General features: G+C 34.9%; 2 protein-coding genes across 2 annotated transcripts; both read right to left on the bottom strand.

The window, feature by feature from the left end:
• Positions 1-8077: 8077 nt before the first annotated feature.
• On the bottom strand, positions 8078-32404 carry LOC138325298 (kynurenine/alpha-aminoadipate aminotransferase, mitochondrial-like). Its single transcript, XM_069270854.1, has 13 exons — positions 32263-32404; positions 27906-27996; positions 26431-26514; positions 26048-26144; positions 25280-25348; positions 24729-24861; positions 17105-17179; positions 16173-16448; positions 14840-14922; positions 14512-14608; positions 13437-13563; positions 12816-13021; positions 8078-9776 (listed from the first exon to the last, which is right to left on the bottom strand). The coding sequence occupies exons 3-13, from the start codon at positions 26495-26497 to the stop codon at positions 9723-9725; spliced, it is 1284 nt and encodes a 427-aa protein (XP_069126955.1). The 5' UTR covers positions 26498-26514; positions 27906-27996; positions 32263-32404; the 3' UTR covers positions 8078-9722.
• A 7311-nt stretch (positions 32405-39715) lies between these two features.
• Positions 39716-40150, bottom strand: LOC138326394 (uncharacterized). Its single transcript, XM_069272505.1, has one exon. It carries the CDS (start codon positions 40148-40150, stop codon positions 39716-39718), a length of 435 nt encoding a protein of 144 aa, XP_069128606.1.
• Between the last annotated feature and the right edge of the window lie 20798 nt (positions 40151-60948).

Raw genomic sequence — 60948 nt, 5'->3', positions numbered from 1 at the left:
TTCTGAAGTGACTGTTTCCTCTATACTATCTAATGCACTAGAGTCAAATTTGCCATTGTCAACAAAATGTCTTATAATTACATTCCTAATTTCAGCTTTCCTCAAATTAGTTTTGATAGTAAGGCCTAAATGTTTACCCAATAACAGTAAATCCTTCTTACTAACTTGCAAAAGAACTTTCAGGGATGGCGCTTTAACAAACTGTTCTACCTGCATAGAAGTCATGTTTATCTAGCTGTTGGTTTCAAATGTAAACTCCAAGTTTGTACACAAAAATTTTGCAAATTTCTTAATTAATTTTTCAAAGTTAGATTTCACAAATAAAATATCGATCTCGGACAAGAGCCCCCAATTTCTGTTACATGAACGAATAACAGAAAGGAGAAACCAGCAGCTAAATTCAAAACACAATTTAATTATATATACAAATATTATACAGAGATGGTTTACAATGTCTAAAGTAATTGGTGGTGGTACAAGAGTAGTACGATGATTTAAAGTGTTACTTATCTGTATGCGAATGTCCTGGTATAATCCTTGATCCTTCCAGGTTTCAAATTAACAATAATCAAAAATCCACGAGGAAAATGAATGTCCACAGATGATTTGTAAAGTTCCAGGCAATATGAATAAATCCACACAAAGTGTTGTAATAATCCACAGATAAAGTCACAATAGCTCTCCCAATAGAATCTTATATGGCACTGCATGATTCTTGATATGTCTCATTACAGGTCTCATTACAGTTCTGATTAGCCTTGGGCAGCTGGAGTATATATAGCTTAACCCTAATTCAAGAATATTGGAGAACCTTCTACTTCTAGAAATATCTAACTAAAAGCAGTAAACAAATAAACACACATAACTTTCTGGAAATAGATCATTCTAGATCTCTACTTAAAATCAACATGTTTACAAACATATTTGTTTATACATGATTATATTCTAGAAAGTTCTATAACCTAGACTTATGATATGACCTTTATAGGATGTATTGATAAAAAATGCTATAGGAGTTATCCCCCTTATCTCATAACTACATGTATTTAGTGTCATACATAACACTGGTCCCTGTGTATGTTACTAGGTGCCACATTTGGAGCGCGAGACTTTCTAACGAGAAGCATCACGTCGGAGATGTGAGCCATTCAAAAGGGCTTCAAAACATGATTTAGACATGGAGGTGAGTAAATAAATAATCATTAGGTCATCTGACCCGAAGGGTCAGGATGACCTATAGTCATCATGATTTGTCCGTCGTCGTCCGCCGTCCGTCATGCGTAAACTTTTTCCTTTAAAACGCTACTCCTCCTTAACCGCTGGGCGGATGTCATCCATATTTGGTGTGAAACATTATTGGGGAAGGACAATCATATTTTATATAAATGAGCTTGGTCCTACCCCTAGGGGCTGAGGGGTGGGGCCCCAAAAGGGCGAATTTTCTAATTTTAAGCTTTAAAATCCTACTCCTCCTTCATCATTGGATAGATTTCATCCATATTTGGTGTGAAACATTATTGGGGAAGGACAATCATATTTTATATAAATGAGCTTGGTCAGATCCCTAGGGGCTTAGGGGGGTGCCCCAAAAAGGCAAATTTTCTTAATTTTAGCTTTAAAATCCTACTCCTCCTTCATCCTTGGATGGATTTCATCCATATTTGGTGTGAAACATCATTGAGGACGGACAATCATATTTTACATAAATGAGCGTGGTCCAACCCCTAGGGGCTGAGGGATGGGGCCCCCAAAGGGCAAATTTTCTTCATTTTAGCTTTAAAATCCTATTCATCCTTGGATGGATTTCATCTATATTTAGTGTAAAACATTACTGGGGAAGGATAATCATATTTGATGTAAATGAGCGTGGTCCAACCCCTAGGGGCTGAGGGATGGGGCCCCAAATGGGCAAATTTTCTTTATTTTAGCTTTAAAATCCTACTCCTCTCCTTCATTCTTGAATGGATTTCATCCATATTGATGTGAAAACATCAATTGGGGACGGACAATCATATTTTATATAAATGAGCCTGGTCCGACCCCTTGGGGCTGAGTGGTGGGGCCCTACATGGGGAAATTTTCCTAATTTTAGCTTTAAAATCCTTCTTCTCCTTCATCCTTGGATCGATTTCATCCATATTTGGTGTGAAACATCATTGGGGAAGGACAATCATATTATAGAGGAGCCTGGTCCGACCCCTAGGGGCTGAGGGGTGAGCACCAGATGGGGAAATGTTCTTAATTTTAGCTTTAAAATCCTACTCCTCCTTCATCCTTGGATGGATTTCATCCATATTTGACGTGAAACATCATTGGGGATGGACAATCATATTTTATATAAATGAGCCTGGTCCGACCCCTAGGGGCTGAGAGGTGGGGCCCCAAATGGAATTTTTTTTTTATTAATTTTAGCTTTAAAATCCTTCTCCTCCTTCATCCTTGAATGGATTTCATCCATTTTGACGTGAAACATCATTGGGGATGGACAATCATATTTTATATAAATGAGCCTGGTCCGACCCCTTGGGGCTGAGAGGTGGGGCCCCACATGGGGAAATTTTCTTAATTTTAGCTTTAAAATCCTTCTCCTCCTTCATCCTTGGATCGATTTTCATCCATATTTGGTGTGAAACATCATTGGGGAAGGACAATCATATTATTATATAAATGAGCCTGGTCCGACCCCTAGGGGCTGAGGGTGGGCCCCAAATGGGGAAATTTCTTAATTTTAGCTTTTAAAATCCTACTCCTCCTCCATATCCTTGGATGAATTTTATCCATATTTGGTGTGGAAACATCATTGGGGAAGGACAATCATATTTTATATAAATGAGCTCTGGTCCGACTCCTAGAGGCTGAGTGGTGGGGCCCCAAAAGGGCAAATTTTCTTAATTTTAGCTGGCCCACTTCCTGTTTTAATGTTTCAGTCTCCGATCTCAATGAAAATTGGTCTATAGGGGTTTTAATTGATGCCGAACAACATGCAAACATTTTCGTAAAGATTTTGGTATTCCAAGATGGCCGCTGGCCCATTTCCTTTTTAAGGTTTCAGTTCCGATCTCAATGAAAATTGGTCTATAGGGGTTTTAATTGATGCCGAACAACATGCAAACATTTTCGTAAGATTTTTGTATTCCAAGATGGCCGCTGGCCCACTTCCTGTTTTAAGGTTTCAGTCTCCGATCTCAATGAAAATTGGTGTCTATAGGGGTTTTAATTGATGCCGAACAACATGCAAACATTTTCGTAAAGATTTTGGTATTTCAAGATGGCCGCTGGCCCACTTCCTGTTTTAAGGTTTCAGTCTCCGATCTCAATGAAAATTGGTCTATAGGGGTTTTAATTGATGCCGAACAACATGCAAACATTTTCCTCAAGATTTTTGTATTCCAAGATGGCCGTTGGCCTACTTCCTGTTTTAAGGTTTCAGTCTCCGATCTCAATGAAAATTGGTCTGTAGGGGTTTTAATTGATGCCGAAACAACATGCAAACATTTTCGCGTAAAGATTTTGGTATTCCAAGATGGCCACTGGCCCACTTCCTGTTTTAAGGTTTCAGTCTCCGATCTCAATGAAAATTGGTCTATAGTGGTTTAAATTGATTCAGAAGGGGTAACTTTAGGTAAGGACAATCATATTTTATAAAGGACCGAGGTAAGACCCATGGGGGATAGTATGACTGAGGTCCAAAATGGGAGCTTTGCTGAAATTTGGCTTTAAAATCTGACTCCTCCTTATATTAATCCTTGAATGGGTTTCGACCATATTTGGGATGAAGGGCTACCAAGTTTGTTCAACAAATAGTTGGGAGTTAACATTCTATATTTCCGGTATGAATCAAGAATGGCCACGTTCGAATCTAAAATTATTCATAACACTGATATTTTACTTTGCTGCAATAATGTGTTTTGTTGCTCAAAAATGGTGAATTATTCAGCAAATTTTCAAACTTGACCATGAAATGTATTCCCAGACATATTACTACTCGTTATGGTTAAACTGCTATCAATCACAGTAAAACTAAAAACAACAAAAAAGATATATAAAGGAACTGTTATACCCTCAATTTTGCAGATTAGGGGTCTCAAAAATAACACCAACACCTTCTTTTAAGCGTTTGTGTCTTTTAAAATGAGCACATTCATGTTAAAAGTCACTATATGTCTTTCACTGTTCCTCAGTGATAACCATATCATTGGCTGCTTTCTCGCCTCATGACCTATCCATTGTTTTTTGGTTGAGTCCGAATCAAGAGATACTCGAGATATCATTATCCAATTCGTCGAAAGCCAGATGACGTCTTCGATGTCGAAGAGCTCATGTGACACTGCATTTGCCAGTTGAAACATGGGTCAGGGATGTGGGATCTCTTTCAGTATTCTACATGCTGTTTCAGACATCTCCGACCATAATGGAAATTACACCAGAAGCACATTCTTCCAATGGTGGGAGAATAAGTCAAAAATGTTAATATGTTTTTCATTGGACTGACTTCCCCACTCCCTGAATGTTGCTGGTTGTGTCCACATCGTGGTGTCATGCGCAAGAGACATTGAAGACTCACCAGATCTCCTAAAGTGCTTTCCAGACTGTGCAAAGAGTGAAACTTCACTGCAGACCTCATTTAAGACCTCAAGATATCACCTGTGGCACTGACATAGGGAAAACGAAATTAAGTATAAACCAAACTCAACCTCCGCAGGAATGCAACAAATCTAGGTGAAACTTTGGTTGGAAACAGGAAGAGCTCACCGCTTTAGAACCATGATAACCCTATAATGTAATGTCCACATCAGGTCACCGAGGTCGAAGACCGACAAATGTTTCCTGCCATCTTATATTTCCTTGCGAATACACATGAAATAAAAAATGGATGTGCTCATTCTAAAACACAATATTTCGAAAAGTTCATGGTATTTACGAACTCTTAATTTGCGGCAATGGGACCAACTTTAAATTCAAATTTGGAATATATCTCCAATAGTCCACTGTTACTTTCAGGAAATTCCTATACACCAGGAAACTGTAGTGTTAGCGGTTTGGAAAAAATACATATCATATGCCGCATCTAAGCTGTTGCCAATAACGACGGACCATTTATGAAGCTTAAAATATTTTTTTCATAAAATCATTCATATATTGGATTATTTGTTCCTGACAGTGTAAAATGTGGATCATATTGATACCTCAGGTTGTCTTCTCCGTCTAATTTTCATCGTTCAGAGGAAAACGTCAACTGAGATAAATGGAGCTATCTAAAGACCAGTATCAATAAAGCTCCATTACATAAAAATGATATTGCACCTTGTAGACATTAAAGGGACAATTCACTCAGGCTAATTCTTTTACAATAACCAAGAAAAAAAATATGGCATAAATGTATAGTTCTACATTTCTTATGAAACATATAACATAAGATATTGACAAATTCCACGTCATTGTTTAGTATTTTAATTGATACCGTTGTAATTACAAAGCATTGATCAATACGAATAAACAGGTACAATATGTTCGCTGTACCCGTATCCGAGCCAAAGCCACGCACGCTAAACAAATGAACTACATAACCACTGTGGATGTAATATATAATAATGATTTTTTAGGCAAGACAATTCACCTAATAAGGTAAAAAAACTTCTGTCAGAGTGATTTGAGCAGTTCTAGACAAAAGTAGCATTACTCTACAAGCAAGGGTCTGGGTTCGGCATACAAGATATTCGACCACAATGTGTAATGGCGGACAGCGAGTGAGTTTGAACATTCACACGCATTTCACCACCCTGGGATTTTCTGACATATCACAGTAAAACTGACTGATCTAATTTCCATTAGAACCTGGGGTTTTTCCGATATATCTACAAATTCTAATGTTCTCGTAGAATGAATTGTCCCTTTAACGTACAGTTTCCTTCATACCAGTTGAATCGAGACAATGATTGTTATCTTAATATTTTTGATGGCATTAACATCGCGTATTGTGCCTGAAGTACGATTGACTTACAACAATCTTCAATGAGTACAACTTTGTCCAATAGTTCTTACTGATCAGTTATTAAACTAGGACCAAAAGAATATTTCACCATACCGTCAGCCATGTCGAAAATCAAATGGCTATGCTCCTTTTCAAACGATAATGAACTGTGACAGGAACAAGTCGCCCACAATTGTTTTCTATAGTGTAGTGGATTTAGCCAAACAAAAGTTGACCATTGTAAGCCAAGAAAAATAACTACAGCTTGAAGGGTCACTAGGATGCTTTAAGGTGTGTATGAGTGACACATAATATGTAAAGGCAAGGTTCATTGTCAGACTGACGAACTGCTACCTGAACAGGAATGTGTGAAAGAGGCCAGCGACAAGTTCTTAGCTTCAGGACGGGGCAGTAGAAGAAGGAACAAGCTAGAGCACCTTTACTGAAATATTCCTCTTTATTTACAAGCTCAGACAAAGACCTTGGTCGGACATATGCTATCAAACATACCATTGACACGCAGGATAGGAAACCAGTCAAACAACCACCGCGTCGATTCTCCCACACCATGCTGCTGAGAAAGTGGACATGGAAGTTGAGAGCATGTTGGAGAGAGGTATAATTTCACCTTCAACAAGTCCCTGATCATCAAGAGTTGTCCTGGCGGAGAAAAGTAACGGTACCATGAGGTTCTGCGTGGATTACAGGTTGCTTAATAAACTAACGGTCAAAGACGCATACCATTTACATAGGGTGGATGGTACGCTAGATCGGTTGTTTACTTAGCCGGCCGGGGTTCGATCCCCGGCATGGACGTGAAGGTTTCCTCTCACACTAAGACCCCTCGCGCGATTACATCCGGGCCATCGAGAGTGATTTATAAGTTGTATAACTTGTTTCTCAATCGATGTAAAATGAATAAAGTTTATATTAACTTCAGAGAACTTTCAATTGTCGTACGCTATTTTCAAGTAAGACCATAAAGGTAGTTCAGGAGAAAAAATCCTGACCAATTGGGTCTTTGATGTACAATTCGAATAACGGTTGACTGTGTTTCCTTGAACTTGGGCGTGGTAGTAACCCCTGAAGTGTCGAGGATGCATCTCCGTGGAATGGGGTCAAAATTTTACACATTTTATGCATGGGCGGACCCCTGAGGATCAGAGTAGCAGATTGCGGAAAAGGATATTAATTTGGCTACTATAATTATAGTTGGTATTCAAAATTGCACAAATGATAGAGCTGACACACGGGGTCGTGATCAAAAGGGATCAATGTGGCTAAAACAAAGTATGCATGGAAGTAGCCTGCCTATGAAGTTAAAATTCAAATTGAACAAATCGTTGTTTCAATACCTCCGGGAACCTGAGGTGCAGTGTGAGATAATTATACTAAACGACACAGTCCCACTGTTTATTTAACCAGAACCTGAGGTGCAGTGACAAATGTGGCAAGTTTGGGTATATTTCATGCGAATGATTTTGTCTCTGAAACTAAGTAATAGATGTCACTCATATTTGACTGGTAGCCTCTCTTTCCTATGTGATGGGTATGGTGACATATTCCTGCCACCACTTAATATTTAACGAGATAATTATCTCGCTAAATATTAAGTGGTGGCAGTAATATGCTACCACAAATGGGACAGAGTTTGTGAGATTATTATACTAAACGACACAGTCCCACTGTTTATTTAATATATTTCGGAGATTTTTTTCCGTCAGTGTCGTCAGTGCATTATTGGCCCATGGAAGCTTTAACCGTTGTTTTAACAGATAGTAAAATGCCTAGTTGTATAAACTCCGCGAACTGATTGGATGTTGGACTGATTTGAGAATTGAGTGAAAAGATAACTGACTACCAAGAGCAACTCCGACAACTACACGAGAACCTCGATAACATGCGTTTTAAGGCCAGTTCATACGGTGTATTTTTCCACATGTGGTCTAACCGTATGTGGTAAAACATGTCGTGTAGAATAGGTGTCTGCAGACAGATATGCAAAGCAGCACAAATATAATCTGTTGTATGTCGTACGGAAAAGCAGACGTAACCAATCAAAAGATACTCTGTAGAGGTTAATGACAACAGCATAAACTTCAGAGGTGTAGATTTGTACTTTAATTTGTACCTTATATAAATATGAATTACAACATCGTCAACATCAGAGGTGTATAAACGTACTTTTGTACCTTATATAAGTATGAATTACAACATCATCAACTTCAGAGGTGTATAAACGTACTTTTGTACCTTATATAAGTATGAATTACAACATCATCAACTTCAGAGGTGTATAAACGTACTTTTGTACCTTATATAAATATGAATTACACCATCGTCAACTTCAGAGGTGTATAAACGTACTTTTGTACCTTATATTAGTATGAATTACAACATCATCAACTTCTGAGGTGTATAAACGTACTTTTGTACCTTATATTGATATGAATTACAACATCGTCAACTTCAGAGGTGTATAAACGTACTTTTGTACCTTATATTAGTATGAATTACAACATCATCAACTTCAGAGGTGTATAAACGTACTTTTGTACCTTATATTGATATGAATTACAACATCGTCAACTTCAGAGGTGTATACATGTATATGAATTACAACATCGTCAACTTCAGAGGTGTATAAACGTACTTTTGTACCTTATATTATTATGAATTACAACATCATCAACTTCAGAGGTGTATATCCGTACTTTTGTACCTGATATTGATATGAATTACAACATCGTCAACTTCAGAGGTGTATAAACGTACTTTTGTACCTGATATTGATATGAATTACAACATCGTCAACTTCAGAGGTGTATATATGAATTACAACATCGTCAACTTCAGAGGTGTATAAACGTACTTTTGTACCTTATATTAGTATGAATTACAACATCATCAACTTCAGAGGTGTATAAACGTACTTTTGTACCTTATATTAATATGAATTACAACATCATCAACTTCAGAGGTGTATATATACGTTCTTTGTACCTTAAATGAATAGTGTGTATTTTCCATTTTGTTTAAGACTCATTATTTACATCATGATGTTGTAATACAGTATACATGCATATATAATTGCTTCTTGTACAATTTACTTTATTTTATTTTAAAAATACTGAATTGAATAGATCGAAACTTTCATCTCAAGACATTATTATTCCAAAAATCAGACATCTGTAAAAAAAAACCTCTAGAAATGTTTGATTAGATTTATGTTCGCGTGTATATTTCTATTGATTTTAAGTTTGTTTACCATACTCTTTTTCAGTCTATATTAAGATTAATTAAAACTCTCCTCGTCTCCTTGATGACTTACGTTTAGTGTATTAATATCGGGACATGTCGTTGGCGGTTAGAACTTACATATACAAACACTGATAACGCATTTTTTTGAGTATTTTTATAAACAAACAACTAAATTATGAAATAAATTAAAAGATTTTCCTTATTTACGAACTGTAATTTTCGATGAAAATAAAGGAACAAACACATTTTACAATTTCCTATTCACAGAACATTTACTTGTAGTATTAAAATTGAGCCAAAGGCCATTTCTACGCTCATTGTTCACCTCTACTGTAGATTGCCAATAACAACTCAATATAAAGTTCTCCTTAAACTTCCACATCGCCTATTGAATGGACAGGCAGATCTTTTAGATCATCAAACTCCTTTTACTTAGGTTATCTTATCCCTAACCCCAAATCCAAGCCGACAGAACTCTTTTCCTTGTGAGCTATGTCTTCTTTGATAATATTTCCTTTAAACTTTCCGCTAAGGCTGCAAATGCCTGGAAGTAGATATTGGTATGTAGTAATTAATGAAGTTATAACACAGAAGGCGAACTCCACTGTATAAATACCGGATGTTGCGACCGCCGAAGCGAGAGATTCATTTGGATAACACAGTATGCATGTGATCAAGGTCAAGTTTTCGATACTTTCGTAAGATTGCGAAGGTTGTCGCAACATATATAATATATATATTCATTAACCTTTGATACTAACTTGTACTTCTTCGGAAATAATACCTACATGTATAATTTCCTGATAATAGATCGAATCAGAGCCAGTGGTACTCTCTGTGGCCGATAGTCTCGCAAATTGTTTGAATAATTAACTCGTAGATCACCTTTCACTTACAGTTTACGGATTTTTCCTCCTCCTGATTATGCTTTAATTCAAAGTACTTCTCATAGAAAGCATTCGAATTTTAGAAAACAAATTAAATATCGATTATAAACAGCACCCTTGGACACGGTACTGTATGGCTTGTAGCGAGAAGACTGTATGTTCATAGCGATTTTGGTATTATATGACTGTATGCATTGTTGGATTAACCATTTTGTCTGCTAGTGAATTAAAACCCTTTTTCACACAGATGGATAACTTGGTTAATGGAGTTATTACCCAGAGAGTTGCGAAGATTTTGATGACATCATTAAAAATTGCATTCAAGAGCACTGTTCATTTGTAAAAATTACATCTTTAGGAAGAGCAGTAAAAACAATTTTCAAATAATTCCAAAGGAAATAAGCCTTCAGGCAAAGAATAGAGTCTCGTATGATGGAAACTGTGGTGTTCATGTACACATACTTGATACGGCATCCCTAAAACCTCAATCTACCAATGCATTTTTCACTGTAAACAGACATTATCTGAATATTGACCAATCAGAAGCCAGAGAACTTGAAAAGGGAATTCCCAACAACACCATCTCCATTGACTTGGTATTTTGAAATCATTAGAAGTAGTGTAGTGGATAAAGCAATTTATCTGTAATCCCTTGATCGGGTGTTCGATGCGCGCAAAGAGATAATTTTCTTTTCTTTTTTTTATCAATGAAAACTGAAACGTTACAGTAAAAAAACCTAATAATTTAGATATAACTTCTATATTAATACGGTATATTAAAATAACAAAATAGTTTCAATTTTTTTAAGAAAGTTTCAACATCAAAGTACATGTACACCTTGATTATGTTTCTTCTCCCAGAACGCCATGAAAGCTTTATTCTGATTGGTCGGACTTTTCGAACTGAAGAGACTTTCTTCGGAAAAACGACGCTGATCGTATCAAGTAACCCACGGTTTTAGACATTAGGAAGAAGGCTAGTTAGGAATAAATAAAAAGAAAATATCCTTAATTTAGTCGTCTTTTACGATTATGCAATAGGGGCTGCAAGGACAATTCTACCACCCTACATGCAGGTCCAGGACTTGGGGACCGACGATGCCTAATAAATGTTGACTTTCATCTTCAGTTATTATTAATATGTTCAGTCGCAGAAAGGCATTATTCTATGAATGTGTATACAGTATAACTCTAAAATTTGATCCTTTGATAATATTGGATTGTAAATAACCAGATTTTACTGACGGTTCCATTTTAAAATAAAACTGATGCTCATGGTAATATTGGAAATAACATATTGTCTTATTTAATGTACCCTTTTAAATTAGTATCTCGTTTAGGTCTTTTTAGGCTGGAAATTTTAATTCATTTTATATGTACATATGTTATGTAATGTAGCATTTAGTTTTAAATGTGTCAGATTATGATAACATATATCTTACGTACTATACGCACCACCCTGGCATTGCAATTCATCCACAGTTATAAGTTATTATCATGTACATGTAGAGACTTCGAATTACATACAAGCTAGAATTGAAATGATGAAAATATGGCTAAATACACATTATGTAGTACCTTGAGACATATCTTACATCAATAATTATTGATAACGTCGTAAAGACTAGATATGTTCCCATATCTACGTTTGTTGTTATTTTGTATTCGTTATACGTGTGATTAAAGAATTAAAATGTAGTTGAATTAATTGCATAGTGTCATTAAATAAATGTGTCTTGATATAATGACCACAGCACTGGTATATGTATCTAATACGATGAAAACAAACAGCAAATCGCTAGGAATCGACAGTATAATCACAACGAACCATACAGTCAATTCCGTCATGACCAGCTACAAGCCATACAGTAGCCCCCGAATAAAAGACATGATTGTGGACATTCTAAATAATATTTTGTTTCACATATATTGTTAGGTTATCTCTCCATACATAATTTGTTCATCATATATTATGAATCATTCAATAATTCGTCCAATTTGTTATAAGAATTACAGAAATTAGGTCGGTTCGAATGCTGGTGTTGTTGATTAATTGTTGATTATGAAGTGGTTATCATTATATATATACAATTATACCGATTGCAAAAATTAAATAAATAATCGCTGGATGTATTTTGATATATAACACGATATATAAAGTCCCTAGAATGATTAAAACACGCATTGAATATCAGTACCCGCTGATCTGGTTATTTTTATTCTTTCGCTTCGGTGGTCGCAATGTCCGGTATTTATACAGTGGAGTTCGCCTACTATGTATACGAGTTACTAATATTTGGAAGATATTGACAGATTGTTGGATCTCTTTCTCTCCGTCTAAATCGATACATATAGCAATTTAATTCAATTGCACAAATAGATAACGTAATACATCATTAACCACTCTTTATTTATGCATTAAAGTGTGTTTAGTAAGTACATGTAAAAATGACAATGAATGAGTATCAATTATGAGCTTAGTCTTCAAGTAACTTACTGTAAACAATTTATTTTTGCGTTCGATTAAAATTATGCGGTCGATTTGAGAAAACAAATACAAAAAGTAATCGTTGCGACAAAGTATTATCACGGATAAAGAAGAACGTTATGACTGATAAATCACCATGAAAAAGTCGACATGCTTAAATACTCGCAACGATAGTAAGTTGGTTTGCTGTGAATGAAAATAAGCTTACTTTATCCATCTGTTCAGGAGTGACCAGAGAATAAGACGCCCGGATATATTGACAGGGGGCGCTGCGATCTGCAAAGAAAGCACTTCCGCCCACAAAGAGAGCATCCCTATGATAAGTATTTTCCAGCAACTCTTTCGTGTCTGTGATAGAGGGGATTTTTATCCAAAAAAACATTCCTCCGCTTGGCTTAGACCATTCAGCAAGATCTTAATTGGAAAAGAATCAAAACGACATGTAAAGTTCAACAAAATTGATGAAATATTTGATATTGCTGAAATGTCTAAAATTCTTGTATAGATAACAAATAATATCATGAATTTCTGTACAAGAAGGTTTGCTTTATTATCCGGTAATAGCGTAAAATATAATCGCAAAACTCGTACTTTAAACGGTGGTGAGTTTGACACAAGAAAACAATAATGAGAAATATACCACTTTCACCACCCTCGATACTCCTTAACCTATTTTTTCCTTTCCCTTTCGTTTTGAGACTGTGACCTTAACCTATTTTTTCCTTTCCCTTTCGTTTTGAGACTGTGACTTTGCTATCAAAAACTGTGGCTATAAGTCTACACTGTAACTAGTGAGTAATCAAATAACGTTTAACCAAGATTCCCTCACCTGTTAAATGTTTCTCCAGATACATATTGCACAATTCACTCTTTTTAAGATATAAATTACTGATCTCCTTAGCCTGAGCGAGGAACTTATCATGGCCCCATTTCTTAAGAAGAGCAAGGACGAGCATCTGAAATAATATACCGTGGAATGTTACAAATGGGAACTTTATAATATATGAATTATTGTTATAAAACAATTGTCAAACGACTAGAATATTATCTGTGAACATACCTATCTTTATCTACAACCATGCTTTATTATAATTGGAATTTTGATATTGTCTCAATGTGAATATTTACAGTTTGCACTGACATGGACTCAATATTGTTACGGGAATAGTCGATGGCGTAGCAACGTGGGGTCATGACCCCACTTTTAGTGGGAACATATGAATGACTCGAATCCAATCAACTGTTCAATCGAATTCGTTGACGATGACGGGAGAGAAAAAAATATGGGTATTCTAATAAAAAAATATGCAACTGCCGCGAGAATAAATTACATGTATATTCCTTTACGTGAAAAACTGTAAATTTAAGGATAATATATTAATTTTGTTGAGATTATGAGGGTATAATGATAATGGAGCCCGTGTAAATTTTATGCAACCCCGGCGAAATTTTATGTAACCCGGCGTCGCCGGGACTACATAATTTACACATGCTCCATTATCATTATACCCTCATAACCTCAACAAAATAAAAGTATATTCCTTAGATAAATTTTATTATTAATATAACGACATGCAGACATACAGACATCCCCGCATCCATCTCTCTCTCTGTGATTAGACAAGACAGGGTATCTTAATTCGTTGGGATAAGATTATTAAGCCATCAAATACATGACAAGACTTTCCTGTCTCACCCAAAAGGTAATGAACAGTTCTATTAATCTTTTTATAGGCTTTGTTGTAATTACTGCCAGTGGTTGACTAACACAAAGCAACAAAAGGAATTTACATTGTTACAACAGTTGTATTGGTGCTGGATGTTTGTACGTTATAACTATTTCAATACCAGTACTTTCAAATTGTTTCAGAAATAAGAAAAGGCGAAGAAATCCCGTAACATACCTGCGAGATACCGCTAACGTGAATTGTAGAGTACATGATTTCATACGTGATTTTCTGTAACAGAGGCTGTGGTCCAGTCAAAAATCCAACACGTACCCTGAAAACCGATACATTTGTCAAAAGACGATTTAAAAAAATACTGTTGATATACAACCTTAATTATCAATTAATTTTCGCTTGTAATGCACCAATAAAACACTTTGGCGATTTCCATTATTTCAACATAACTATTAATTGAAGGTAAATATATATATATATATATATATATATATATACTGTGTCTGGAGGGCAAAGCTTATCACATGGTATATGATATAATATACTTTACCCTGGTGAAATGATTTTCGACAAAGTGTCAAATCTCATCACCCTCCCATCTACATCCAGCGAGAGGAAACTTGGAGTTAATGGCTAAATGAAATAAACAAAGGATTAATTATGTTTCTACAAAATCCTCATCAACTGCATACATTTGTATATTCATCAAAACTAATGTCTGCTACCCTCATTTTCGAATATCGGGAGACATATTGCTATGATCGCGAAAATTCGATCAGCAAGATATTGAGACATTTTTGAGTCATAAACACCATAAAAATCTGATCGCGAAAAAAACACACAAAAATATATTCTTTCTTGTTCTAAGAGAAAACTTGCTTTAGCGACCACCTCTGTATAAAAACACCTGCTAATCAATACGACTATCTTATGGTTCCAAATATTATAGGAAACCTTAAAATTCGAAACTTGTATACGTTCACAGTTATTTAATTTTACAGGTTAAGCTTAAATTAAATTGAACAATCAAAATCATTTTAGACAAAAGTCTTCAAAACTAGAACTCTGACATGTTAAAAAATAAATCCGTTAATGAAATTTATTTAGTAGAGAAATTACCGTAAAACCGATTATGTACGTGGATAACATTGTCGCGATTTGAACAACAGTCAATCCTGACTACCCAAGGGACAAAGGAAAAGTGTTCTCCGAAGCCGACTGATATTCATACAGGTGAAATTGTGTTGTAAAGGACCATTTAGGATCATAAAAAGTGGTCTTAAAATTTAAGGTTACCTGCAACATTTTACCTCTATGAAATGTATGCAAAATTCTGATTTTAAAGTTTCCTGTAATATCTTGCTTCAGTAAACTGTAAGTAAGATTATGATACCTGTAATATTTTACCACTGTTAACTGTATGTAAGATTCTGATTTTAAGGATACCTGTAATATTTGACCTCTGTGAACTGGTTGTAAGATTCTGATTTATGGATACTTATATTATTTTACCTCTGTGTACTGAATATAAGATTCAGATTTTAAGGTTTCCTGTAATATTGTACCTCTGTGAACTTTATGTAAGTTTACGATTTTAAGGTTTCCTGTAATATTGTACCTCTGTGAACTTAATGTAAGTTTACGATTTTAAGGTTTCCTGTAATATTGTACCTCTGTGAACTTTATGTAAGTTTACGATTTTAAGGTTTCCTGTAATATTGTACCTCTGTGAACTTTATGTAAGATTCCGATTTTAAGGTTTTCTGTAATATTGTACCTCTGTGAACTTTATGTAAGATTCCGATTTTAAGGTTTTCTGTAATATTGTACCTCTGTGAACTTTATGTAAGATTCCGATTTTAAGGTTTTCTGTAACATTTTACCTCTGTGAACTGTAAGTAATAGTATGGATCATCCTCTATTATCATCAGGTCGTACTCCTGGGCCAGTTTGTAAATTTCTTGTTTCCGCTGCAGGGTCAAACCGGATCCAGTTGGGTTCCCACCAGTTGGGACACAGTACAGTAATTTAGGGATATCACTATTGGGGTCCTTGGCATCTTCAGGGCTCCATCGGGACAGGGCGCGACGTAGATTTTCCGGATTCATACCATCGGCGTCCGCTTCAACAGGGATCAAATTACAACCCAGTGGTGTTAACTAAACACAAATCGACGGTTATGATTTAGTGCTATGATTGATAGAATGTATCCCCTTTTAGTTTAATCGTATTTTATTGCAAACAAATTTACAAAGGGATCGGGCACAATTTATTACAACTTATTAAAGCCCTCTCTCAAAATATATCCCTGTCTTGGTGATGTGACAACCAATGATAAGCCGAGGGTAATCTGTACATGTTTAACTCAGGGTTTGCCGAGGGTTAGACATTTGTGTATTTTCCCCGCATATTGAAATTCGTTGGCACACCCCAAGGTAGGAAGTAATCAATTTTATTATACACATACGGTATATAGAGAAAGACTAGATACTAGTATCAAAACATCCGCATCCATGTTCATTTTATTTACAAAAATAATGAAACTATCGATAATTATTCATCATTTGTTTTGATTATCTTTCCGGTTCTGTTATATTCTAGGGTGAAATCTCTTCAGGCACCGAAAACCGATGACAAATCAGTAAAAAGTAGGAGAACAGAAGATCGTACATGGCAATCAAAAGTACATGTACTATACCAGGACTTAAATCATGCGGGCTTTCATTTTATAAAATGGACCCATTACCCATGCATTACATCTGATATCGTTAGCTGAGAAAGACAAAACAAAGGACTGTTTGAGGTTTGAACTTACAATTGTGCATGGAACAGGATATGCTGGGTTTTCGATCAGTATGTTATCTCCTCGGGAAACCATGGCATTAAAAGTCTGAAAATACAACAAACATTTAAACATTGATATACTAAATATATGGGTATTTGCTGGCTAATTGAACCTTGCAAAAGATCTATGGTTCATTATCATGTTTTGTCTTGACATAAGAAATATTTAAATGGTTATGCATATACCAGGTATCCATATTCCGGACAAACAAGCTAGGATTGGAATCGCAAATGACTTTTGACATGTACATCGTAAAAGAAATTAAATCTGTTTAAAGGTAGAAGGTATCGCAGGTATCACCAAACTCTCTGTTGAGCAAAAAAATATTCTAGAAGGCGAAATTAATTATGATGAATGTCTTAAATCACTAAAAAATATGAATAATAATAAGTCACCAGGTTTTGATGGGTATACTGTCGAATTGTATAATTTTTTTCTGGTCTGATATTTATAATTTTTTGACCAATTCTTTTAATCAAGCACACGAACTTGGTATGCTCTCAATTACTCAACGTCATGGTATGATAACTTGTATCCCGAAAGAAGGTGAGTCAAAATTATATGCTAAAAATTGGAGACCCGTTACTCTTTTAAATGTACACTATAAAATTGCATCATCAATTATTTCTAATATATTTAAAATAGTGTTAAATAGTATCATTAGTGAAACTCAAAAGGGGATTTTAAAAGGTAGATATATTGGTGAGTACAATAGAATAGTTAATGATTTGATATTTAAAACAGACAAAGAGAATATAACAGGTTTACTTTCACTGATTGATTTTGAAAAAGCTTTCGATTCTTTAGAATTTTTTTTTTTTTTTTTGAAAAATCTCCTTTTATGGATTTGGTCCATCTTTTTTAAATGTGATAAAAACTTTTTATAATGATAGTTCCAGTTGTGTGACAAATAATGGTCTTTGTTATGATTTTTTTAATTTCTCGTGGAGTTAGGCAGGGTGACCCCATTAGTCCATATATTTTTATTCTTTGTGTTGAAATTTTAAGTGCAACAATTAAGTTCAATCCTGATATACAATGTATCAAAATAAATCACTATGAATATACAATTAATAAATTTGCTGATGATACTTCCTTCATATTATCAGACGATCCATACTCTATGAATATTGTTCTTTGATATTTTCACGGGATTTTGGCCATATATCAGGTCTTAATTAAGATAAATATTGGAAAAAAACAGGCATTATGGATTTGGGTAAAAAGAGTGGTGAGGAAATACTTCCAGAAAGAAATTTAAGATGGAATCATCAAGGGAAATTTAAATTGCTTTGCATTTCATACAATTTTAAATAAGAAAATATAATTTATGATAATTTTATTCAAAAAATTATATTATGTTAAAAAACATCTAAATGACTGTTCCTTTAGAAATCTTACATACATTGGTAAAGTAACTGTAATACAAAAATCTAGCTCTACCCATTTTTGATCCAATCGATGACAGTTTTACCTGATCCACCTCCCCAAATTGTGCAAGCGTTCCAAAATGTTTTTTTTTAAATTTTATTTGGAACGATAAAATAGATAAAGTTAAACGAAAAGTAATGTATGGTGATTATGAAGAAGGTGGACTACGTGTTCCGCATATTTTAACTTTTTGTCATGCTTTGAAAATGTGTTGGATACAAAAAAACTAATAGACCCTTCAAATTGTCCTCCGTGGAAGTCACTTCTTTTTAGATGATATTGAAGTATATGAAGGGGATAAGGTCTTAAGACCAAAAAAAAAGGAATTTTGGTAATAAGTAGATCTTTAAATACTTTTTGGAAAGAAATATTTGCTGAGCTAAGTGGAGAGGAACTCCCCATAACCCCAGATTCGGTTGCCTCACAACCATTATGGTTGATTAATTTCTTAAGATTGATAACAAATTTTTTATCTACAAACATTGGTGTGATTGTTTTAATCATTAATGATTTTATAGAAAACAATGTACTTTTAAGGTTTTGTGATTAATATAACTTGACAATTATTTTTTTTTAATTTTTATCGTGTACTGAATCAAATTCAAAGGCAATGGAAGAGTATATTGCTTAAACAGGAAAAATGACTTAATTAATTTGAAACCAAAAAATATTCGATATCTTAAGAAATATTATAAGATTACAAAATATTTTTTAAAACTTATGTTAAATCTTATAATTGAATATCCGCGGAAAAGTCAAAATTTGTGGCAGGAGATTTTGCATATCAACATCTCAAGAGAGGTTTGGAATCAGTTTTATCATAACTTATAATGTCACAGACGATATGAAACTTCAAAACTTTCAATTTAAATTTCTCCATCAAATAGTATATACCAATTCCAAATTAATGCAATGTAAAATGAAAGAAACAGAAAGATGTTCTTTTTGCAAAGATGATCGAGAAACACTCATGCACCTCTTTTGGGAATGTTGCCATGTACAATCTCTCTGGACTTCCTTATTGAATTTATTGAAAACAAACTTATGAAATTGAGCTGTGCAGAGACCAAACGATAATGGGTTTTTGGTATTGTAGACAATGTTTTTAGCTATTAATTGAATTTTTTATATTATTGTTGAAATAATATAAATACTATTGTGAACTAAACTAAAAAAAAACTCCTTCTATTGGAGAATGGAAAGCTTATACTTTATTAAAAAAAAATGAAAATTTTGATTTAATTTCATATTCATAGAGGAAAAAAAACCCAAATTAAATCAAAATTGGATTTTTTGTGGCCATATTTTTGGAGATTAGTGAAAGAAAAAATACTAATTATGTATGCTGTTTTGCTTCTTACTGTGTTTTGTAACATGGAGAATGAATGCAACAACAAGAAAGCTGAATTTAAAAAAAGAGGTTTCACGCAACAGTTATACTCCCTGAGGCATGTAAGAAGTGCTAATTACCAAAATTAAAGGTATTGATAATGGTTTGTCCTAAAGCTGAAACTGATCTATTAAACTTTCTAAAGTAGCCAAGCCATAATTATACAGTAGGGTATAAATTTTTATAGCGAAGAATTAGTATTTACTGTTAATTTTGTGCTGTATATACTTTTAATTTAGCAGCATTTACCTTTAATAAACAGCATTTATCTTTAATAAACAGCATTTATCTTTAATAAACTACATTATCTTTAACAAAACATTTTTCATTAATAAGATAGCAAGTATCTTTAATGAAAAGCTTTTATCTTCAGCGTTATTTATTTTTTGCGTCAATAACAGTTCACGAATCAAATACTACGCCTATTTTGCAACGGTCTTACTTAATGAAATATAATTTTCAGGTCATGTTGGACCGTTGCATGAAAAAAATATGACTAGCTAGGTGGGTTTCACTGCTATGAGATATTTTCGACAGCATGCTGATATTGGGTACCCAAGATTTCGCACGATTACCACAGTCTTCAAAAAGTACCTAGACGATTACTTCACACAGGGGATACGTTATTACATCACCTGTTGATGGAACTTTTATTTATATCAGCAATATTTACCTTAAACAAACATCCTGACTCGCCGTTCAATATTTACCTTAAACAAAGCATCCTAATGCCTTTTCAACATTACCTTAAAAACAAGCTGACTTGCCGTTCAATATCTACCTTATACAAAGAATCCTGCTGCCGTTCAAAATTTACCTGAAACAAATCATCCTGTCCTGCTGTTCAATACTTACCTAAAACAAAGCATCCTGACAGCCGTTCAAATATTTAACTTATAATAAGCATAACATCCTTACTGCCGTTGAATATTTACCTTAAACAAAGCATCCTGACTGCCGTTCAACATTACCTTAAAAACAAGCTGACTGCCGTTTAATATCTACCTTCTTTTAGATGATATTGAAGCATATGAAGAAGGGGATAAGGTCTTAAGACCAAAAAAAAAGGAATTTTGGTAATAAGTAGATCTTTAAATACTTTTTGGAAAGAAATATTTGCTGAGCTAAGTGGAAAGGAACTCCCCATAACCCCAGAATCGGTTGCCTCACAACCATTATGGTTGATTAATTTCTTAAGATTGATAACAAAACTTTTATCTACAAACGTTGGTGTGATTTTTTATCATTAATGATTTTAAAGAAAAAATGTGCTTTTAAGGTTTTGTGATTAATATAACTTGACAATTTTTTTTTAAATTTTTATCGTGTACTGAATCAAATTCAAAGGCAATGGAAGAGTATATTGCTTAAACAGGAAAATGACTTAATTAACTGGCTGAAACCAAAAAATATTCGATATTCCTTAAGAAATATTTATAAGATTACAAATTATTTTTTAAAACATTAAATGTTAAAGTCTTATAATTGAATATCCGCTGAAAAGTCAAAATTTGTGGGCAGGAGATTTTGCATATCATCATCTCAAGAGAGGGTTTGGAATAAGTTTCATCATAACTAATAAATGTCACAGACGATATAAAACTTCAAAACTTTCAATTTTTAATTTCTCCTATCACATAGTATATATACCAATTCAAATTAATGAGCAATTACAATGAAAGATTTACAGAAAAGATGTTCTTTTTAGCAAACGATGATCTGAGAAACACTCATGGACTCCTCTCTTATGGAATGTTGCCATGTACAATGCTCTTCTCTGGACTATCCTTAATTGAATTTATTGAAAACAAACACAATTATGAAATTGGAGCTGTGCAGCGAAGACCAACACGATAATGGGTTTTTGGTATTGTATGACAATGTTTTTTAGCTATTAATTGAAATTTTTGATATTATTGTTGAAATAATAAAAATACTATTGTGAACTAAACTAAAAAAAACTCCTTCTATTGGAGAATGGAAAGCTTATACTTTATTAAAAAAAAAATGAAAATTTTGATTTAATTTACATATTCATGGAGGAGAAAAAAAACCCAAATTAAATCAAAATTGGATTTTTGTAGCCATATTTTTGGAGAGATAAGTGAAAGAAAAAATACTAATTATGTATGCTGTTTTTGCTTCTTACTTGTTTTGTAAACATGGGAGAATGAATGCAACAACAAGAAAGCTGAATTTTAAAAAAAGAGGTTTCACGCAACAGTTATACTCCCTGAGGCTGTGTAAGAAGTGCTAATTACCAAAATTAAAGGTATTGATAATGGTTTGTCTAAAGCTGAAACTGATCTATTAAACTTTCTAAAGTAGCCAAGCCATAATTATACAGTAATATAAATTTTATAGCGAAGAATTAGTATTAACTGATTAATTTGCCGTATATACTTTAATTTAGCAACATTTATCTTTAATAAACAGCATTTAACTTTAAATAAACAGCATTTATCTTTAATAAACAGCCTTTATCTTTAATAAACAGCCTTATTTTTAATAAACAGCCTTTATCTTTAATACAACAGCCTTTATCTTGAATAAACAGCCTTTATCCTTTAATAAACAGCCTTTATCTTTAATAAACAGCATCTATCTTAATAATAACAGCATTTATCTTTAATAAACAGCCTTTATCTTTAATAAACAAACAGCCTTTATCTTTAATAAACAGCATTTATCTTTAATAAACAGCCTTTAATCTTTAATAAACAGCATTTATCTTAATTAACAGCATTTATCTTTAATAAACAGCCTTTATCTTTAATAAACAGCCTTTATCTTTAATAAAACAGCCTTTATCTTTAATAACACCCTTTATCTTTAATAAACAGCATTTAAACAGCATCTTTATCTTTACAAAATAAACATTTTTCATTAATAGATAGCATGTATCTTTAATGAAAAGCTTTTATTTTGAGCGTTATTTATTGTTTGCGTCAATAACAGTTCACGAATTAAATACTACGCTTATTTTGCAACGGTCTTACTTAATGAAATATAATTTTCAGGTCATGTTGGACCGTTGCATGAAAAAAATATGACTAGCTAGGTGGGTTTCACTGCTATGAGATATTTTCGACAGCATGCTGATATTGGGTACCCACGATTTCGCAAACATACCACAGTCTTCAAAAGTACCTAGACGCTTACTTCACACAGTGGATACGTTATTACATCACCTGTTGATGGAACTTTATTTATATCAGCAATATTTACCTTAAACAAAACATCCTGACAGCCGTTCAATATTTACCTTAAACAAAGTATCCTGATGCCGTTCAATATTACCTTAAAAAACAACCTGACTGCCATTCAATATCTACCTTAAACAAAGAATCCTACTGCCGTTCAAAATTTACCTGAAACAAATCATCCTGTCTGCTGTTCAATACTTACCTAAAACAAAGCATCCTGACAGCCGTTCAATATTTAACTTAAAATAAAGCATAACATCCTTACTGCCGTTGAATATTTACCTTAAACAAAGCATCCTGACTGCCGTTCAACATTACCTTAAAACAAGCTGACTGCCGTTTAATATCTACCTTATACAAAGAATCCTGCTGCCGTTCAAAATTTACCTGAAACAAATCATCCTGACTGCCGTTGAATATTTACCTTAAACAAAGCATCCTGACAGCCGTTCAATATTTACTTTAAAAAGCATCCTGACTGCCGTTCAATATTTACCTTAAACAAAGCATCCTGACAGCCGTTCAATATTTACCTTAAACAAAGCATCCTGACAGCCGTTTCAATATTTACCTTAAACAAAGCATCCTGACAGCCGTTCAATATTTACATTAAACAAAGCATCCTGACTGCCGTTCAACATTACCTTAAAAACAACCTGACTGCCGTTTAATATCTACCGTAAACAAAGAATCCTCCTGCCGTTCAAAACTTACCTTAAACAAAGCATTCTGACAGCCATTCAATATTTACCTAAAGCAAAGCATCCTGACTGCCGGTCAATATTTACCTTAAATAAAGCATATTGACTGCTGATTGATATTTGCCTTAAAAAAACATCCTGACTGCCGTTCAATATTTACCTTAAACAAAGTATCCTGATGCCGTTCAATATTACCTTAAAAAACAACCTGACTGCCATTCAATATCTACCTTAAACAAAGAATCCTACTGCCGTTCAATTTTTACCTGAAACAAAGCATCCTGACTGTCGTTCAATATTTACCTTAAACAAAGCATCCTGACTGTCGTTCAATATTTACCTTAAGGAAAGTATCCTTACTGCCGTTCAATATTTACATTAAACAAAGCATCCTGACTGCCGTTCAACATTACCTTAAAAACAACCTGACTGCCGTTTAATATCTACCGTAAACAAAGAATCCTCCTGCCGTTCAAAACTTACCTTAAACAAAGCATTCTGACTGCCGTTTAATATCTACCGTAAACAAAGAATCCTCCTGCCGTTCAAAACTTACCTTAAACAAAGCATTCTGACAGCCATTCAATATTTACCTAAAGCAAAGCATCCTTACTGCCGTTCAATATTAACTTTAATAAAGCATATTGACTGCCGATTAAAATTTGCCTTAAAAAGAATCCTGTCTGCCGTTCAATATTTACTTTACACAAAGCATAATGACTGCCTATCAATATTTGCCGTAAATAAAGAATACTGACTGCCGTTTAACGATTTTGATTTTACTTTGAATTTATTTTGGCCTTTTATTTCGGATTATTAATATACTAGCTTTATACCGTTTTTACCTAATTACATTTAATATTTACCTTAAACAAAGCATCCTGACTGCCGTTGATAACGATGACCTCAGTCCCACTAGGGTGAGTTGGGTTTGCCATTCCCGGGGGATTGTGTATCCTTTTTTGTAGTTCCTTGAACCATTGTCGGAGTGCTGGATAACTGTTTGCAGTAATAAAACCAAATACCAATTGAGTGTACATAACAAAGTTGAGAATACAGCTTATACAATCTTTTGTTGATAAGCGTCAGGATATTTTTCATCGAATGTATATAGATATATATATATATATATATATATATATATATGATAAACTTAAAGAAAAATCCTTACGGACGAAATCTATAAGAAATAAAGGATATGGGACCAAGAAGTAATTCCGTGTGGACAAAAAAATGTCACATTTTCAAGGCGATTGCCCTTTATCAAGACATACAAAACGAACACGATTACATAATAGGATACAAACAGTAAAACGGGACAATGAAAGAAGACAAATATGGGATGGAATCCCGTATCATCTGGAAAATCCTGTTGATATTATTTCCTTGACCCCTACATATATTGTAAGAATCTTACCCTTCGCTATGAGAATACTGCATAGATAACGCCATATCAGCTGGGTCGATGTGCAGTTCAGAGCCGTCTCTAAACAATAATATCGACACACAGAATGTAGGCAATGTAACGGCATTATTATGGGAATTATTTGTCAGTACGGAAACGGCGCCAAAAATTGTTAACTGGGAAAAATATACACTTATGTTATTTAAAAGGTAAACGGAAATTTTTGATGTGTTTCAAGTGAATTCTAAACTCATAACGTAAGTTAAAAACATACAAGTGAGATAAACACTAACGAAGTATCATCTTTCAAATATCTTTTTGTATTTAAATGTCCTCAATGAAACGTTTTCATATAAGTGCATTATTTATATTAAGTTTGATGTGTATATTCATGTGCTCAATGTAGGGGTGGGTGAGCGCGATGGAATGCAGGCAAAGAAAGAACTAAAATGGCGGTCTTTACCTTGGATACGATAGGGGAATTTCTCAATCTTTATTTGAAATTTTATTCATTTTTCAAAGAAAAAAAAATAATACGCACTACTAGTAAAACAAACGTTGTGTTATTAAAACTATTATTATTTATTAAAGAACTTTGGCTGTTGCATTTGGAATTACTTCTTTAATTATAGCGTCAACTGCCGAAACCTTAGATGTATCGACCGGTTGGTGAATAATGTTCATTTTCTTTCAGTCACTCTCTCCAAAAAGCACAAATTATTTGTTGCTATATATAGGAATAAAATGACAAATGACTAACACAATAAAGTATTTTCATACCTCAGTTTAACAGTTGCATCAATAAACGGAATAGCTGATGGATCTGGTAGACCTCCTCCCATGCTGATGACGTTTGGTCTCTTTATCATCATCAAGGCTGAAATATAAGCAATACATGTACGTTAAGACAATAAGTACTGATGTTTGAGGACAAACTTTTACAATTGTCGGGAAAGAAATAAACAACACTGTATAGTGAATGTATTCCTCGAAATAAATATCTAATTTATCAGATATATATCCAGCCTTCGGAAAGCATCCTTTTTGTTTTACAAATTTTGAAGTAATACCTCCATCAATATCTTTAAATTAAATCAGGTGACTAGCAGCAACATAAATCAGCGGTTTATAGCATCTGATACCCAGGAGCTTTAAATACATACCCATTTGTCTAAGCGGAGTAGGCGTCCTCGCGAGGCAGGCTTGGTTCTGGAATCTCTCATAGTTCATCTTGAAACAGACTTAAGCTAGTACATCTCAGATAAGTCAAAATTTTCTTGTATTAAACTTTTTTTCTCATATAGATTTTTGGAAAAAAGGAGTTCATACCATAAAAGAAAATGGAAGAAAAAACATATGTCCGTGTGCTCGTTTTTGAGCTTTTGTCACTCAAAGATATCTAGTTGACAAAATATTGGATTTTATGGGAATTTTGCCGTTTTGACCATATAAGATAGAAATTAAAGCCATAATTTCCTAATGAGGTGTTTGATATGTATGAATGCTTGTAGAATTCATTTTCTAGTAGTCTTCTTCAAAAATATACCAGTTTTGATCAATTAGACTAATATTTTTTCTCAGAATAACAATATATGCTACCCCTACCCCTTAATTTTGTGCTACAAAATGCACCATTTTCAGCCATTTTTGCCAAATTTAACCCTTTATAGAAAAAGTTCTGGTATTAAACTTTTGTTATTATTTTGCATATCAATAGGGAAACGGTTGTTCTTTCTAAATCAGGAAGAAAAATTGGGGGTCCGTGTGCTTACTTTTTTGCCCCGTTTGAATTTTTGTTATTTTTCAGTATTTTAGAGTAAAAAATAAAAGTGCCCAAATTACCATTAAATGTTAAAATAAAGTCACAAAAGTGTATCATTTCACATATTATTGCTCAATATTTTAATTACTACGAACCTAGTAACGATTTGCAGCAAAAATGAGCTACATGTAAATACAGCTAAAAATGCTGGCGCAGTGATGATTTAAGTAAAACTGTGGCTCTACTTGAAGCGAAAAAAGACACAATTTCAAAATGGCCGCCAAATGGGCCATTTCTTAAAATCCCCGTATTTAAAAATCTACTAAAAATAGAAATGTAATTTTTTGACAAAATTTGCATCTGGCAACTTGCTACAGATATTGATAAATTATATTTGAAAATCTCATAACTTCTTTGATCTATGTTGAAACGAGACTTCAACGGGACTGAAACCTCAGAAGAATACAACCTTAAGCTAGAATCCAGATATATAAATATGAAAATAACTGCGAATTAGTTCATTTTTTTATAAAAACGACCTTATAGATCACTGTACCGTATGTGTACATTATAGAGTTATCTCCCTTGTGGGTAGGTATCTCATAATGACGTCAATATTTTGCGATTGAAACTCACGTCGTTTTCTATGAAAAGTATGACGTTACGCTCACCAACAGAGGACGTCACAAAAATAACTATCCTTAAAGGCAGATAACTCTGATATGCATATACAGAATAGCAAATAAGAATGACTGCATGTTGTGTTTGTGGCAGTCGACACCAAAATGTCTTCTCAAATAATCATTGCTGTAGGAAATTAAATTTTGTACAGGTATATACTTGGATTTTTTAAATTTTTGCAACATTGGTACCTACCTCGACTAGTTGTTTAAAAGCTGGGTCATCAGTATCATCCACAGTAGCACACTGAGACCCTGTATACAGGTAACTTTAACTGGTCACAGATCTAAATCAAGATAAATTAATGCATGTGATGACAAAGTCAGACTATTCGCCACATTACTTTGCTTTATATTATAATAGATTCACCAATAGATAATATAATCACGATAACGTGCGACAGAATAGTGTTAACAAATTTCACTACTGAATTGTCGAAGTCAGAAGTAGGTTTAATGAGACAGAGTCATATTCACCTAGGTCAAATTTAGGTTGATAAATAGTACAGTGTTTTCCAAATGCGAACTAGATTAGTATTAGTTCGAATTATTCGGTCGTTTGTTATATAAGTCCAGATAAAAAGACATTAGAACGGCGGCATTATTCGGACTATATCTACAGTAAAACATTTTTATCTGGAATAGGATCTGCTTAAAAGTGCGACGAAAAAATACGCATTCGTCTCATCAGAGGTTGGTCATTAAAAGTAAAAATGAAGCTTATATCATAACATCGCTTAAACTAACAATCTGGCTTATGGAAATCTCCACATATGGTTATCACAATAGGTTCATTCCAGTCTAGCCAACTTTTTAAGTGAACATCATTCCAGTCTGGCCAACTTTCCTGTTTTCACACCTTGGTCAGACTTGGTCATACCTGAGTGACCATCAGGTAATTAATTATGTTCAAGTTAAAAGTAGTCACTTACCTATATTTATTTTAATATTTGATTCTACTGTTCACAATACTATATTTACATAATGTACTTATTTTTATCTTTTTACAACTTATTGGAATGAGGAAACAAACATAATGCATGTATATACATATACAGCAATAATGACGCGTCGCAAGATACTGGTGATACTTAATATTATAATATACCTTTCAGCGTAGCTAAACTACAAGTTTCTTCATCTTAATTGATACAAGATGGAACACTTTTCCTCTTTTTCTATTCGACTCTTTTACGACAGAAAAAAACCCACTGGATTTCTGGTATTCTGAGATTGAAATTGCTTTGATCAGTTTTGAAAATATACTTAATATGAAATTGTTTCATATCAAATGAAACGTTACCTATTCTTTGTAAATTCAATTAAAACTCTGGGTATACCATATGTATTGTGTGCATAAATGAGAAAAATAATGGAATGCACAACTTTCAAATGTTGAAATCGTAAAAAGTAATGTCTCAAAAATGGGTATGTGTATCAATCACATGTATAATGGACCTTTAATTTGACAATGTTCGCAGGACAACACCCTGATGGACTAAATAATTGAACAGTGATATTCTGATGGAAATGTTTGATATTCATGGGAGAATTGGCGAATGTTACTTTGGTAAATTTTATGGGGTGCTGAAATGAGTTCATCTTCAAACGAATTGACCGAACTGATTCTAATGAGCAGTTTCATATTCAATTTGTTTCAAAGGGGAACTCAATTCATCACCCCATGAAATCGACCAAAGCAAGATTCAATCCTTATATTTCAATTCAAATCGTATTTAATTGACAGATTAGAATATTTCTGTATAATGATTAATGTTTCTATCTATATCTCACTCAGACACACTAAATGTGTGACAAGAGGTCCAATGTATAATACTGTTGGTAACGGTTTTTGTTTAACTTCGTTCTTTAAATAGTTAATATGTGGTACACAAATTTTCTGATAAAAAATATTTTTTGATCAACATGATCCATTTGAATAGCATTTGTTCTATTTCATGAAGTAAATACTACAGTTTATGCATGTACAATTTATTTCATTACAAACCAACATAAACCAAAAGTGTATCATTCTTAATCAAATATCGACATCTAATGAATATCTACTAGGATATGGTTTTCCCTTTCCCTGGAATTTACCTGTGCTGTCAGTGTTGTGCTAGTAGAACCTGTGTTGTTTTAGTAAAACACCCCTATTCCACCCTGGCCAACCTTTTACCCTACCTGTTTCTCACCTAAAATCCCAAAAGTTGGCTAGACTGGAAGACAATTAGCTGTGTAGGAGAGATCACTGCGTAGAACGGTGGGATTACCTGTAGACCAAGAATATTAGCTAAAAGAACGTTTAAACATTTTTTTCTGACTCTACATATCTACACCTGAGATATCCATAGTGAGATATAAAGTTACAGTCAGTGGCCATACTACAGTATGCAAGTTATTTACTCTTTTTTACTGTAGATTCTTGGTAAATTTTAAATCCTTTTTCCAGAAATTAATAAGAAGCGTAAAAACTTTAAAGACCTAAAAGTTATTTACCCAGCGCGTCTTTTGAAATAATGAAATGTTCTTTCGTTGCAATATGTCTGAGTGGTGAGCGATTATATCCAAACAACGTTTGATGACGTTGCTATTGTAACGGCCAAGTGGTATGACCAAAACCACTATAATCCAGGTAGCGTATATGACCGTACATAGGTTAGGTATCAATCTGATTGATACCAAGTCCATAAAGGACTTCACTAATGGTCAAGGAATCTGTCAGTCAAGTCTGTCATTTGTCATGCTTCAGTCACTGTGAAATTCATCAGGAATCTTCTTCAGCACAGCATCAGCAGCAGTAATAAATATTCTGGAACCATTCAGTCTTATTGTCCTTGTCAATGTCTATATAATCCAGAGAGTTATCCACCCTTGGACCATTAGGGTTAACCATATTCTATTAACAAACTTTAGAATGGTATGAGATTTCACTATACTCATACACCATAATCACTGTCACCGAGACTGTGATTCCTAATCAAATACAACCAAGAGTGAAATAAAGTTAAATAATTTAATTATAGTAATATCTGATTTATTTACAAGTACATAAGTATGACCCTATCACTCTCTTTCATCTTCCATACCCTCACTACTGAACCTACTATGATATTTACAATGAAAATCTTTACAATAAATAAATAACTAATCCATATGTATTAGGAAAAAAAACCCTTAGAACCTTAAATCCAGCAATCACCAGCGGGTACTAGCAAAAATGGTGAAAAATACTAAAACCCATGAATAAAAATCTTATCCCTATAAGATCTCTATATAAATTCCCATTACTTTTCTCCAATATTTTACCTCTAACCCTTATATAATTACAGCTTCACATCCCCCATGATGATTCCCCATGAAAAAATCCTCCCAAAAAATGGCGATAAACGCTAAGTCCTAAACTAAGGAAAACTATGAAAAATTCCCATAAAATCTCCCTAAAATTCCCCACAAATAACATTTAGTAGACAACAAGTACATACAAGACGAGACAGCCGCATTGGGATCGAGGAAACACCTCTTACGTCCCTAGCGGAAAGGTTACACGGAGACATGTTACATAACGTACACCCACCTAGAGCTTCCGTAGTAGAAGTGACCCCCTACCCAGATCTAACGGTACTTTTGCTGGAGCGTTGCTGGAAAACCATAGTTACCGCGTGCGGATATTCCGCTGCTGGATTCTGTTGGAAAATGTTGTGCACAACAATGACAACATTTATAAAAGTAAGAGATACAAACCTATTACAATATACGAAATTAATTACCACTCAAATACACGCCATACGTACTTCTAAAACTCCATTACACACGTTCATACAAAAATAATAACTTTTATATTTACAATAACACTTGCGTACTACGTCACTTCCGTTCCCGCGCTTACATACACAGAAGACTCGCCATGCTGCTTGTACCCTGCTGTCACTCCGGTGCCTCTCACGCATACTATTGTGAATCTATAACTTAATACGGGTATAAACCATATATCAGCAAATGATTAATACGATCTTATCTTTATATCTAATCAAACAATCCCTAATTATCGTAAACTCTCTCACCTCACTCGTCCATTCTCACAGGGTCCACTCGTCACACTATTTTTTCTTTGTCTATAACAAAAATGGCGTCATCAAAAATGCATGTCTACAACAAAGATCGATTTCTTGATAAATATGACACGGACAATATTTTAGATAATTATATAGAATTTAAAACAAGTTCTTAGTCGCCATGGAATCATTTTACGATTGAATGCAAATTGACGTTAGGAATAACAATTAAAAATCTGTAAAATGACATGTAATAATACATATCAAAATTTCCACTTGCGTACCGTATTATGGCCAGTTACTGTATATAAAACGGTAGTGTTAAACAAAAACTTCGATTTAAAATCGAAAATGGCCGCATGTAATGTATTACTGGTTAAAATTATCGGTACATATGATATACATATCTACGGGCAAAGCATTCAAAATATATCTCTATAATAGCCTATGTACTAAGAGGCAGCATATTTTCATTGCCAAATACAAGATTTTACTTACCTCTCGATCTTTGTCTTTTCCGAATGACCAATGATCATAGAATGTGGTAACATATATCTGCACGTTGTTTAATGTTGATATGCAGGACAGTTGTTTCAGAGAAAGCGGTTTGAAGTGCTAATTATTCCATCTGTATCAGAGATGACGGTTTAAAGTAGTAATTATTCCGGTTCTGTATGAATATATTCACCATCAGGATATGATATCTAACGATTTAAGCACTCACACGATTCACGTGTCTCAACAATTTCAATTACTGATTCTGAAGTAGATAAATTATCAATTTTTATTCAAGGGAAACTTTTTAGATGCTGTGAAATGAAACCCAATTATAAATAGGTGAAATGTTCGTTTAAATTACATTTCCTGGTCGACTAGATAGAATCCTATATATATTTTTAGATAATCGATAAAGAAAATATGGAAATAAGATTTTAAGATTTAATGCAAATTTTACAACAAAGGATAATCGGAACCCGAATAGGACGTCACATAAGTTAAGAGTGAATCCATAACGATTATCTAAGTGTATCAAACATTTAGCTTACACTTTCACTGGCTAGATTGTTCCATATCTCCAGAAAAAGTGTTTCTGTTGTTGTTGTTTTGTTTGGGTTTTCTTCGCAATTATTTGTACAAAAAGATAAGAGAAAAAGCAAATTGCATTATACAATGTTCTTTTTATTTGCAAATGTTCTTTTTATCATTCATATTTTATTGATTTACAGTAGCAAACGGCATTACAAACAGAAAGAAAATGCATGGTATATCGTTTGACAATTTCCATAAGGTAAGTAAGTTGTGTCATTAAAGCTGACAAACACATGACAATACAAGCTTTAACACGTGTGATATCATACCTGTATATAAAAATGATATCATCATTATATAACATACATACAAGATAAGTATATTACCACTTTCAAAGACTGAATAGTACTTCACACAAAATAAGACATGACAATACAAGTTTATACATATGTAGTGTCAAAGATGTATTATCATATAAATAATAGTGGACATAAGTACAATATGTATTGTAAGTACTGTAGGCAGAGGTAAGTTTCTGAAAATAGGTTTGCTCTTTATATCTACCATGTTAATTCCAAAGATGCCCTGAGGTGGATGAAAAATTGGTCTCTACAATGAATTCCGTATAAAATACTGTTATTACCAGCCTTGATAAATAAGTTATACAATCAAGGGTGCGTAAAATTAGTGTGTCATTCAAAAGGTATTTCATTACAAGATATATTTAATGCATAAAAGACTTCTTTCCAAAAGGGATTGAATTTTTCAGAACACAGTTGAAAGTTATCATTGCCTGTTCCTGCTAGGCTTCAATGTGGTTTTTCCTTAAAAATAATTGACACCATACTGATTGGCATAATTTTAACCCCATGTGTGTTCAAATGACTTACTGACGAATGTTTTTTAATCCCATAATGTCTTTATTCGTTCTTTTTATCAAAGTCATGATTTCAGTGCATGAACTGAACAAATATGGAGTAATACGATATCCTTGTCTACACACACCTTATCCTAAACCAATTGATTAATTTTAACTAACTTGGCAGTAATGGTTGGGACCATGTGTAAATGTACATGCAAATCATTCGTTTGTCAACAGTTTGATTGTTTTGGTAACCAGGTCACTACACTACTGCATCAATTTCAATAGATATAGTTACAATGGTGTTACCAGTTTACTTCTCTTTACACAGGACAAGTCCTCCAAACATACTCTTGATCCTTTTAAATAAAACAAGCCAGACACTTCTTTACTGATAACGAGGAAGCGGTCTTCAACGGCATCTTTAACTTGATTTCATACAAAGAAAGTCCAGTCAATTTCAAGTCAAACCTTCATGTGAACTAAGGTCAACTAAAGCTCATTTTTGCCTTGTTTGCATGCCACAGAAGATACCTAATCTACCTCAATGCTGTGAAGCTCTGTTTGCGAGTGAAATAATAAAACCAAATACTTATATGGCGGAAATTGTTAAATGTTCAAAATATATTTGAAGAAACTGGTTTTAATTATATATGGGACTACCAGAAGGTATGTACATATAATAGAGAATCTTTAAAATCTATCTTTAAAACAAAGATTACAAGATCAATTTGTACAAAAAAATGGTTTAATGATATAGAGAATTTCATCAAGAGAGGTCATACTTATTCAGAACCTCGAACATGCACTTACCCATAGAAATTGGAAGATGGACTGGAACCCTTGAAGTAAATAGAACTGGTAATCTATGTTTTACTGATATTTACGGTGGTGATTTGTGCCATTTCGTCTTTTCGTCTTTTCGTCTTTTCGCCCCGAAAAGACGAAAAATAAGAAACCTTAAATATCGTCTTTTCGCCCCGAAAAGATGAAATTTAACAAATTTAAATTTCGTCTTTTCGCGGCGAAAAGACGAAAAGACGAAAACTCAAACACGAAAAGACGAAAGTGATACACGCTAATTAGCGACTTTAATTCTCGTCTTTTCGCCATCGAAAATCTCGTCTTTTCGCCCCGAAAAGACGAAAATTAACAAACCGTAAATTTCGTCTTTTCGTCTTCCGGTCCGGAGTGTAAGTCATTTTGAAATCTTTTTATCTTTATATTGACTTAATTGTTCAGTATGGAAGCATCAAAGTAGTCTATGATAACAATCGATTTATTAAATTGATAGTATTACAAGTATCTTCATCAATAGATAAGATTAGAAATTTTAAAACAAGTCAACATGTATGTTTACAGCAGTTACGTAGATTTCTCACACGTGGCATATGCCACGTGCCACTAACAGATTCATCATTCCGCAAATCTTTTAGCGTGATTGATACATTTTCTAAAATTCATTAATATCTTATTTTTTGTGTTCTAATCGCCCTATTTAGCAATTATGCTTATCAAAACATTGCCGTGTATATGTTAGGACATAATGAACTTAAGATGCTAAACATAGTACTTACAGGAGTTGCCTCCCCTACACAACTTGACAAAAAAGTTGTCGGCGGGTAATATTTGAAAGCGTTTGAACCACGGATCAAAGTTGTTAACAAAATATTTTTTATGAAAGACAACTCGTGAAGACTTTGAGTTTAAAGGAAGGACTTGTACCAAGAAATTGCTCAAATACAGTTAATTATAACAGTCAATCAGTAGGTACAATGTACTATATATTATTTGAAAAGACATTATGACTACATACATGACATGGTCTTCATCATAATTGTACATTAGAAATTACATTATAATCTCCGTCGTACATGAAAGATGACAAAGTATATCTGTAATTTGTAATTTTTCGGAGCGAAAAGACGAAATTTAAGGTTTGTTAATAAAGACGAAAATTAAGATTTGTTAATTTTCGTCTTTTCTGGGCGAAAAGACGAAAATTAAGGTTTGTTAATTTTCGTCTTTTCAGGTGGAAAAGACGAAAAAAATTAAAGGTTTGTTAATTTTCGTCTTTTCGCCAAAAAGACGAAAAGACGAGATTTTTGAAGGCGGAAAAGACGAAAATTAAAGGCGCTAATTAGCGTGCTTCACTTTCGTCATTTCGTGTTTGAATTTTCGTCTTTTCGGGGCGAAAAGACGAAAAGACGAAATGGCATAAATCAGCCACCGTAGATATTGGAAACGAATATCATTATTTGTTTCAATGCAGTAATGAAATGGTGAAACGTTTACGATAAATGTATATACCAAGTTACTATTATAGAAACCATAGTGTTATCGAAATGAAAGACCTATTTACTCTATGTAACATAACTGTTCTGACACATATATATAGGTTTTTGAAAAAAAAATGAAAAACTATTGATCGAGCATGTACATCACTTATACATAATGTAATGCACTATCGCGCGATGGGCCCAATATATTGCATGTTTATATTATGTATAGTGACCTCCTGTTACATACTTGTATGTCTGAGAGTGGAATAAAATCTGAAAATCTGAAATCTACACCACAGTCCCAAATGAACAATTGGCAAGAACCCTCGCACCTGCCCATTCTTGGAAAGTAGGACTCGGTAAATTGTTCTACGCAGAGTGAATTCACAGGTACTACATCGATAATAATAATTTACAGGGACACGCGCCTGCCTATTATTAGAAAGTCTGACTAGGTAAATCGTCAGTCACAGAGTGAAATCACCATATTGATAAAATAATTGACAGAGAACCATGCGCCTGCCTATTATAAGAATGTCTGACTATATAGCTAGTTAAATTGTTCCAATCACAGAGTGAAATCATCATATTGACATGTACATAACAAGCACTGAGTTCAGGGAATAGTAGTTGTGAGTGGTTGAGACCTTATGTATTTCTTAAACGTATCAGACTTCCATCTACCCAACAAACGAATCTGTGCATCAGACATACCTTGTTTGACTGTAAGAGTTGCCCCCTCCCCCTATCCGAAAGCTATGACTCTTATAAAAAGTACTGTTCAGTTCACAGAACTTCAAACATTTTCTGACAACATTGTCATATTGTTTACGAAAGATTGGTTTTTCGTTATGTACAAGGAACAGACAGCCTGGTTTGGGTCCTAGTTTAGGAAGATATTCCAACATAGATTGAACCAGGCATCTAGAGGAAGGTGAAATGGTGTTCATCGTAATTGTATGGGCTTTTTGACTGCTGTTGTGTTTAAAATGACGGAAACAGACCTGCATGTTAGCAGGCTTGTCATGTTGGAAAACAACATGAACATCAGATACCTGAAGAACATTGTGATACTTATCTTGTGCCGTCATTATAAGCTCCCCAACCCTAGCCAAGCCATAAAATGCTAAAGTGAAAATGGATTCGTACAAAACTTGTTCATACAAGGATGGGTATACATATTGTAAAGATTGAACCAGTTTTTGTAGAATTTCCTCTGTAATAGGGAGACGTGAATCCTATTGTGGCACTAAACGTGCTGCACCTGCTACTGCCTTTCTTACCACAAAAGCTTTGGTTGGGTCACTGTTGTCATATCCATTAAACATTATGGAAATATTCTATGGCTGACAAGCGTGAAGTTATTGTACTAGCAGAAAGACCCTTTTCATGTAGATGTGAAACACATAATGCTACAATGGTATACGATAAAGGTATTGAGACATATTTTCGTAAAACAGATGTACAAAAAGTATTTAGATTTTCCTAATTTTGTCATATGACCTATGGGAATAAGGAGGCTTCCAATAATTTGTTTAGCGTAACAGGTAGTGTCTTTGGTCGATCAGAGCGTGAAGTGAACTTGCGTTGGAAGTTGAATAGCTGTCAGTTTCTGAACTTTTCTATCTGTAAACGAAAACATTGGTATTACCAGGAATATGAACTGCTTTAAACAAAGTATCGTTATCTAAACACAAGGTTAACAACTTGCGAATCAAGCGCATAATAATTTTATCGCGTTTGCATGTTTGGAGCATTACACATTGTAGGTGGATGATCCCCATTGCAGATTGAACTTTTATGGGGGAACCGACATCCATTGCAGTAACGGTCATTCAAAAAACTGTAACCTCAAGGGCCAGTAAAATAAAAATTTAAATATAAACTGTCACCACAAAGGTCAGTAATATCAATACTAAAATATAAACTGTAACCTCAAGGGCCAGTAATATCAACACTAAAATATAAACTGTAACCTCAAGGGCCAGTAATATCAATACTAAAATATAAACTGTAACCTCAAGGGCCAGTAATATCAACACTAAAATATAAACTGTAACCTCAAGGGCCAGTAATATCAACACTAAAATATAAACTGTAACCTCAAGGGCCAGTAATATCAACACTAAAATATAAACTGTAACCTCAAGGGCCAGTAATATCAACACTAAAATATAAACTGTAACCTCAAGGGCCAGTAATATCAACACTAAAATATAAACTGTAACCTCAAGGGCCAGTAATATCAACACTAAAATATAAACTGTAACTTCAAGGGCCAGTAATATCAACAATGAAATATAAACCTTAACCTCAAGGGTCAGTAATATCAACACTAAAATATAAACCTTAACCTCAAGGGCCAGTAATATCAACACTTTAATATAAACCTTAACCTCAAGGGTCAGTAATATCAATACTAAAATATAAACTGTAACCTCAAGGGCCAGTAATATCAACACTAAAATATAAACTGTAACCTCAAGGGCCAGTAATATCAACACTAAAATATAAACTGTAACCTCAAGGGCCAGTAATATCAATACTAAAATATAAACTGTAACCTCAAGGGCCAGTAATATCAACACTAAAATATAAACTGTAACCTCAAGGGCCAGTAATATCAATACTAAAATATAAACTGTAACCTCAAGGGCCAGTAATATCAATGCTAAAATATAAACTGTAACCTCATAGGCAAGTTAGATAATTAGGAATTAATCTTTTTGTCAGGTTGTACTGCACGTGGAGATGTGTTACACTTTCGCTTTCGGTTTGAAGTAATTAAAATCGAATTTAAACTACCAATAAGAAAAGTATGACAATTCTTTTCCTTAAAATCAATATGGCGTCGTCAAGATAGGTTCTCAAGAGGAAATATTCTGTGGGGTTCAATTGATGCTGATCAACAGGGGCCAAACTTTATCCCGCGTTGACCAACGACATTTGACCTCTCGCATATAGCCGAATGTACAGTGTCCCTTATCAGGGAATGGCCCGTCGGAGCCTACTGATCTCCCTCTATATATATACTGAGAGCCGATGAAAACGCAACACTGTTATAATATGCATAATGAAATGGTAACAAAAAAATTACAGAAAAAATCTTAATTTTCATTACAAAGGTATACATTTCGAGAGTCGTTTCCTACCAGTGAGTTAGTCAAAGATTGCCCGTGAATGTGGATGAGACAAACGTTTCAACGCTACCCCCCAAATCCATTTTCACACTATCAATATCTGATGTGGCCACCATTTGCCTCCACACAAGCACGACACCTACGTGGCATGGACCGAACCAGACGCTGAATTCTAACTGGCTGAATGTTCCTCCACTCCTCCTGAAGGGCAATTTCAAGTTCACGTCGATTTTGCGGTTGTGGCTGACGTCGTTTCACAGCTTAACCTAACTGGTTCCGCAAGTGTTCAATCGGACTAAGGTCAGGGGAGAAGGCAGGCCAAGGCAGTGTTTGATTGTTCTGTTGATTAAGGAAGTCTGTGGTCAACCTTGCATGAGTGCGCACTAGCATTGTGTTGCTGTAGAATGTCGACATCGGGATGATTACGAAAGAACGGTACAACGGTAGTTTGTAGGACTTCGTCGATGTAACGCCGTGCGGTCACATTACCGTCCACGATAACAAGGGGCGTCCTGCGGTCGCAGGATATCCCTCCCAACACCATGACACTGCCACCACCCCAACGGTCACATTCGCGGACGCACGAATCGACGTGATGCTCTCCCCGTCGTCTCCACACGCGAATTCTACCGTCACTATCACGGAGATGGAAGCGGGATTTTATCCGTGAACAGTACGCGTCTCCATTGGCGCATGAGCCAACGTCGATGCCTCCGGGTCAACGTCATGTGATTTTGACGTCGACGTTGTGTCAACATGTTCCCACGGAAGGGTCTACAGGCTTTCAATCCGGCGCTACGCAAACGTCGGCGGACAGTAGACACCGAAATTCGTCTTCCATTGATACCTATCGTTGTTCTGGCCGTTTGGGAGGCAGTTTGGAAGCGGTCATGGATATGGGTGACCCGGATGTAACGGTCCTGTCGATCCAATGTCACTCGTTGCCTCCCAGGGCGCGGTCTATCATTGAGAGAACCCGTTTGAACGTACCGCTGATGAAGTCTCACAATAGTAGAAGGCGAACATTCCATTCTACGCGCAATATCACGCCGCGGAAGTCCGCCTGTTAACATATTCCTAACTTCATGACGCTGGGTATCCGTATGTTGTGGCACCGTTTTCAAAACTAAACAGCGTTTTCAAAATCTGAATGTGGAAAACAGACTGTACACGTGTAATGGGTAGACCAAGCGCGCATTGATACCGAGTGCACGTGCAGATAGGTACTTTTTCATCAATCGACCGCTTCACGGCCCGAGGGCAAGTTCAGTCATGCGAATCATTATTGTATACATAGGTAAGGTGCTCAAAGTTTTATATTATGAATTTGTTTGATATGAACAAAACATTTAATTGAAAATATTCAATTAAAAAGTGTTGCGTTTTCATTGGCTCTCAGTTTATATATACATGTACATGTATGACGTCACTACCATGTTTCATAACAAGACATACAACATAATAAAACACATATAAAATTAACAATTTAATAAAATTATGCAATCTTTGCAAAAAAATTTGCTTGTTCACAAACTTTTATTTTTATCCTAGATCAAAACACATGTTCATTAGTTCCATTCCAGAGGTTTCTTCAATACGACAGTAGAATATAGGACTACGATAACTATTTAGAGAGTATGGAGTTATATACAAACCTCTAGAGAACCGTTACCAGCGTATTAGGTTTGTGAAAACAATTACGAGATAAATAATTGGACATTTATAATTTTTGGGACCTTAAAGGCTAATAAAGTACCGAATTAATCGTCTGGTTGGCTCTTGTGGCCGCCTTAATACAGACGGTAACTAATCAGTCGCTGGTATCCTGCTGTTGAAATAATTATGAAGAGTTAAAGAGTAAAACCAGACGGATTTGTTTCTTTGATAATTTAATTTATTCAGAACTCTATTTGACCTTGTCATGTTCATATATTAAGTAACTACTTTCTTGTGCATTTATCAAATCAACATTCCTTTCCATATTTAAACAATTAAAATAAAAATGTTATTATAAATGTAAAAAATGCTTATTGATAACTCCTGTACTCTTGATGTTAAAGGTATATGTGCCGTATTTTTCATACGAATCAAGATAAGCTTTTAATATATTATTCATCACCAAAAATTACTAACTTTTTGAAAATAACAGTGCTTTCAATGCATAGGTTATAATTTTACATGTACAAACAAGAGCTGAAAATGATTTTTGGCAGTGCTGCCAAAAATCATTTATTAGCATCAATAAGTGAAGTGAAATGAGTACATTACGGTGAGACTATGAAGCCAAATTGTGGTCTGCGATTTCATTACACATTTTTTCAATGTTTTTAGTAATTATAAAGTGTACTTCTGCAGGTATGTTTTCATTTAAACATATTTCAGGGTATAAAAACAATAAATTTCAGTACAAAATATTTCCTTTATATAAACTAATGTTTATACGTCATCTGAAGCCATTTGAATGGTTTTTTCAGCTTTATTCATCAAACCTTATAGTCTACCAGTATAACTCCCAAAATGACTTTAGCGGGACAAAAATTCCGAAAGAGTTCATTTATGGTTTTTCATAATCTAAAGGTATCGTAGTATCTCAGAAAAAAAATCCCCATCTCTAGGTGTTGGGGGAAAAAATTCCTTGGGGTTTGAATTAGGGTGGTCAGATTGGTAAAGCGATTCATTTTAGTTTACTCCTACTAGCGATTTATATCAAATAATTACAACATTATGTTCAAAACCTCAATATTTAGTTTGAAAAACACACTACAGTATCTGAACAATATTTGCTAAGTCCCCCTGAATTCACACAGCCCCCCTCCAGCCTCCCCCTCACCCGGGAACCAGTACCCCCCCCTCCCCCCGCTCTTTGATTTTTTTTTAAAACAAATTTTTGCATGTGCGTGTCATAATTTAAAAATATAATTACTAAAATCTACATTGATTAACAGAAACATTGTAATTGCTTAAAATTATGCCCAACTAACTGCACGTGCAGATTTTTCATCGAAATGACCGAGATCTAGGGACTGGGAAGCGATAGGTTTCGGCCTCAATTCAAACCTTACTTTCCAGTGTAATACTAAATATGGAGTATGTTTCTGTGTGTGTATATCACAACATTGGTTTTATTTGTGGTGAAAAGCAATTGTTTATAATGAAGAATTGTATTCAATAGCAGGTATAATACTTGGTCGAAATGACCAGAATTAGCAAAATCTGGTCGGGTGAATGTACATTACTCGTGAGTTCTTCGATTTCTCCTACAAAGCGCGGAGCAAACGCACATAAAGTTATCAAGCGATATTTTCTTGCAAAATTTCACTAATTGTTTTGTCTCATTACTTTATTGTCATTCTTGTTTGTTATTGTACAAGTGTAATCTCCAGTCAAACGTTTTAGACATTCATAGTATGGAAGGGGGTAATCCGGAAAGTTTGACATGTATTATTTGCCGAGAATCATTGAACAATGATAGGGCAAAATTGTACAGCAAAGGTATCGATAGCTTGATACAGGCATCCCAGATCTGTGGTGACGATACACTATTATACGATTTGCAGCATGCCGTACCTGGAACCACACATGTCCACCCTGAATGCCGCAAAAAATACACTGACAAGAGAAAACTTTGTGATTTAAAGAAACAGAGTGCCTCTTGTAGCAGTGCAAAGCGGTTACGCTCGGGCGATGATTTATTCATGTGGAGACAGAATTGCTTCCTATGTCGACATGTTGCATTTGATGATCGTCATCCAAATCGTACAGAAATGTTTGAGGTTCGAACACTCAAATTTAGAGATAGAATTCTTGCATTATGCGAGGAGAAGGAGCACCCATGGAACGATGCTGTTCGAAACCGGATCCATGGATGCCACGATCTCGTGGCTGTGGAAGCCCGATACCATAGTCGTTGTCTAGTCTCCTTTTCAACGTGATTCCCAAGAGTCTTGTTCTGGACCAGCCAGCCAATGCTGGGAGGCCGAAGGACAGCAAGAAGTGTATGAGCATTTTTTGAGTTCTGTGTCATTGGCTAGAGACTGAAGGTGATATAGATTTGTACACAATCGACGATCTTCTAACAACCATGGGTCAATTAGCAGGAGGAAAACGATATTTACTCTGCCAAGTCCCTGAGACGTGAATTGGTAAACCATTATGGTGAACACGTTTTCTTCGCACAAACGTTTGGGGGAACACGTCAGGATGTTGTTTGTTTTAGAGACATGGCAGGCTTCATCTTATAAGTGAGAGATGGTACGACGAACGACTTAAAAATAAAGAAACAAGAGTACCAACGTATTGTAACCACTGCTGCAAAAAGTGATCCGAGAAGAGATACGGGCACATGACTATACCAAAGATGAATATCCAAACGCAGAGGATATCCACAGCATTGAGAAAGCACGGTCGTTTTTGACGCCATGTCTCTTGACATTCATAGATACTTTGATGAGCAATGACCTAAAGCGTGTTGGGTATAGGGCATGTCATCGCTCAGGGGTGTCAGACCGAAATCAGTAATGTCACCCATTCTTTTTGGACTAGGAGTGGAAATGGATCATGTTTTTGGATCTGAATGGCTCAATTGATTCAATTGAGCTCACTAGGATTTTCATCGTCCTACACGGAAATTTCTTTATTCAAGCATTCTATCATACAGGATAAAACTGCTTCAAGTCTAGAATCTCAATCTGATTTCGTTCAGTATGCTGCTGACAATGCAGATGTGAACATTGCCCACTATAGATGGGTCAGGTTACCTTTCATGGCATGGGGGGGTTATTCGGTGGGAAAAGAGCGCGTATCCAGCCTGCCCCAGAGTCATGTAAAACGGGCAACTAGAATGAATGTGGATGATTTGGTGCATGACAGGGGGTATCAGGATTATCCCTTATATTCAGTCTACACTTCCAGGATTAGCGTCGCATCGATTCAGTCCAATGATTACTTCTCTTCGACCATATGTAATTCCCGGGTCTTCATACTACTCCAATGTCTTATGGAAGTCAGCTCTGATGGTACAGAAAAATCTGGAACCAACACCTGATTGGACAAACTGGTCCGGTTTCATGCAAATGGCATTCAGGAATGGCGATGAAGTGAAGGTTGATGTTGGTCACAATCTTGCCGCTCATCGATCTAAATCCAAGTGACTACAGCTGTTTGTTTTCAGTGATTGATTTTGTCGATAGCGAGGTGAAAACGCATGGGTCTGCAAGAGACAACACTAACCTTCGACCAACCTCTCTTTATAAAAGCCGTTGACATTGTACTGTCGAAAAGAATAAAGTCAGTGGTAATCAGACTTGGTGGCTTCCACACTCTTATGAGTGCAGTCGGGAGCGCATTTCAGTTGATGAAAGGTTCTGGTATCGAAGAAGCATCTGGCCACAAGGTTAGACGGCCCGCAACGCAATCTTCCATGAAAATGACGAGCGGCATAGGCAAGTAACCGCGCGCTAGTTACGTGCAATATTCATATACCTTGTAATCAACGCTTATCAACTAAACTCTAAGAACTGTTTTCCCCCCCCAGTTGAAAATCAACATGTCCGCGAGAACGGAACAAAATAAGACCTCGAATGTCTCTCCTGAAAATTTACTAGACTTCAACAATCTAGAAACTTCACCTCTTAGTAATGTGATTGTAAAAATATCTTAGGATCTGTTGGCCGATAGTCACAGAGTCACACCCCTCAGACATACATTCTACAAGATGTCCGAGGCTTCACTATCTAACTAAATCCCAAACTGCTAAACTAGGGTGCAGTTCCTGTTCCATATTCATGTCATCAACGATTTTATCTTGGCAGAGCGTACAAAATCATGGGAGGGGCATCTGAATGCCAGTACAAATCTTCTGAACCTGTTTGCGGCCACTGGACATATACATTACGCCAAAAGTCTCCGGCTCTACGTTCAGATGATGCGTGCTCTCCCTGACGAACATCCGTTGCTATATCAGTTTTTCACCGATAAAGGACGTCATGCTGTACAGCGGAGCCAGCATCCACTAAATGGACTTTGGTCAGATCTAACGATCGAACAAGTCCTTATGTGTTCCCTAAAAAGCAGAGGTGGTCTCTCCCATGGACGTGGCATGACCGAAAGCGTAAGACATCAATGGGTCTTTACAATGCACCAGAGGGCAGGGATCCACGAGGCAATGACTACCCTCACCAAGCAACATCGAGAAACGTCCGACCAGCATATAGATATGAGCAAATCACGTCAACAACGTGACGCAATCGACCTTCGAAATATCCTCTCTTGGTTTGATGACCATAACCCATTTGATGATGAAATAGAAGAGCTTCGTTCCCTTTCGACTGGTTTGACGGCATCTGATGGTGATGGAATTAATTGTCATGAAGCTGAAAAGGTTGGTGCCAGCATACAGGCCTCACTAGATGGAGTTACCTACAGTGATGCGAAGATAAAACGTTCTCAGCAAGTTCGCACATTGCAGGATCTCCAACCAAGTGTACGAATTAAAGACAAGTGTGTCTCGATAGACCCCAGCGTTTTATTTCTCAGGTGTTGTGCTATTAGTAAACGAATGGACGTAGATATCCAGAAATATATGTCCCATGAAATGTGCACAATTCCACCAGCCCTCTTCAAAGATGGATTCATGAGGAAAGCAGACAAAGCAGATCTTGCACAGGTTATACAGAAAGAAATGGGCAATTGCATTTCGCATGAACTTGATCCGCAACCCATTGTCGTAGTGGATGGCGGCTGGCTGCTACACCGGGTACGATGGAGAAAGGGCCTTACTTACGAGGAGATCGTAAACGAATATTCATCATATCTCGAGAGACAATTTGGTCTTACCACCGTTGTTTTCGATGGGTACGAAGAGTGTAACACCAAAGACCACGAGCACTCGAGACGGACCGCATCCAAAACATCAGCTACAGTCTCTCCAAGGCCTGACATGAAATCCCATGATAAGCAAGACGCCTTTCTTAACAATGCTAAAAATAAGACTGAGTTCATTAAAATGCTTGGACAGCATTTACAGCAGCGTAATCATTCTATACATATCAGTAAAGGTGATGCCGATACAATGATCGTAAACAAGGCAATCTCCTTTGCACGCAACTCACAAAGTGTGACTGTCGTTGCCGAGGACACAGACATCTTTGTTATGCTGCTTCATCATTGGGGTGATGGTATGGCTCAGGTATATCTGCGGAGAGAAGGACGGAAAGGAAAACAAGAAGCAGTGAAGTTGTATAACATACAGGAAGCTTGTGAGCACATCACACCAGCACAGAAAAAATACATACTGTTTATCCATGCTTGGTCAGGCTGTGACACTACATCTGCGTGCTATGGTCAAGGGAAAGTACAGTTTTTTAAGACCCTTTCAAAATCTTTGGAGGTACAAAAACCTAGCTCAGATCATTAGCTCACGAACAAGTACAGGGAGTGAAATCGGAGACGCAGGTGTGCGACTGTTCTGCTTTGTGTTTGATGGCGATGTCAACCAGGACTTGAGCTATCTTCGCTACATACGTCTACAAAGAATGATCGCAACTTGTTCCAAGCTGGAGCCACAAAAGTTACCACCAACATGCCGCGCTGCACATTTCCATGCGCTTCGTGTACACCTGCAGATTTCTGCATGGTCTGAGCTGGCAGACGTGCTAAATCCACTGGAGTTTGGCTGGCAAAAAGTCAAAACAGGTCTGCAACCCATCCAAACTGACCTTCCGCCAGCTCCACCGGAGATTCTGCAGTATGTTCGCTGCAAGTGCAAAAGTGCAACGAACAGATGCAGAACTAATCTGTGTTCTTGCAAGAAAAATGGACTACGGTGTGTCGAGGCATGTGGTGGATGTCGTGGCGAGGATTGCGAGAATCGAGAGCCTGTCGACATTGGCGATGATCGCGAGGACGATTCGTTCTGAAGTAGGAAGGTATTTAGAACATGCAACTTAACTGAATATTATAGACGTTTGCTAATTTGTGTTTGTCATAATTCCAAATAAGCGTAAATTGCTAAAAAAATAGATAGTTTGCGGGATTTTATTCATAATTGTTATATTTAGCGACTCGCTCACAGTAGTTCAGAATTTTGTATTTGATTTTTATTTTTGACTAACGATGATTGAATTTCTAAAACAGAATCACCTAAGAACCAGATTATTTTCTTTGAATATTGTTCTAGTATACCTTGCGCACATGTAAACAAAATTTCATCACATTTGAAGCACGGATGGCCACACGGTACTAACATATACTCCCCTACTCCCCTTTTTCTATGAAGAAATTGGTGTCAGAATTTAAAAAGCGCGGGAATTTTTTTCCCCACCACCTGGGAATGGGGATTTTTTTTCTGGGGCTCTTTAGGGTATACTGAATAAGAAAAAATCGGTCCCATCTCTTTCGGATAAATTATTGTCATTAAACAAAAAGATAGAGAAAAAGATATATACTATTAAAAATATAAGCTTAAAAACGCAAATATTGTTTCAAATTTTGTTTCAAAGCCCAGGAGACAAAAATGTCATAACATATAAGAGAGATAAACAGAGAGGAGAAAGAAAATAAATTAAATATACATTAATTATAGCAGAACAAGTTTTTTCCCATTTTTGCCATTCCTTTCGAAATTTCACTTCATAAGCATTACCTTTGTTATAAGCCAAGCATTTTTGAACATTATGATAGTCTTGAATAGCATTAATTAGAGAATTTAAATTTAAAGATTTGTGAAGACAACGCATTTTATATATATAGTGTTTCACTATAATAAGTATTTCATTATCAATTCTACTATTTACATTTTGAAGGAGAAGTCCAAAAAAGAAAGATTCTTTATTGAAACTAAAAGGAATAAAAAGAGTGTCTAAAAGAGTTTCAAGACTCACAAGAAGTTTTTGCACCTCTTGACATTCCCAAAGCAAGTGTGTTATAATTTCATATTCCGAGTTGCAAAGTGTACACATAGGCGACTGAACAATTTGAGCTTTAAATAAAAAAAGAATTAGATGCCAGAATATTATGATTAACTCTATATTGAAACCACTGAAATTTTGTGTTTTTTGTAATCATAAATGGAAGCTTAAAAACATTTTTCCATGATATATTACTCAAATCGAAAATTGAATTCCATTTCTTTTGTCCTGATGGTACAATATTGGTTTTTATCAGACTATTATAAAAAAACTTTGGAACCTTTAGATTTACTAAACATTTGCTCATAATATATTGGAATAAATGGACAAGGTATTTCTGTTTAAGGAAAACCTGGATTGCGATTTAATTGTTTTACTGCTGATATAACTCTGTGATACTGAAGGAAGGTAGTCTCTATGTGATATTTTTGAGTAAATTCTTCAAAAGTCTAAAATCTACCAGAATCATTGTCTCTTATTAAATCCTTTATATTTATAACTCCCTTTTTATACCAGTCTCTAATGAAAATTGACTTTCTGTCAATAAGAATTTTGTCATTATACCATAGTGGGGTCTTCAGATAAACACCTTGATCATTCAAATCCCTTTCCTTAGCCAAATACATTTTTTACAGGCTTTCAAAACATCTAACCAGAACTTGTTTTTACACATTTATGCTCACATTTTTTATATAGTCTGAGCCAGTTTGAATCAGCAAATCTATATTGACATAAGTTTTCATAATGGCTTGCCATTTTGATGAACATCGGAATAATCTTCTTATCCAACCTAATTTAAGAGAATCTATAAAAGTTTGGATATAAATCATTCTTAACCCACCATTGATATAATCCTGAACAACTACTTCTTTTCCTTTATCTACTTTACTATTCCATAGAAAATCATACAATGTGGAATTCAATTTCCCAATAAATTTTCCATCTGGGTTTGGTAATGATATAAACAGATGATTAAACTGTGAAACTAAAATAGGTTTAATTACATTTATTTGCCAATTGGTGTTAAAAATCTTCTTTTCCAGGATCTTATGAGTGATTTTAATTTTGTAAGTTTTTTTTTATCAAAGTTTAACTGAGGAATCACATGCAAGTTAACATTGCATTCAATACCTAGCAAAGTGAAGGTTTCCCTGCCCCATTGTAGATCAAGTTCTGGAAGAAATTTATCTGTACTATATTTCTTACTGCCAATACAAACAACTTGTGTTTTTGAAATATTTATTTTAAGTCCTGATATATTCGCAAAAAAGTCAAGTTCTGTAACGGCTTCTCTAAGTGATTTTTCTGTGCCATCAAGTGCAAGGGATGTGTCGTCTGCATACTGTGAAAGAAGTATGGGACAATTATCCACATCAATACCTTTAATCTTTTATTATTTCTTAGTTTGATAGCTAGCATTTCAGCAACAATGATAAAAATGTAGGGAGCGATTGGGTCCCCTTGACGACAACCCCTTTTAATTTGAAAAAAAAATGAGACAGATTTCAACCCTGAATAATAGACGCACTGACCTGATTATGAAATGTTTTGACCCAATGAATTATACTATCACCAAAACCAAAAAACAATAATACTTTTCCAATAAATTTTCATGACACCGAATCAAAGGCCTTTTCAAAATCAATCATTAAAAACATACCTGGAATATCATTTTCCTCTGTATACTGCATTACATCATAAACTAGTCTAGTATTTTCACCTATATATCTGCTCGAAAGAAATCCTGTCTGATCTTTATCAATTATTTTATCTAAAACTGTCCTAATTCTGTTTGCTATAGTACCTGAAGCTATTTTTATACTACATTTAGAAGTGTAATAGGTCTCCAATTATTTATAAAATGTCTGGGTTTATCTCCCTTTGGAATACATGAAATAATTCCTCGTCGTTGTGAGATAGATAAAATACCATTCTTATAACCTAAATTTATAGAACGAACAACAAAAATTGGCAACATTAAATGCAATTAAATTAAATGCAATCTAACAATCCTTTAATTGTTATATTTACATTTTACTTTCTAGTTCAAAATAAAACATAATTTAGATGCGAGTGAACATTTGAATTTCCCGCTTCAGTCATTTAAACTCACAAGCAAAGTTCAAAGTGATAAAATATAGTCCCTATAAAAAATTGAAAAGACAACAAAATTTCAATGTTTTTCAGTAGCTTTTCAGTTTACTTTTAATTATCCAGCCATTTAAAAAATTTTGTTATAGTTTCATAACCAAACTGGTTCATTCAACTACAATGTCAATTTTCCCGCTCGGACTAACATGGTTTCAGTAAACAAGACTCACATCCATTTATGTAGATATCACTACACCAAGTCTAGGCTGCATTTATTGGCTCATAATGCAGATCACGATTATCATTAGAGTAATGGGAGTCTCTGTGGCAAAATGTAAATATGTACTGGTGTATGTTTCATGTACATATCACGTAATCTAAAGTTAACACAAATCGTATAAAGTATCCAAATCAGAATTTCGTAGAGAGTTAAAGATGTATTACACATTTACAGTGAACACAGGTTTCATTAGTGTATGGTTTCTTCCAATAACAGTTTTTGTGATTTTTATCTGGTTATATTAACATTGGAACCCCACCACGTAATCTTACCAACCGATGGTGGCTTTGTTCAATGGACCGACACCATTATCATTATGAATTCATAATTGTAATTCGAGCGATCATGGAAGATACCTGGTGAAATGGCTGTCCCGTCCTTGACGATAACGAATTGTTTATAGAATATGGATGCAAAATCAGATATAAATATAGGCATTGAACTGAATTCAGTTAGCAAATATACAATAATAAATGCCAATTGAGACAGCGCGTGCGCTTCATTAAATTTACCGTTATCCAGTTGACATTCATACTTCCATAATTACCAAGGCCAATGTTTTAAAAACGACACGGGATTTCTTTATCCATATTCATATATCAAATCACAAGCCTTGTCCTCAAAATTGTTTGGAAAGAAATAAGATAGGTGTTTGGGGTTAATTTGTTATTAAATGAAACAACAGTTTGTGTGATGACAGGAACTTGAATATCTTGTGTCGTCCTATTGTTTTAGGGAAACGCTGTCGATATAACATAAATATTTAATAAATGTTTAACAAAACACACGAGGTATACGGATAATGGGATTTGTGTTCTATAACTGTTTTAACGAAACAATCATCCAACAATAATTTGTGTCTATGTAATCTAAGGTAATTCTAACCGTTATAAGCAATCATCAAATATGCCATAATCCTGTAGTATAGTCATACTTACTTTCAGATACACTGGACCTCAATACAGCGAAAACGATAACTATGACACATCCGTTTAAACCAGTATGTCCTATCGCCATTTTGTTCGGCTTCACACCAACAAGGAAGTATCGCGTATTTTATATTTTCTATAAAAAGATGAAATTCTCTAGTCGCATACGGGTAGATATTTGTTTTTTTTTATCCTGGGGATCTTATATACACATTCCGCATAAAATAATGTGACGTACGTACGATATACTCGCCAAACTGTAGTTAACATCGGTTTTAGTGATATGTTTACACTCAACGTGACATGTAAGTATTCTCAACTTACACCGACATTTAGATAAACCCTTACTTTGAAATTAGATCGGAAGGTCAGGATCATATCGTGCTATACCAAAAAAAACCTGTGGCGTATACATGTATATTAAACGTATAAATAACACTCCTTCGAAGTAAAATAAAACAAATGGTTATTTAAAAAAGACATGGAACACAAAATAACCTCTCGGTTAGTTGTGACTAGCCTTTTAATTACTATACTTACAAACGATGTAGCGAGATAAGGTCTGTATTAACACTTATTTTATCTACTATAACTGTAAAACTTGTATTGTACATCCTCTTGTATACATTAAAACCCCTATAACTCGAACAGCAGGGGACCAAGTCAATAGTTTGAAGAATACGGGGTATTCGACTCATCCGAGGTTGGTCACGATCGACAGTCAAAATCCCCGCTATCAAACTATGACAAACAAAGTATATTTATTTATTGTTGCCATCTTCTGAACATTACCTACTGCACTACAAATTACAATGACCCTACCCATTGTTTGGTCACATAGATATTGTACACTACTGGCTGTCATATCCATTGTTCCTCACTGGCTGTAATTTTATCTTTTTGTTAGCTGCGTACACATAAAATATGACCGAATAAAAATCAACAAAATGTTCCGAGACGCCTTCTTAGATAAAGTTAAAAACGCTAAACAAATGAAGTCATTCTTTATGAAGTAATCAAGTAGAAATAACACTAGAAAAAGGAATAAGACGATGATATATATTTTTTTATAAATATTTAGAGGGTCAGTATTCAGTACATATATACGGGTGATATCCTTGTTGTCATTATTTCTGTTCCCTGTACGTCATAACGTCGTTGATGTAAAAGTAAAATGTGGGTATGAACGTTTACTTTTTCACAAATATAGACTTTACATCATGTTACATTTGGCAGTACACTTAAACTGTAATTGTATGCGTGTAGAAATATATCAGTTAATTTCTATCCACGTATTCGGTATAAGTGACGAGACAAATATGCAATGACTTGAGGCACGGGTAATTGATAGCTGATATCTAAAATATATTTAAGATGTACATTTATATGCACTGTATATGTACTGGTTATCTTGGTAAATATAGGTGATACAATGGCTGTAAGCGTTGATAGGATAACGATCCATCAGCCGTAACCATGGAGACGTGTCTTAATCAACATTAATCAAACATCCGTGGTACCAAGGTAGTCTTTGATTATGTTCTAACAATACCGGTACCGATCCAGAAAAGGACCAAATAAGCTTTGGTACGGTGATTTTCCAAATTTTGATTTAAAGCCCGCTTTTAAAATTATACATCCTACATTAAACTCGTCTGATCATTAATGACCAGCCGAGTTGACTTCTGTAGGATTACAGACTTAAACTACACTGCAATACACTACCATTACTCGCTGCGCTCACCTGTACAACTAGGGTTACATTTCAGACAATGATTCAGTACCATCTCGTACCAACATACCTCCTCTGTGTAAACACACTATACGGGTGGTTTACGTCTGTTGAGATAACAGTGCGGTTATTGAAACGTCACGTGTAATAATTATGTTGGTTGTGTTAGAATGTTTTTAGCTTTGCTTACTAACCCGAAGAATATTTTTCACAATATTGTCAGCCTGGTAAATACGCACAGAGACATGTAACTTATAAAATTGAAACTTTATTCATTTAACATCGATTGCGGAATACGTTATATAACTTATACAAATCACTTTCGATGGTCTGAATATAAGCGCGGTTACCTCGTCACGTCTGTGCAAGGGGTCGAACTCGGGCCGGCTAGGTGAAAGGCGAGTGGCTTAATCACTACAACACCCGATCACCCTTAACGCATTTGTTTTGACTTGAACTTCATGCTATTGATGAGTCTACGGACATTTCAAAGGACGTGCAATCAAATTGTGACACAACACTCAGTGAATTTAAATTCGCTTTGCGCTTTTAAAGTTCATAATATTATCTAAACCAGAGTCGAAAACATTACAATGATTTATTTTTAGCACCAGGCAATTGTTCTATGTATAGACGGATAAGAGGAAGTGATGAAACATGAGGCATGATAACCACTCGACCATCAAGGCCCTCTACAGGGATGGTAATCAATGCGTCCACATGACATACCGACACATAACAACTGGTGAAGTGTCTCTGTCCCAACCGGTCATGTAGAACACTCGAACTGTGGTAGTAAAACTCTCTCCTAAGAGAGAAGATGATGAAAGTAGATGGAACGTTATCTTCCATTAATGATTGAATTGACAAACACAAAGAGACAAAACGAATAAATATAGAAGAAATACAAACTGATTTTTATGCGTAAAGAGTAAGACTGCATGGGTCTTAAATATATTTATACAATCTTTGTTTTACTTCGAGGTTGGGACAACAGAATCACAAGCACTGGAATATAAATATATACATATACAGTCATTCCGACAGAATCATAACAAACATGTTAGATTTCTTTCTATTTACTTATATCATATAGGCATACTCTTACCTTCAGATGTAGTTATTTTACACCGGAAGAATACTGATAGCGTCCTGTCCTAACGCTTTTATTCAATCTCTTCCGACAGATGCATTTGCGCGTGTTTGTTACACCTGTTACCGGTGTCATGGTGATCTGGCTTGTTATAGTGGCGGTGTTACGGTTTGGAGATGCTTTTATCAGAACTGTAAACTGAACTTACATGTTCTCGATGGCACTTTGAATACGCAAAGGTACCGTGATCATATCCTACAGCCCTTAATTGTTCCTCATCCCGATACCCATGCGTTAGAAGATCGTCCCATCCTGATGGAGAATGATCAGACCGCACAGGGCCCGCCTAGTACAAGATTAGTTCCAGCCAGAGCTCATAGGGACAATCCCATGGCCTGCAATGTCGCCAGATGTGCAGCCCATTGAGCATGTTTGGGACTTTCTCGGACAGAAAGTCAATTTACTGGTTCCAAGATGCCGAAATATTGCAGAGTTACGAGCAGAATGGCAGTGATTACCTCAAAATCAACTTCGACGTCTGGTCCATGGCATCAGACGAAGGGTCCATGGATTGTACCGGAAGTGCACATGTTACACCACATAAGGGTATGGTCATTCAATTTTTTGATGAGTTTTTGCGTTGGGTCAAGTTTAAGAAAACGACATTACATTGAGTGTTCTTGTGAAAAAAAATAAATTGATTACCCCTCCTCCCTGTCGAAAACAGACTTTACAGAATTTTAAAATTTCTTTACATATTTTACATCTACATGTATTGCCCATCAACCCACACATTAAACATTTGAAATTCATGTGCTCTGAAACATTCACCTCTCTATGAAATCTTGTGCCCACAAGGGGATTTCCATGGATCTATTTTTGGTTTCATTCAGCGGTTCCTCAAGTACAATGTAATCTGATTTCGAATAGCGGTATTAACACAGGTACGGGGTTTGTGATAAAGATAACACTATGAATATCGAAACAGGACAAATAATTTACTTGGTTGTTTTAGATAACTATTAATATGCCTTTCCTTACCAACATGAAGCTGCCCTGCAGGAAGGGCGTAAGAATTGTACATGCTGCCCTTATTGCATGATCGTACAAGGCGACTAAATTTTGAATCTTACCGTTACATTCTTTCTTACTTACTTTCTTCTTCCTTACGTCTCCCTAGACACCGTCTCACTTTTGGCCTTCGGTTGAGTGCTCGTACCTGTGAGGTAGGCTCTCGGTTCTTTCCCCTGACCGAGACACACCACAATCTATGAAAGTGGTACTTTCTGCTTCTGCTTATCACTCAGCATTAAGGGAGTGATAACACTGGTTCACCCCGTTGCCAGTACAGTGTGATCGGGTGGGATGTGTTCGATAGCAAAACAAACCAACATGAATAATATGTTTCACAATATTGTGGGTCTGGTAGATATGGATTTGTATGTCTTTTCACTCGTACAGGACGGCAGCGTAATATTAAAGACTTTTGTTTTGGTTGGTACCAACTATTTATTTCAAAATAACATATAAAATTGCGCCGTGATGAAAATAATTAATAACTGTTATAATTGTAAATATAAAGCATTGGGAAATGTACCGTTGCGACACATGTTACTGATCATTGTTTATAAACACTGGCGATAAATAGGGTTAGAAATGTGATGAAACATTCTTCTCTGCTGAATCAAAACTGCAAATAGAGAATATTTGCATGTTTTATTTCAATTTTAAATTTTTAAATAACCTTGATTTGAAAGATGATTAAGGCTGAGCAATAATCGGTTGTTTTTTTATGACAGCTGTAATTGCGCTCCGTTATTCGAAATGCTAGGGGGGGGGGGGGGGCTTTCGACATGGCAAAATGTGCCCTTGTTATTGAGACGGTGTCGTGTTCACACTAAAACATTGTTAACATCAGATAAGAAGCCATGTTGAATTACTTCTAACATCAAATATGGGACAAGGAAGTTATCCTATCCGTGTATACAAAACAGTCTGTCTGCCTCTTCATTGGAAGACATACATACAAAAACACGACCAAATGGTATAGAAATAACAATAGGACCACACAAGAAGTTTTTTAACATTTCATTTTGTTTATTGATTTTCATAACATACACAGTACAATTACACTGGACAAAACTAAACCTCACACTTCAATACAAACACTATACATTACAATGATTGCATGCGTATCACACTTGACTGTATTGCTATATAATAAATTTAACATATATGTATAGCTGAGGTGACAAGAAATACACATGCAACATTTGCAACACAAGACAATATCTAGGTTATAATATGAACATCACAAAAACTGTCAAGCGATTAAGATTGTTCTCCCTTTTCAAATAAGGAATGCGATCCACTCCATCGTGTAAGGAACTTAGTATATTTACTTTTTGATTTATATAGAAACTTTTCAATCTCATAGTATAGGCATATATGAGATTTAAGAACTTTAAAACAAACCGAGCTTTTCTTAGTTCTCAATGATATACATATTGTTTAAAAAGTAGTAGCATCATGTTAATCCTATTGTTATGGCGACCATGTAAGCCAAGCAGTATTGATAATAAAGATACACTTACATTAAAAGTAGTCTTTTCACAAAGCCATTTCTCAAATTCCATATGAAGCTTCGTTATTATTGAACATTCGTAAAATAAGTGTAAATACGTTTCATATTCATTCCCGCAAAAAGTACAAAGCGGGGAGTCCAGCACTTTTATTCGAAATAAAAAATGTTTGTTGGTAAAATTCGATGGACCAGGCGATATTGTAGCCATCTTAACTTTGTATCATGTGCTTGTTTAAAAATATTGCTGTGGGTTTTCTTCCACTAATAATCGTCATTGTCCAGTCCCAAGTCGCGTGTCCATTTTACTTTGTAGGAATTGTTAATTGATTAATCGTAAATTTGAATTAAAGTTTTGTATATAATTCTCTTTTTAGAATGTTGGAATTTTCTTTTAAAGATGGAAAAGATTTGATTATCGTTCTCTTTAATCCTTCAAACAAAGTAAAAGGAGGCTGGAATTGATAAAACTGACAAAATTTTGGATAAGAAAAAAAAACATCCGTCTTCATCCAACACATCATGAATAGTTATGATACCTCTGTTATACCAATCACTCCAGTATACTGTATTTTTATCAATAGTAATAATAGAGTTGAACCATAATGGTTCTTTCAAGATATACATGTCATTGGGAGGGAAAATTTTCTTTATCTCTGAAAGTATAAGAAAAATTTCTTTCCAGAATAAATTACAAGTTCTTTTTAACATCAATTTAAAATTTTTTAAAGCATGATTCAACATCACTTGATTCCACATGCTGTTCTAGCTCACCAAATAGTTAAGTGATTTAAATTTTATATATGCATTATCATATTTGTTTCCATTTACTTCCAGTATTTCCTTTTGTTTATTATATATGTTGTGACCGTGTGTGTTTTATGTGTATATAGTCTTCATAAATAACCCATTTTAAAATAACGAAGGGACATATGAGAACTAAAGCAAGAGTATGTTGATTTTAACACTATAAGTTTATTTATTAGTAATAAAATAATCAGGAGAATTAAGAAAAGGTGATTAGCCAATATCGAAACAAATACAATTGTCATTAACACTTATTATACTAGTAGGTGAATTATTTGATAAATCACATTTAGTACAAGCATTAAATATTCCGCCATTCGATACTGACAGAATGTATACAAATGATCATAATCTAGCATCCTGTTGGCATTGATTTGAAAATATCCACTTTTGAAGTTTCACGTTAATGTTTATTTCCCCTTACAACAAGTTATAGGATTTGTTGCTTCTTTGGAATACGTAAAGCGTTACTCTTTTTCCTTTTGGAATCCAGATGTCATTCGTGTGGGGTAATGTCCATTTCATATATATGTGAAGGTTCGACCTGGCGCTGGTCAATGGACGTATAACCGGTGTCTTGGTCAGATTGGTCTGAAAAGAAAGGATGTAAGTAGGAAATAAATACAATAAGAAACAATAGCCGAAACATAAGTGACTTTTCTGAAAATCTTGCTAATTAGCTTAATTAGTGAACGGTATGATGAAGTTAATCATTCGTTAACGTATCTTTTCAATAAATCCATGGTCTAAATACTAATATCTGTCAGAGTTACAGACAATTCATAACTGTATTTTTTATTATTTACTCGTTTCGAGGGTTTAAACTTAAATGTTGTTGAGGTTGGACTACGCAAAACATTAATCAACGATGATTTAATCCATACAATGGAACAGCTGTGACAGTGATCAGTTGACATGTTTAGGTCACAGGGTCTAGTACCTAGTACTATATAAAAGGACAGGGGAACCAATGATTTGCTTGGAAGAGGTACACCTACCTCTACAAACAACATTCGTATTCCGTCAAATATGACTAAAGGTTACATATTTAATGCCAATAATTTCTGAAATAAAGGCAATGTCCGGAAAGAGGCAAAATTGTCCCAAGGAAAAAGTAAAAAATAAGCTAAAGCATGCAATTTGAATATGTGTGCGACTAAAGAGTTGAAGACTCATAGTTTTGTAAAGTAAAACTTTGATATGAAGAAAACATGGTCAATATAAGTCGTGATACGCATAATGTTGTATTTCGTGGGCATTTCTGGTAGTTTTAATTGTGTCTCAAGTATTTTACAAAACCATTTTGGAAAAATAGAAACGATTTCATACAATTCATCAACTGTTAAAATTCCCTCTTGTAACATCCATAGGGCCAACATGAAAAATTAAAAATAAAGATATAAAAAACTATGCTTTCGCTCATGATGATAGTAATATACAAAACGAGAATTCCCATTCAGAATCCGGAGATAATACAATGCAAATATATTTATTGAATATGGATGTATATTAAATATTATCCAAATACAAAGCGGTGTTGTTGAATTTCTTAATTTGTTATGATTTTATATCGCTACAACATCGTTATTTGTATAATAAAACACATTTTCTTTCCGCGTAATTCTTATCCGGAAAATCATTACTGCTGTTGTTTTTCGACTGCTAGAATCTCGGACATCGCAAATACAACATTTACTTAGGAAGCATTTGATTACTAGAATGATTTGCAGTAACCATCCTCCTTCACCATTTGTTGCTGGACATTACCATCAAGTGTCAGGTATGCAACAGGTAATAGAGTGTTTGGTGTAGGTCCGATATCAAACTTCAATCGGAGAAAGCACACCTGGCCCCGAGCAGACGACCAGTCCCTTTATATCCCGAGACTATGGGTCTAGCACCTCAGTGAGGATGGGGAGTACAATATTATGATGAATGATGATGTCAAAGGTTTACAACGCATCCAGGTTCGGTATGCCCGCCATGTTAGTACAGTGAGGTATGTCAAGGACTGATTTGTTTATATAGAAAATGCTGTCAATATTCCAGTACTTGTGAACGAGTCTGAAAACGAGGGTGATAACGATCCTGAAGAGTAACTTCCACTTTCTTTAGACTTTTTACTGGATGTTTTCCATTCAGATGGTTAGAAATGTATACTACCTCAATGTACAAGTAAGAGTACCTCTTCAAAGTAAATCATAGGCTCCCTTGTCCTTTTATATATATTAGATACAGTATACACATGTATACACAGCAGACTTTACTACTACGTTACTAATCCCTGTGGTTCATGTCAACATTTAGTGACGTCATAATGGTCACGTTTTGGATATAATTTTATCACTAAAACAAAACCTCTTTAAATCAGAAAACAGGGGAACCAATTAAATGGTTAAAAAAATGGGGTATTTCGAGTCATCAGAGATCAACAGTAAAATCTATATCTCAAACTATGAAGAACCATACATGTCGAAGGAATGTGTAGTCATTGACAAATGCTTTTCTTTAACAATAAAGATAGAAAACATCAAGTAAATCGTAAGACGATCATGCTTTAATACTATATATGATGATTATTTAACAATAATGTATATTCTTCAATTAATCAAGGGGGAAATTTATCGGAACGTATCAGTATAGAAAGAGGTTGTCGTCAAGGAGATCCAATAGCTCCCTACATTTTTATTATATGTGCAAAAGTTCTAGCTGCAAGAATTAGAAATAATAATCATATTAAAGGCATTGATGTAGATAATGTACCAATTTTGAACGTGCAATATGCAGATGACACTGGTTTGATACTAGATGGGTCAGAGAGGTCTCTTAATGAGTCTATATCTGAGTTGAATAACTATGCAAAAATTTCAGGTTTAAATATTAATACTAGTAAAAACACAAGTTATATGGTTAGGGAGCTATAAATACAGTAATGTAACATATAGGCCAGATTTGAATTTACAGTGGGGGAAAACCATATTTACATTTTTGGGGGTTGAATTTTCAGTTGATTTAGATCAGATACCAAAAATGAATTTTGACAAAAAAATTGTAAAACTCAAGTCGCTTCTTACTGTGTGGAAGAGGAGGAGCTTGACTCCAATTGGGAAAATCAATGTTATTAAATCTTTATTGATCTCGCATCTTAACTATCTATTTATAACCTTACCAAACCCACCAGAAAAATATTTTGCTAAAATAAATTCTTTATTATTCAATTTTTTGTGGAATGGTAAATGCCATAAGATCAAATCAGATGTTATGATTCAAAATTATGCAGATGGTGGGCTTAAGATGATTGACTTGTATGCTTTCATCCATTCATTAAAGTTAGGATGGGTCAGAAGATTATTTTCGTCTTCAGGCAAATGGTATCTGATCCTCAAGTCAACTCTAGATTTAAATAAGATATATAATTGTGGGAAGGATTATGAAAATTGTGTATATCCAGA

Source organism: Argopecten irradians, chromosome 6 (assembly GCF_041381155.1).
Source record: "Argopecten irradians isolate NY chromosome 6, Ai_NY, whole genome shotgun sequence".
NCBI classification, from domain to species: Eukaryota; Metazoa; Mollusca; class Bivalvia; order Pectinida; family Pectinidae; genus Argopecten; species Argopecten irradians.
The sequence above is the reverse complement of the archived record's forward strand: the minus strand, read 5'-3'. Positions and strand labels throughout refer to the sequence as shown.

Coding starts and splice junctions, on each gene's coding strand:
- LOC138326394 (XM_069272505.1), bottom strand. CDS start 40,150: ATGTTAACAGGCGGACTTCCGCGGCGTGATATTGCGCGTAGAATGGAA.
- LOC138325298 (XM_069270854.1), bottom strand. CDS start 26,497: ATGAACTATGAGAGATTCCAGAACCAAGCCTGCCTCGCGAGGACGCCT. Junction 25,349..26,047: donor GATGCAACTGTTAAACTGAG/GTATGAAAATAC, acceptor ATTATTGTTTAG/AGACGGCTCTGAACTGCACA. Junction 14,609..14,839: donor TCGAAAATCATTTCACCAGG/GTAAAGTATATT, acceptor ATCGGTTTTCAG/GGTACGTGTTGGATTTTTGA.